This window comes from Hyperolius riggenbachi, chromosome 3 (assembly GCF_040937935.1).
Source record: "Hyperolius riggenbachi isolate aHypRig1 chromosome 3, aHypRig1.pri, whole genome shotgun sequence".
NCBI lineage: Eukaryota > Metazoa > Chordata > Amphibia > Anura > Hyperoliidae > Hyperolius > Hyperolius riggenbachi.
The window spans coordinates 509312983-509383992 of NC_090648.1; the positions used below are offsets into that span (position 1 = coordinate 509312983).

The window sequence follows — 71010 nt, forward strand, 5'->3', positions numbered from 1 at the left end:
CATTTCATTGATCATCCGTAGTATTCACAGATTTCCCAGACTGAAGTCACCATCTTCATGCTAAGCTAATACAGCTCTGTCCATAATAATGCTGGTCCAATCAGAGGTTGGCCCACCCCCCATCCAGGATATTACTTGTCCAATCATAGGTTGGCTCGCCATCTCTCCAGGATATTACTTGTCCAATCAGAGGTTGGCCCTCCCTCCAGGTTATTACTTGTCTAATCATAGGTTGGCCCGCCCTACCTCCAGGATATTACTTGTCCAATTAGAGGTTGACCCGTCCTCCCTCCAGGTTATTACTTGTCCAATCAGAGGTTGACCCGTCCTCCCTCCAGGATATATTACTTGTCCAATCAGAGGTTGGCCCACCCCTCCAGGATATTACTTGTCCAATCAGAGGTTGGCCCGCCTCACTCCAGGATATCACTTGTCCAATCAGAGGTTGGCCCGCCCTCCATCCAGGATATTACTTGTCCAATCAGAGGTTGGCATGCCCTCTCTCCAGGATATAAATTGCTGATCAGAGCACAGACAGGCATCAGCAGCTGCAGGAAACATGGGTAGTTGTAGAGCTGGGCTTGGCTTCCTGGTGGTGCTTTGGGGCTGCAGTTTGCAGTGGCTGCTCTGTGCAGGACAGGGACTTCTGGATGGCTCATCCCACCTCCACTGTGGCCTGGAGAGCATGGAGTTGTCTTTTTCTATGCCTGGTGATGCAGAGATGTCCTTGATGTTGCTGAGTGAGTGTGATCTGTGACTGCTTACTGACTTAAAGGACAACTGGAGTGATAGATATGGAGGCTGCCATATTTATTTTCTTTTAAAGGGAACCTAAACTGACTGAGAAGGATATGGATTTTTCCTTTGTAAATAATACCAGTTACCTGAATCGCCTGCTGATCCTGTGTCTCTAATACTTTTAGTCAAAGCTCCTCAACAAGCATGCAGATCAGGTGCTCTGACTGAAGCCAGACTGGATTAGCTGCATGCTTGTTTCAGGTGTGTGATTCAGACACTACTGCAACCAAAGAGATCAGCAGGACTGACAAGCAACTGCTATTGTTTAAAAGGAAACCTCCATATCCCTCTCAGTTACATAGTTACATAGTTACTTTGGTTGAAAAAAGACATACGTCCATCGAGTTCAACCAGTACAAAGTACAACTCCAGCCTGCTCCCTCACATATCCCTGTTGATCCAGAGGAAGGCGAAAAAACCCTTACAAGGTAAAAATTCCTTCCCGACTCCAGATGGCAATCAGATAAAATCCCTGGATCAACATCATTGGCATTACCTAGTAATTGTAGCCATGGATGTCATTCAACGCAAGGAAAGCATCTAAGCCCCCTTTAAATGCAGGTATAGAGTTTGCCATAACGACTTCCTGTGGCAATGCATTCCACATCTTAATCACTCTTACTGTAAAGAACCCTTTCCTAAATAAATGGCTAAAACGTTTTTCCTCCATGCGCAGATCATGTCCTCTAGTCCTTTGAGAAGGCCTAGGGACAAAAAGCTCATCCGCTAAGCTATTATATTGCCCTCTGATGTATTTATACATGTTAATTAGATCTCCTCTAAGGCGTCTTTTCTCTAGACTAAATAAACCCAGTTTATCTAACCTTTCTTGGTAAGTGAGACCTTCCATCCCACGTATCAATTTTGTTGCTCGTCTCTGCACCTGCTCTAAAACTGCAATATCTTTTTTGTAATGTGGTGCCCAGAACTGAATTCCATATTCCAGATGTGGCCTTACTAGAGAGTTAAACAGGGGCAATATTATGCTAGCATCTCGAGTTTTTATTTCCCTTTTAATGCATCCCAAAATTTTGTTAGCTTTAGCTGCAGCGGCTTGGCATTGAGTACGATTATTTAACTTGTTGTCGATGAGTACTCCTAAGTCCTTCTCCAAGTTTGATGTTCCCAACTGTATCCCATTTATTTTGTATGGTGTTAGACCATTGCTACGACCAAAATGCATGACTTTACATTTGTCAACATTGAATTTCATCTGCCATGTATGTGCCCATATAGCCATCCTATCCAGATCCTGTTGCAATATAACACTATCTTCCTTAGAGTTGATGATTCTGCACAATTTTGTATCATCTGCAAAAATAGCAACATTGCTCACTACTGTATCCACTAGGTCATTAATAAATAAATTGAAGAGCACTGGACCCAGTACAGACCCCTGTGGGACCCCACTGCTAACAGTCTCCCATTTTGAGTATGATCCATTGACCACAACTCTTTGTTTTCTGTCCATTAGCCAGTTCCCTATCCAAGCACACAGACTCTTCCCCAGTCCTTGCATCCTCATCTTTTGCACCAGACTTTTGTGGGGAACAGTGTCGAAGGCCTTAGCAAAGTCTAAGTATATCACATCTACAGCATTCCCAATATCCATATTAGCATTCACTACCTCATAAAAGCTGAGCATGTTAGTCAAACAGGACCTGTCTTTAGTAAACCCATGTTGATGCTGAGAAATAAGATTATTTTCTACTATGAAGTCATGTATAGTATCTCTTAGTAACCCCTCAAATAGTTTGCATACAACTGATGTTAAGCTTACAGGTCTATAATTTCCTGGATCTGATTTTTTGCCCTTCTTAAATAATGGGAAAACGTGGGCTGTACGCCAATCCACTGGGACTCTGCCAGTTGCAAGAGAGTCACAAAAGATAAGATAAAGGGGTTTATCTATAACTGAACTTAATTCCCTTAGGACCCGAGGATGCATGCCATCCGGGCCAGGTGCCTTGTCTATTTTTAATTTATTTAGTCTTGCCTTTACTTCTTCCTGCGTTAAGTATTTAATATTACAGTTAGAAGATTGAGACTCTTCCGCCTCAGTAATTTGCAACAGTGCTGTTTCCTTTGTAAAGACAGAAGCAGTTAAGGTTCCCTTTAAACAAGACCAGTTGCCTGGCAGCTCTGCTGGTCTATTTAGCTGCAGTAGTGTCTGATTCACATGCCTGAAGCAAGCATGTAGCTAATCTAGTCAGATCTGATAATGGGCTCTATACACAATGCCTTACCACATGTGGTAACATAGTATGTGCAAATTATCACCCAAAAGATCACTGTTGTATAATTCTCAAAGATTATCTCCTTAATTTTCGGCATGCGGTAATAAGTGACTAAATTTCCTCTACTTTGAAATTCTTAATTGAATAAATGTGACAAATAAGTAATTTTTTTTTTTTTTTTTTTTTTTTTATCACCTCTAGAGGGCAGGTGGTAGTTTTCACATATTTGCTGTTGCAGTTTAATGTGGAGCCTTTTGAGCTTTGTTTGCGTTCATGTCCATTGTATGTAGAAAGACAGAACGGGTGTGCCTAACGTCCAGGTGCGTGTTCTGACCTCGTACAGTCTTCTAGATGATTCTATAGCTGGCGAGGAGGAAATTCCCCTTTGCTCTAAAAGATAAGCAACAGCATAATCTTTAAAGGAAGTTATTTGTTACAGCTGATACAAATCCTGCAATAAATTTCCAGTGTGTAATTCCTGCTTTAATGGAAGCAGACATAGGATTAACATCCTGTTTACAAATTAGCTGCTCTGCTGAGGCAGCCAGCTGGCACAGCTGAGAGCTCAAGTTACAGTTGTGACTAGTCACAGATGAGGGGGAATTAGACAGGCTAAATTATATACATACAGGGTGCATTTCTATGTTTTCCTTCTGTCCTGTGCAAGAGTTGAAGTCCCACTGTAAATGTGACAGGCTTTCCTGGGTGGTCTCTGTGTAATGGGTGGCAAGCATATGGGCTGCCCTACAGGGGTCAAAAAAGGCTTTTTCCACACATTACTGACCACTTAACACACTTACCATAATAACATTACTGATTTTTACTGTACTTGTATCGAACACTTATCACACTCAGTACATTTTTAGTGAATACTCAGAAAAGTCGGTAATCACTGGAGGTAATTTTATGACCAAAAAGTGTTACTGCACATGTTGTTGTGAATAGAGCCCAAAGTCAGAAACTCCTGATCTGCTGCATGCTAAGAGTATTAGAGGCAGAGGATCAGCAGGACAGCCAGGCAACTGGCATTGCTTAACCCCCCTGGCGGTATGAAAAATTCCGCCAGGGGGCAGCGCTGCCTTTTTTTTTTTTTTTTTTTTTTAAATCATGTAGCGAGCCCAGGGCTCGCTACATGATAGCCGCTGCTCAGCGGCATCCCCCCGCCCGTTTCGATCGCCTTCGCGATCTCCGATCAGAAAATCCCGTTCAAAGAACGGGATTTCCTGGAGGGCTTCCCCCGTCGCCATGGCGACGGGGCGGGATGATGTCACCGACATCATTGGGAGTCCCGATCCACCCCTCGGTGCTGCTTGGCACTGATTGGCCAGGCAGCGCACGGGGTCGGGGGGGGCCACGTGCCACAACGGATAGCGGCGATCGGGCACGGGCCGGCGGCGATCAGTGTGCTGGCGCAGCTAGCAAAGTGCTAGCTGCGTCCAGCAAAAAAAAATTGTAAATCGGCCCAGCAGGGCCTGAGCGGCACCCTCCGGCGGCTTACCCCGTGTCACACACGGGGTTACCGCTAAGGAGGTTAACAGGAGGGAAATATGGCTGCCCCATATCCCTCTCACATCGTGTCAGTATGAAAAGTATCAGAAAATTAACATCTTACATTTACACAATGTAATGTCGTTACAGTGAATATGGAGGGTGCTATGGCTGAGCTTAATCCTGAAATTGTTTGTCATCCATGATGCTGAAACATGTCTGCTATATGTAGCTAGTCTAACGCGCTCCATGTGTACTTTATAACCTGTTCTCTTAGCTAATATATGGTCTGCTACACCCAATCCATGTTACTGTTACCATGTAGTATATTTTACCTACATAACCTGTGAATATTACTCTGGCGGTAATAACACTGAATGTGTGGGCCTTACTAATGACTTAGCAGTCTGACTTATGGCCGAGGAAACTCCTTACAGTAGGGATCAATGAGATGCAAATATCCCTGAGGTTATGCAGATTTATGTAAATGCAACAAAATGTGTAGAGCGCTGGCACTTGCTATGACCGTAATAACTCTTTATTAAAGAATCAGTTAAAATTGATTTTATACAGATCACATACAATTTTCCATCCACTCACACACCCATCCAGCCCAAGGGTATGCTGATGAGCCCAAAGGGACTTATTTTGTACAGGTGCACCTTAAAAATCAAAAATCAAAAAAGGGGGGTCAAGAATCCATAAAAACAGGATAAAAGGAAAAATGTCCAAACCTTTGTAAAAAAAATTAGGTAAAAACTTCCCAAGGTATATTATAGAGCAGCCAAGAATCTCAGCTTCTTACTATTACACAAGTCCAGCTCTAATTTCCAAGTTTGACAGATAAATAGTATGCACTTATCTCCTCGCTATAAATTCTGCTGAATAAAAAACATCTAACTTGCTTTATTAGATATCATGCAGCCTTTATGCTTACAGACAAGAAGATATTCTCCTCAGTCCACGTCTTTAGGTGTTGGCAAATAGTAGACTCCGTCCAAGATTCCCACGGCCGTTGTCCAGAGGGAGGAGGGGAACTGGGGCTGGTATCTCCGTTCACACCCACCCGCCGTAGAGTTAAAGCCAGGCGGGGATAGCGGGTCCCGTTCAAAATACCGCTCCTCACTCCTCGTAATCCCCGGCAGCCTCCCGCAGTACTTCCTGGATCAGAGTTCAGGACAGAGACGTCACTTCCTTGCGTCTCACTACTTCTTCCCTGCGTTCCAGCACGTACCAGACTCTCAGTGTTTGTACTGGTCCTGCTTCGGAAACCTCAGTTGAAAGGACAGTAGATTCCAATAGATCTCATGGGGCGCCCCAACTAGACCTCATTGACATGTTTCAACACAAAAACGTGTGTCTTCATCAGAATGATTGGAATAGGATTATGTAAAATTTGTATGCAGCTTGAATTTAGACCAGAGTATTTGCTTCTCATTGTATAACCCTTATCTTCAGCCAGGTGGTACAAGCTTGGAGGTTCCACTAGATCTGTCATGCTGGGTACACACACTGAGATTTACTGTCAGATCGCTTATTTCCAACATGTCTGATCTATTTCCATTTAGTTCAATAGGAAATTGGAAAGCAGATCGAATATGTTGTAAATCGCTCTGCCAGAAAATCTTGTGTACCCAGCATCTGTTTCTGTATCCCAAGGACTAAGGTCATGAGGCTCGAATGTTGGCTTAAAGGAAATCTAAAGTCAACCCAAAACCTTGCCTGGGGCTTCCTACAGCCCTGTGGAGTCATCATGTGCCAATGACAGACCGCTCAAAGTCCCTCCAGCCAGCAGCAGTGACCCCACCCCTGCTAAGCTGGCCAGCCACGTGCCTCCTTCATACACCTGCAGCCGGAGTGTTCTGCACATGCACAGTATGTAGAAATCCCTACTGTGCATACAGAGCACTCCTGACTGCGGGAGCGAGATTAGGGTGCTTATAGCTACCAGCAAATGTCCAGCTTTGTGAGGGTTACTGCTGCTGGCTGGAGGGAATTGGACTGGTGGTGTTGTGGGCACAGGGTGACCCCAGGGGGCTGCAAGAAGCCCCAGGTAAGTTTCTGGTGGGTCTAGCTTAAATTTCAAGATGTTCGCTTGTTTTCCACTTGTATGCAATCTGTAACCCTGGTCTCTTGCCCTGGATGCCTGATAGTATCCTGTTATCCACATGCAATCCTTTCCCTTCCTGACTAGCCTTGTAAGTTGCTGCTGCTTCTAGAGATGTAAAATGGCTGCCTAAATCTGAATTTTAGAACCAAATCTTTCATACTTTTCAGATCTTCAGGATGAATTTAGGAGTCTGCACAATGATTCTGCTTGTGGAATCTGGGTAGGAGAGAGACCAAATAACACAATGGTGGTTGGTGCTGCTTACACTGGATGCTACGTAAGGCAGAAGGTAAGGTGTTAGGAAGTGCCACTCCCTGAACACTAGCTGGCTTTATCACATTGACAGAACTTGCATTATGTATGGCCTTCTGGGCAAAAAACCAAAATGAGGGAAAATGCCTACATAAGGACACCTAAAGTGATAGATAGATAGAATACCAGTTGTCTGGCTGATCCTTATTCAAACTCTTAGCCATAGACATTGAACATGCAGATCAGATGCGCCCCCCCCCCCCCCCCCCCAATGACTGGCTGTCAATTGGTATTATTTAGAATTGTCAGCCCCATATCCCTCACTTCAGGTGTCTTTAAGCTTTGCTTATTGGATTGCCTAGTCTGCAACTCTGGACAAACTAAACTATTGCTGAAGTTGTGATCCCAAAAAAGTCTTGGACTTGAGTACTTCAGCTCTGCTATAATCCTTTTGCCGTTAAAACTGGGTGGTGCAGGCATGTATTAGCTGCTGTCCTTCAGGGCCGGTTCTAGCTAAAATGGGGCCCTGGGGCAAAAGTAATCCGGGGAGGGGGTCCTGGGGCAATTGCCCCCTTTGCCTCTATGGAAGCACAAACCCAGCTGTCCTTATGCCCACTGCTCCTCAGTCCTCTGTAGTCTAAATCCTCCCTGGCTCAGTCCTGGTTGTGCATGATATTGTCCAATGTCCCCATGCCATCAGGGCACTCCTGCACACTAGTCACACTCTAGTCTAAATCCTTACTTTGCTCAGCCCAGATTGCCAAAGAGGAGCAGTGGGCATGAGGGTGGCGGGTGCAGTGAAAAATGGCGTGGAGTAAATAAGGGCTATTTATCGTTTTAATCAAACTGCGCTGCAGCTTACCCCTCTATTGAAGCCCCGCCATATGACACCGGCAGACTTTGCAGGATGATCGGCTCAGCAAGTGCCTGCAGCCGCAATGATTGCAGAGGCAGGACTGTGGCTGATAGCCCCATACTTCCGGTGCTGCCTGTTACCGCTCCTCTGCCTGACCAAAAATCATGGAGCACAGTGCAAGCTGGTCAGGCAGAGGAGCGGTAACAGCACCAGAAGTATGGGGCTATCAGCCAGTCCTGCCTCTGCAATCATCGCGGCTGCAGGCACTTGCTGAGCCGATCATCCTGAAGTCTGCTGGTGTCCTATGATGGGGCTTCAATAGAAGCAGGAGGGGTAAGCTGCAGCACAATTTGATTAAAACGGAAAATAGCGCTCTAAAAAACCTGCACCAATTTTGAACAGTTAAAACGCTAAATAGCATTTTATACTGTAACTGAATGTGGCGCCATTATTGTACTGGCTGTGCGCCATAATTATCTACTCCGGAGGGTGGCCTATAATACATCTCCACTTGGTTTTGAGTACTTCAGCTCTGGTATACTCTAAACATGGTGTCTGTAGAGATCACCTCCTTAGTATCTTTATGTGAAACTGTCCTTATTCTCTTCAGGATGAAGAATATGTGATGACTCTGCTTTTGAAGGAAACAGTAGATGGTGCGCCTCAGCAATACAAGATGGAGAAAACCTGTCTAAGCCTGTCTGGTAATGATAGATTATGACCTACTCATTTCTACTATGGGAACCCTGAGATGAAAGTACCTCATGTTTGGTTTAAGGCTACCAAATTTTTTTTTTTTTTTAAATTGGGCTTCTGGGTTGGTCAGTGCTGGTTGTCTCTCAGAATTTTGAAAGGCAGGAAGTACATTAATGCTCTACTTGCAGGGGTGTCAAACTCAATATAAAGTGGGCCAAAACTGAATACTGGGACCAAGTTGCAGACCAACCTCAAAGTCTACTGTCCACCTTAGAAAGTTCCCTGATGTCTAGTGGCCTCCACCATCCCCTATACAATTTCCCTAGTGCTTAGTACTGCCCCTACCTCCCCATAGGGCTGCCACAGTTATAGGGATTCACCTCCAATACAGCTTCCCTGTTGGCCTAGAGTGGGCCAAACATAATGCAAAGTGGGGAAACCACTTGTGGGTTAAACTAAATGGCTCTGAGGGCTGGAGTTTAACATGTGGTCTAAGGGCTTGTGGGGATTGTAGCTGTGGGTGGGTGATGGTCACATAATGCTGTCTGGATGATTTAACCTCTTGTGCTTAACAAGGTCTTCTCCTCTCTTGCTCACACTATAGCCATGGATGCTCCAAGTCCTGATGTCTGTTCTGCTGTCAGCCAAGCTGATAAAGTGGCCTGTGCTGGGCCCTCTGTCCCTCAGGATGCCTGTGAAGGGATGGGATGCTGTTACTCTGCAAGAGATGCATCTATGCCCTGCTTCTTTGGAAACAAGTGTAAGTTATTATTGCTGAGCGGCTGCCATTCTTTTACATGGTGTCCAGGGGCGTAGCATAGGGGTTGCAGAGGTAGCGACCGCATCGGGGCTCTTGGGCCAGAGGGGCCTCGAAGGGCCCTCCCCAACTACAGTATTAGCTCTCTATTGGTCCTGTGCCCATAATGACTTCTATAGATACTTTGAATACTGGTAATCCTTAAACTGTTTCCCATCCCCTTCTTGCACCTCTGACACTGTAGTTGCCATTGGCAGGCTTTGGTGCGCCGTATCAATTGTTATGTATAGAGTGCTTGGGGGGGCCCCATTGTCAAACTTGCACCGGGGCCCTTAGCTACGCCACTGATGGTGTCTCATACTTACTGACTCACTAACACTGCATGGATGTCTCATGGCCACTGCCTGGAATCAACAGGACATAAATGTATGGGAACTTCACAAATAAACACCAGGAACAATCAAATTGATTTGAGTTATGGAAGTACCTTAAAGTGCAGGGGATATAGATCAGTGCTGATTAGTTGTCAGATACTCATAGATATTGCAGGCCTTAAAGGGAATCTGAAGTGAAAATAAACTTGAGATTGTGTAGTCCAGCTAAGAAATAAAACATTAGTAGCAGTGTCATATTTCCAGTACAGGAAGAGGAAAACTTATCTATGCAAAAGGGGCTCCTCTGACCCACCTTGGGTTGGCTACAGTACCGTTTTCTGAAGCGCTTGTACATTAAGTGACTGAACTTCCCTGCAGTACATCCTTATCTGAAGTAAAGGGTCATAAGCTCTACTCTGTTTCATACTTTGTATATTGCAAAGTTCACAAACTACACTATAGTTGACCATGTGTGCATTACTTCCTGAAATGGTGTACAGGGCTACTTGTGGTCCCTGGGGTACCACTCAAGTCATGTAGCTGGAAGCATAACTCATGGTACTAAATGTCCACTAACCAAGGGCTATACTTGATAGACAAGCTGTGGCCTCCACTAGCCCCATAGATATACCTCCCAGCTTCTCCTGACATTGAAGGATGGAAATGAACTTGCAACATTTTGTCTCCACAGTGACCACACAGTGCACAATTGAAAACAATATGGTGATCGCCGTGTCCAAAGACCTGACCAGGCCATCAACAAACCTTGATTCAGTCCATGTGATTGGCGTGGACTCCTCATCCTGTGCTGGATTTTCACTTTCTAAGAGTGACTCCTTTGCCGTGTTCAAATTCCCATTTTCCTGTGGTGGGCACTTCCAGGTATGTGGAGACTAGTCACAGAATGCTTGTGAACTTAAAGCCGATTGAGGCAAGAAAATTCGCTGTCCGATTGACCATACCCAAAACCAGTTCTCTCATGTCATTTAGGCATAACCCGATGAAGCTCTTGGCACACTACCTCAAAGATAATATTTTAATCTAAGGAAATTTCCCACTAGCTTGTAGCCAGTCCATATTACTGATCTATATTGTCACCAGCAGAGCTCTTGTTAGCCCTAGATGAAGTTCTTGGTCTAAAACATCAGTTAAAAATGATCTAAGCTCAGCCTATTGTGGAGGGGCTGTCACTAAATGTCTTGGTCTCTAGAAGATCTTGACAAGTACTGGTGCACATAACTCTTATGGTGGCCATACATGGTACAATAAACGTTTGCTTATCCCGTTTATTCAATCTAAATAATTGAATGGAAGTTGAAAATATATTTTTTTTTTTAAGAAATCAGATCGGACATGCTTGAAAAATCTTTATATTCGATCTAACGAAATAATCGAACTAAATTATCTAATTGAAGAAAAATAAAAAATTGTACCATGTATGGCCACCCTGGGATGCATAACCAGCTATAACCACGTGGTTTTAGTAGCAAACGTAATACTACATCCTGTCGTCAAAGTTGTTATAGCCCAGAAATTAGATTAAATGGGGCCCTAGGCAACAAGACAGCAGTTTTTTTTGGCGACAGCTGATCAATTTTTTTTTTGGGGGGGGGGGGGGGGGATGGGGAGGGAGATGCTGGCATCCTCTAAGCCCTAGGCAACTGCTTTTATAGCCATGAGGGTGATATAATATCCATTTTCTCCAGCATTCTGCATTGCAAGTCTATTAGAATCTAGCTTTTTAGTGTGCAACAAACTATGTCAAATTGAGTTTACAGCGCAAGTCATGATAAAAGCAATCACCCATATTTGGTTACTATCTTTGTAGATATAGGCTGGTCACTCTTTATCACTCGCCAGGAATGCAACATCTAAGTAATTTGATCAATGTGGTAAGGCACCATCACATGTTCTGGTTTGCAAGAAGGTGAAAGTGGATCCGAGGTGAACTTTTACTCATTGCATAATTGTGTTCCTTACCTATTGTTTATAGGGCATTCCTCAAGCCAAATACTTTGTTTTAATACTCTAATTCCCTATAAACAAGCCACGCCCTCAGGTTTTCAGAGAGCCTTGGCAGTAGCAAGGGCTCATGGGAGCTCAGTCTAGGCAGGAGGAGGGGGAGGTGTTACTAGCCACTGATTTCAGAGGCAGAGGGGATTAGGTTTTTTGCTCAAGATACAGATAAGCCTGCCTCTGTGTAATGTCTACAAACATGGCTGCTATCATTGTATCACAGGAAGACATAATCATATACTATTAAAGCTTTTTGCAGCTAGATTTGCTGTGTAAACCATCTAAACTTTAGATAAGCTATACAGACAAGTTACTTGTTATAGATATTCATCTCAGATCTGCTTTAAAGGTGGCTATACACTAGTCGATTTGCCATCTGATTCGATCAGAGGGATCTATCTGTTGATCAGAGAGGGATCGTATGGCCACCTTACTACAGATTGTGAATCGATTTCAGCCTGAAACCTATCACAATCTGTGGAGCTGCCCCCCCCCCCCCCCCATACATTACTTCGGCCGGCGCGAGTCCCCCTGATCCCAGCTGTCTTCTTCTCCGCTCTGGGCTCCAGACCGTTCCTGCAGCTACTGAACTTCCTGTCCAGGGGAAGTTTAAACAGTACAGGGCGCTCTACTGTTTAAACTTCCTGCCGGGACAGGAAGTTCTGTGCAGCAGCCGGTCCAGAACCCAGCGCGGAGAGAAAGAGGGGACTCACGCCGGCCTGGACAGGTAATGTATACCCGCTGTATTGCGTTGGGCATTCAACTGCCGCTATCGACGCACTCCAGACCTGGCAATCGAGAGAAATCTCCCGCACGGACAGATCGACGAACGATTTCGATTGATCTGTCAGCAGTGTGCGCGGCAATTTCACAGCCGATTCGATCACTGTTCGAATCGGCCATATATCGGCGGGAAAATCGTTGGTTTATGGGCCCCTTAACCTCCCTGCCGTTATAAAAAATTGCTGCGCACGGCAGGGAGGGTGTTTTTTGGCTTTTTTTTTTTTTTTGTAGCATGTAGCTAGCCTAGCGCTAGCTACATGCTTCCCCCCCCCTCCCTGCGGCGTCCCCCCGAATGCGCCGATCGCCGCCGGCGCATTAACCCATCCGGAAATCCCGTTCTGAACGGGATTTCCAGGAGGGCTTCCCCCGTCGCCATGGCGACGGGCGCGATGACGTCATCGACGTCGTGACGTCAGAGGGAGTCCCGAACCACCCCTCGACGCTGCCTGGCACTGATTGGCCAGGCAGCGCACGGGTCTCGGGGGGGGGGGGGGCACCCTCTGATGCGGCGGGTTGCGGCGAATCGGCGCGGAGCGGCGGCGATCGTAAGTTACACGCAGCTAGCAAAGTGCTAGCTGCGTGTAACAAAAAAAAAATTATGCAAATCGGCCCAGCAGGGCCTGAGGAATCCTCCGCAGCAGGTTACCCCGAGCTGAGCTCGGGATAACCGGCAGGGAGGTTAAGGAAGCTATTTGTGTCAAACTAGTTTATATCATATCAGATAAATGGCTTTAAAGGCTGTACACAAGTGCCAACTGTCTAGCCTGTTGGACTAGGTTTGCCTAAACCTCACATCTATAATGTTGCCCAGGAGTGACCTTCGACAAAATTAAACTTAAGCACTTTCAAATGTATGCAGGCTACAAACTTTCATAGGTTATGTTGACTACGCTATTTGTGGCTGCTTAGACTTCCATAGAAGCTTTGTGTGGCACACTGCTGGTGACCTCTTGTCAAGGAACTGCCTAACCCTATGCAGGCATCTGACCTTACCTCTTAAAAAGGCTAGATTTAGGACAAGGCCCCCTAGGCCATGGCCTAGGGCACCAAAGCAGCAGGCATAACTGGTGCATTTGTAAGCTTGCAAATGCTGCAATGCAGGGAGATCAGGCAAGCGCCTGACCGCGGTACTCTGCTGCTAGCCACCTGTGCAGCCACTTTGCTCTCTGTGCACATTTGCATAGTGGCCGGCGGCTATGGACTTGGGCAGCATTAGAGATGGAAAGGAAGAGGAAGCTTCTGCACTGGAGATGAGCTGATGGCTGCTGCAGTGTGAAGGCGAGCTGGCTACCTATACTGAAGGGGGTGGGAAAAAGGAGGGATTAAGGGAGTTGTCTCATTTGGCTACTTATATGGGGGAGGGGACATCCAGTTACCTATACAGGATGGGAGGGGTCATCTCGCTACCTATAACAAAGGAGGGCGCCAGTGGCGTAGCTAAGGAGCTGTGGGCCCCGATGCAAGTTTTACATGGGGCCCCCCAAGCACTCTATACATAACAATTGATATGGCGCACCAAAACCTGCCAATGGCAACTACAGTGTCAGAGGTGCAAGAAGGGGATGGGAAACAGTTTATTAATGATTACCACTATTCAAAGTATCTATAGAAGTGATTATGAGCACAGGACCAATAGAGAGCTAATACTGTAGTTGAGGAAGGGCCCTTTGGGGCCCCTCTGGCCCAAGGGCCCCGATGCGGTCGCTACCTCTGCACCCCCTATTACTACGCCCCTGGAGGGCGCCTTGTGACAGTGGCCTTGTGCAGTAGAGTACAAACCCCACCCTGCTCTTAAATGAACCTGTGTAGGTTTAATTAATCATAACTGCTTCCAGCTAAGACTTTGCACAAGTTTTCTCACATTCATCTCTTAACAGACGCACGGTGACCCAGTAACCTATGAGAATACTATAGAAGCTACCAGAAGAATAGAGACCTGGCAGGGGTCTTCCATCACACGGGACAGTACTCTGCAGTAAGTACAACATGTGACATTTTAGCAGCAGCTACACTGTCTGGGACACATAACCTTTACTCTCTTTACAGGGTAACAGTGCGCTGCAGGTACATCCAGACAGGCGTTGTCCCACTGCAGCTATCGGTGTCAACCTTGCCGCCACCACCACTTCCTGTCACCACAACAGGCCCTCTGCTGCTGGAAATGAGGATCTCACAAGGTGAGACTGAGATGTCCAGTGCTGTCTTCCTACAAATCCCCCCCCCCCCCCCTCCATAATGGGAAACTTGTAAATGTCGTCAAAATGGGAAAGTAGCGGCATCTCCAAGGACCATTGGGGGTGTCAGGCTTCTGTACACAATTGTCTTCAAAGAAGTTTCATCTAGTGTGCCTGAGGCTTTAAACCCAGATAACATGCAGGGAGCACCTCTTCTGGGGTACGAATAGGTGTATGAAATGGGCAGTCTTAAACAGTCATGAACTGTTTGCAATTCTTTGTTTAAGATGAGATGGTTAAGCTTGCCTTTAGATCAGGACAAGATGTACCAGTTGGCATGGGCCTGGGGCAGTGGCAAGAGGTTCCAGCCTCAGGGCACAGTGTAGGAGGGGGGGGGGGGGATGGGGCCTGGGGCAGAGGCAAGAGAGGCTCCAGCCTCAGGGCGCAGTGTAGGAGGGGGGCCTGGGGCAGAGGCAAGAGGCTCCAGCCTCAGGGCGCAGTGTAGGAGGGGGCACACAACTAGCTCAGCTATCATTCCCCTATTGTGATAAAAGCAGAAATAAATAAGAAAGGGGATACATGGCAGTGACTGCAAACCATATAACTGGAGATTAAGGTGTTGGGGGGCCCTGGAGTGCCTCTTACTCCAATAGCAATCAATGGGAGGGATGGAGGGTGCACTTTGGCATCTTAGCCTTGGGTGCTGGAGGACCTTGTCCCAGCTCTGCCTGGAACCCACTAGCAGCCTTTTCTAAGTGCAAAAATGGAGGATAATACTGCTACTCCACAAGAGTGCTGGATCAATGGCAGCCCTGTAATTTGAAGTCTCTTGTTAATGTGTGTTTTTTTTTTTTTTTTTTTTTTTTTTTTCTTCCCTTGACCATTCCTACCCTCCACCCCACCTTGCTGTGTGGATCTCTATACTTGCACAACAGTATTACATACAACAGGCACTCTATCTTTAACTGTAGCAGATTAGTGTGCTAGAAGCAAGCATGCACCTCTAGGTCACCAAAGTGTACTAAGAGGCTTGCACATTGGGAGGAGTTAATGCTGGGAAAGTTAGTACTGTAGGCAAGCTAAATATTAGCTTGTGGGGACCTCTAGCCCAAGAAATTGTCATAGTTTAGAGACTTGAACTCCTGCTTGACGTGACCTCATCCCACTCGATACAAAGTAACCTGTATTTGGGCATTTAGCAGTTGAAGCCTTGTCTGCTGGTGATTTTAGGTAACTATTGGAAACTACCTCAATTAACCATTTTCTTTTCCTCTTGTACAGATGCCGGCTATACATCCTACTACTCTACAGGGGATTATCCTGTGGTCAAAGTCCTCAGGGACCCCATCTACCTAGAGGTCCACATCCTGTACAGAACTGACCCCAACCTGGTTCTTGTGTTAAATGACTGTTGGGCTACCTCCTCTGTGGAACCAACACTAATGCCTCAATGGCCCATCTTGAAGGACAGGTCAGTAACTCACAACCTGTACTGTACTATGTGCTCCCAGAACATGAGGCTGACATGAGATCTTCTCTGACTCTAGGTGCCCTTTCAACATGGACAGCTACCTGAGCAGGCTGGTTTCTGTTGGAGCTCCTTCACAAGCAGTTCCCATCCCCAACCACTACAAACGCTTCCTCGTCAACACCTTCACATTTGTGGATGCAAACAGCCAGCTCAGCCTTGCCGACCTGGTAATTCAGACGCCTAAAAATCTTACTAGACTGAGTTTTTTTTTTTTTTTTTTTTTTTAATGCTTCATCGTGACTAAAAGACAAATTTTGTCTACAGGTTTACTTCCACTGCAGTGCATCAGTCTGTGTCCCCTCTAACCTGGATGACTGCAAAGCCTCTTGTGGCCAAAGGAAAAGTAAGTTGGTTTCTGAAAGTCATTGAGATGTAAAGATTTCTTCACACTAATCAGATAACCATGGGGGCTCTGTGTGGCTGATATTGTGGTGAAACCCTCCTACAGTGATGTTAGGACCATGGTTCTGACATCACTGTTGGGAGGCTTTTTTGCATTATGGGAAATTGGATGTTACCAACTAAAAATAAAAAGCAGCAGCTACTTCCACTGACATCACCTGTCAGTATTGGGGAGAGGAAAGATTTTACAATGGGCACACTGACTAAATCACTTTTAACCACTTCTGTTAATTACACTTATTTTCACTGGAGTTCATCTTAAAGTATACTTTAGGCTTCATAGCCAGGCTGGACAAATCACTATTTCAGAATCCAGGGCTCTCTAGAAATTGCAGCCATCACTGAATAGAGGCAGCTACTTGTTTCCTGTGGGTGGGACTTGCAGCACACATCCTGCAAAACTTTCTGCTCACACTTGAGCTACCGTAATCATAAAACTTCTCTTCAAAAGGCAAATCTTAAGCCACACTCATCTGTAGTGCAAGTGGCTCCAATACCCCTGCGAGTGGGACTTGGCAATCTCAACTCCACTTAGTTGTGCAGTTAGTAGGCCTTCTCTGATCTGCACTACAAGTGAAAGTAGCCTGTACTGTGCTCCACAGTCTATCAAAAGATGTGACTATTACTGGTGAAGGGACTGACAGATCTTGAAATGGGGCTTCCAAGAACGCTGCCTATTCGTCTTGCCTCAATTAACTGCACCTACTTTCCCTAGAGAGAATGGCTGAACCCCATGAAGTCCAAAGTTTGAGAAGGACAATAGTATCTTCAGAGGGGCCCGTTGCCTTGCTTGATGAGGATGAAGTTCTAAAGCTGGAAGGTAAGGACATAAGTGTGGCACCTGGTCTGTAAGTGGGTGACTTCTGTAATGGTCACTAACACTCCTCTGTTCTATCTTAGGTTCTCATCAGCCATGGGCCTCCTCCCTGGACCTGGCCAGAACCCTAGCTACTGCTGGAACAGTAGCATCTGTAGCAGTCACTATTGTAGGCATCTGGTTGCATCGCAAGAGACACTCCTGTAACATAAAAGCTGCAGCTGTTTGAATAAACTTTTTTTTTTACCAGTTAACTTCTGGTGTGGTGTCAGTTTTTGCTCAAGATATGTCAACTAAGGAAAGCGACTAAAGCAGAGGCGTAGCTAGGGTTTGCAGCGCCCGGGGACAAAGACTATTAATGCGCCCCCTAAGGTAAAGGGTGTGGCAAAATGTGGGCATGGTTATGGGTGGAGCCCAATGTACATGGAGGTTAGCAGGCTCACACTCACCAACCCTCCCTCAGTATGTACCTTCCAGCATGTTCCAAGACAAATTCAGCAATCATGAGCCTCCCCCCCCCCCCCCCCCCATCAAGACAAATTTAGCAATCATGAGCCCCCCCCCCCCATCAAGACAAATTTAGCAATCATGAGCCCCCCCCCCCCCCCCATCAAGACAAATTCTGAATCATGAGGCCCCCAACATGACCAATTCAGCAGTCATGAGGCACAAATGGACAGCATTTCACATAAATAGGCAGAATGCCCCCTTAATATGGTAGACACCTCTCACCTGGCAGCAGTTCCCCAAAATACACAATCTGACAGCAGTGGTTCCCCAAAAATAGGTAGACCCAGGTCTATAGGTGTCCCCAGAACAGGTAGCCAGGGGTAGAGATGTCCCCAGAACAGGTAGCCAGGGGTAGAGATGTCCCCAGAACAGGTAGCCAGGGGTAGAGATGTCCCCAGAACAGGTAGCCAGGGGTAGAGATGTCCCCAGAACAGGTAGCCAGGGGTAGAGATGTTCCCAGAACAGGTAGCCAGGGGTAGAGATGTTCCCAGAACAGGTAGCCAGGGGTAGAGATGTTCCCAGAACAGGTAGCCAGGGGTAGAGATGTTCCCAGAACAGGTAGCCAGGGGTAGAGATGTTCCCAGAACAGGTAGCCAGGGGTAGAGATGTTCCCAGAACAGGTAGCCAGGGGTAGAGATGTTCCCAGAACAGGTAGCCAGGGGTAGAGATGTTCCCAGAACAGGTAGCCAGGGGTAGAGATGTTCCCAGAACAGGTAGCCAGGGGTAGAGATGTTCCCAGAACAGGTAGCCAGGGGTAGAGATGTTCCCAGAACAGGTAGCCAGGGGTAGAGATGTTCCCAGAACAGGTAGCCAGGGGTAGAGATGTTCCCAGAACAGGTAGCCAGGGGTAGAGATGTTCCCAGAACAGGTAGCCAGGGGTAGAGATGTTCCCAGAACAGGTAGCCAGGGGTAGAGATGTTCCCAGAACAGGTAGCCAGGGGTAGAGATGTTCCCAGAACAGGTAGCCAGGGGTAGAGATGTCCCCAGAACAGGTAGCCAGGGGTAGAGATGTCCCCAGAACAGGTAGCCAGGGGTAGAGATGTCCCCAGAACAGGTAGCCAGGGGTAGAGATGTCCCCAGAACAGGTAGCCAGGGGTAGAGATGTCCCCAGAACAGGTAGCCAGGGGTAGAGATGTCCCCAGAACAGGTAGCCAGGGGTAGAGATGTCCCCAGAACAGGTAGCCAGGGGTAGAGATGTCCCCAGAACAGGTAGCCAGGGGTAGAGATGTCCCCAGAACAGGTAGCCAGGGGTAGAGATGTCCCCAGAACAGGTAGCCAGGGGTAGAGATGTCCCCAGAACAGGTAGCCAGGGGTAGAGATGTCCCCAGAACAGGTAGCCAGGGGTAGAGATGTCCCCAGAACAGGTAGCCAGGGGTAGAGATGTCCCCAGAACAGGTAGCCAGGGGTAGAGATGTCCCCAGAACAGGTAGCCAGGGGTAGAGATGTCCCCAGAACAGGTAGCCAGGGGTAGAGATGTCCCCAGAACAGGTAGCCAGGGGTAGAGATGTCCCCAGAACAGGTAGCCAGGGGTAGAGATGTCCCCAGAACAGGTAGCCAGGGGTAGAGATGTCCCCAGAACAGGTAGCCAGGGGTAGAGATGTCCCCAGAACAGGTAGCCAGGGGTAGAGATGTCCCCAGAACAGGTAGCCAGGGGTAGAGATGTCCCCAGAACAGGTAGCCAGGGGTAGAGATGTCCCCAGAACAGGTAGCCAGGGGTAGAGATGTCCCCAGAACAGGTAGCCAGGGGTAGAGATGTCCCCAGAACAGGTAGCCAGGGGTAGAGATGTCCCCAGAACAGGTAGCCAGGGGTAGAGATGTCCCCAGAACAGGTAGCCAGGGGTAGAGATGTCCCCAGAACAGGTAGCCAGGGGTAGAGATGTCCCCAGAACAGGTAGCCAGGGGTAGAGATGTCCCCAGAACAGGTAGCCAGGGGTAGAGATGTCCCCAGAACAGGTAGCCAGGGGTAGAGATGTCCCCAGAACAGGTAGCCAGGGGTAGAGATGTCCCCAGAACAGGTAGCCAGGGGTAGAGATGTCCCCAGAACAGGTAGCCAGGGGTAGAGATGTCCCCAGAACAGGTAGCCAGGGGTAGAGATGTCCCCAGAACAGGTAGCCAGGGGTAGAGATGTCCCCAGAACAGGTAGCCAGGGGTAGAGATGTCCCCAGAACAGGTAGCCAGGGGTAGAGATGTCCCCAGAACAGGTAGCCAGGGGTAGAGATCAGGGCCGGGCCGAGGCATAGGCTGGAGAGGCTCCAGCCTCAGGGCGCAGTGTAGGAGGGGGCGCACAATTCATTCAGCTGTCATTCCTAATTGTGTATGAAGCAGAAAGAAATAAGAAAAGGGGATACATAGCAGTGACTGCAAGCCAGATAACTAGATATTAAGGTGTTGGGGAGGTTGTGGGCCCTGTGGCCCTCTTAGTCTAATAGCAATCAGTGTGTGACGGGTGGGTGGGAGGGATGGAGGGGCGCACTTTGGTGTCTCAGCCTTGGGTGCTGGAGGACCTTGTCCCGGCTCTGGTAGAGATGTCCCCAGAACAGGTAGCCAGGGGTAGAGATGTCCCCAGAACAGGTAGCCAGGGGTAGAGATGTCCCCAGAACAGGTAGCCAGGGGTCCCCCTCCCCAGCAGGAGGGGAGCAGCGCAGAGGAAGAGCTGCTCTCCCTCCCTCGCTCTCCCCTCCAATGTCCGGTGGCTGGCAGCAGCGAGCGGAACTTATCTCCGTCTCTCGCAGCGCCGGCTGGATCTGCGGCTACTCTGGTCTGGTCTGGTCCAGAGCAGCGGCTGCGCACCCGAACTTCCGGCTGGAGCGAGACGGAGGTGAGTTCCGCCAGCCATCCGGACATTGGAGGGGAGAGGGAGGGAGAGCACCTAAGTTGAGGGGGGAGATGGCCCCCCTTCCCCACCATCCGCACAGCTCCCCGCTCCTGGACTAAAGCATCTGGTTCTATAGTGGCTTCAACTGGCAAACTTTCCCTTGGAAAAGTTGCATTTTTAACCACTTACTGCACCAGGCACAGTATAATTACATCCTGGGAAAACATCTGGGGCTTGAGGTTGAGCTTGAAGGCCACATGCACAGGCATTACTCTATATGGCTATAGACTAAAGCCTCCAGAAGTTGAGGCAAACAAGCTAGCTGGGTTCTCTATATAGCAAGTGAGGTGAAGGGGGAATGGGGCTCATCCTGTTACTGGAGGCTGGAACCCCAGTATCACCAGCTGCTACCTTGCTGGGAAGAGTGGACCTCATCTGTGAGACTTTCCCAAAGATGGGATCTTGGCTAGAGATTCCAATTCCTGGACCATGGTGTAGTGCCGGCTATCCTGCTGATATTCTGCTCTTACTATTTCCAGCCATAGACCCCGAGCAAGCATGCAGCTCAGATGTTACAATGACGAGATTAGTATTAGTAGGCTTGTTTCACACTACTGCAGCCAAACCTCAGCAGGATGCCTCACCTGGAATTTTTAAGACTCAATATGGCAGCCTCTATATACCTCTCCAGGTTCACTTTAATATATAACACTTGAAGTGAGAGGGATATGTAGGCTGCCATATCTTACACAAATTGCCTGGCTGTCCTGCTGCCCCTCTGCTTGTAATACATTTCAGCCTAGACCAGATTTCTGGCCAAGATTGCCCACCTGCTTGTTTCAGACTTTACTGCATCCGCAGGACAGCCAGGTAACTGGTATTTTAAAAGGCCAGAAAATGTGGCAGCCTCCATATACCTCCCTATCGGGTTACCACTTTTTTTTTTAAAGGGGTAAATCAGGAATACCTACTTCAGTATACTGGTTTTGGCATCACACTCCCCATTATGTAGTCTTTCCCTCCCAGGGACATTATAGCCTAATGACCGGCTGTATGCAGCATTTCTGCTCCCAGAGGAATGTCTTTCTACTGGCCTCAGAACAGAGGAAACATTCTGTAGAGATGCACCTGTCAGCAGTCAGATTCAGCACTGATGGAAAAAAACTCCTGTCAATAGCTGTACCAAGGCACTGCTATGGGTATTTCACATGCAACAAACTTTATATTTCAGTACAGTTGCACTTAAATTTCTCATAGAAAAGAGGATATATTTGATCACCACCTGTTTATAAGACAAGTGACAATAGCATGGGGTGGGCAAAGCTTCTGCTATGCATTCAACTAATACAGAACTCTTCCTATGGGCCAAGTGAGGGTGATAAAGGATACCCAAAGTGACATGAAACAGGTGTATGTACAGTGCCTAGCACACAAATAACTAGGCTGTGTCTTTCTTTCTCTGCCTGAGAGTTAAATATCAGGTATGTAAGTGGCTGACTCTGTCCTGACTCAGACAGGAAGTGACTACAGTGTAACCCTCACTGATAAGAAATTAAACTATACAACACTTTCCTAGCAGAAAATGGCTTCTGAGAGCAAGAAAGAGATAAAAAGGGAATTATCCGTGAGGGTCACTTCCTGTCTGAATCAGGACTGAGTCAGCCAATTCCATACCTGATACTTAATTCTCAGGCAGAGAACACAGCCTAGTTATTTGTGTGCTAGGCACTGCACATGTCTGTCTGAACATGTCACATGTCACTTCAGGTATCCTTTAAGTCCTCAACTGTTGGGTCTTTATATTCACAACACTTCCCTTACCTCCATGTGACACTTTAATATTAAAATGCATTACCATGTGACAGGCTGCATTTTTACAGATGACACCTCCTTGTTTGTGGCCTGTTTGCATCTGAAAATTCATTTTCAAGAATATAAAATCACAAGGAGTCGCAATGCCTGAGGGATAATGCATTGACAGGTGCGTGAGTCCTCAGGTCCACAAACAGCACTTCTATCTGCATTTTTGTATTTTCCTATACAGTCTATAAAAATGCACACTATAGATCACACAGCCGATATCCCTTAGGGGATCAGTGAATAATGGCGCACAGCACCTATGCATAAAAATGGCGCCGCATTAAAAAGATACGCTTATCGCTATTTATCGTTAGTACTGTATAATAATGGCACACACTAACGTTGTTTATCAATAGCACCCTACATAAGCCAAACTGCAGATGTTATTTAACTGCAAAATGGTGAATGGTTTTAATGTAACACTGTCAAGGTGAGGGTTAGGCACCTCCGGGGGGGCTGGTTAGGGTTAGGCACCTCCGGAGGGGGGGGGGGGGGTGGTGGTGGTTAGGGATAGGTACAGAGAGGGTCCTGTGTGTTAACGCTAAACGATAAGGCTTTAACGTTAAATAGCGATAAGCGGCAAACGGATTAGCGGCAACACTGTGCGCCATTATTCGCAGGCGCCATTTTCAGATGGATGCATCTTTTAGGCCTCTATTCCACAGACTGAGCTGTGTGCTCAGCAAGCAGTTACCAGGCAGTTGTGAGTTGGCGAGGCATTTCACTGTTGCCTCTCCCAGTCCTGACAATGTCTCTGACTTGACATTTCCCAAGACAATTACCGTACAAGTCGGTAATCTGCTTGTTTCAGGTGTGATTCTGATGCTACTACACTGCCAGGTAACAGGTATAGTTTAAAAGGAAGTACATTTGACAACCTCCACATCTTGCTACAGTTGTCCTTTAAGTGCCAATATCTACAGAGTACAGACAAGTGGAATCACATGTCCAAATCCTAGGAGGAGTTAGAGCTGGTGCACAGCAAGAGCAGTTCTGCGCAATTTTTTTTTTTTTTTTTTTTTTTTTTTTTTTTCAAAACACTTCGGGGGTAGAAAACCGCTTGGCTAATGTGTTGCAATGGGCTGGTGTTCACCAGCCAATTTGTATTTTTTCCACACATGCAAACTCAGGTCCTGCAGCATTTTTCCTATTTCTGAGGAGTTTCTGCCTCTTAAGTATAGGAAAGTGGAAAAACGCTAGATCACAGCGGTTTCCCAAGCGTTTGTATAGAAACTGTTCAGTTAGAGCTTGTAACAAAATATAAAGCTGCTACACAAAAAATGCTCCAAAAAAATTAGTCATGATTAGAAAAATCTCTCTAAACATGCCTAGAATTGCTCTGAAAAACCACTAGCCTTTGCGGATCCGCTAGCAGTGTTTGGTGGGCACTGGCCTTTACAAGTGTTTACATACCTCTGCCAAATCTGTTATACCAGCAAGCCTTCCCATCATAACTTGCAGGTCTGGTAAGTGCCTTCATGTGCTTTGCTTCATGGTAGGGCATCAGAATCCCTGGGGCCCCGTGCACTTCTCTCCTGTGATGCCCTATCGGTAACTCTGGGACTCATCGACCAATACATGCTTAAAATAAGAACTACTTCTAGCTTTCTTTGCATTACAATATGCCCCTCCAACTTTAAAGGATACCTTAGCCCAAGTCAAAATTTTAAAACCGGGGAGCAGGCATGTGTAAGAGGTTCTCCTTATGCCCACCACTCCCCTCGCTCTCAATTATGGTGTAATGTTCCCCAAAGCTACATCTGGGCCAGGTAAGCACTGCACATGTGCTGCCCGGCAATGCGCATCCATGACCACGCTGCTGGGAGCACTCTGCGCGTGTGCTCTACATAGTTGTTCCATGCTCCTGGCTGCGGAGATGAATTCACTTCCCAACTCAGAAGTACCTTTGGGGAGACATTACACCGATGGGCATGAGGAGAGCCTCTTACAGTTTCTACACCCCCCCCCCCTCCCCCCAGTTTCTAAATGTTCACATGGGCTTAGGTATCCTCTGATCAGGTAATCACATACAGGGAGGTTTATATGCAGGACAGCACTTGAGGGCAAATTAATGGAGACCAGTTTCATAGAAAATCTTTATAATATAAAAAGGATAGTTTTCGTATTCTATTACAGCAAAAAGTTACATCCATACATCTCGGTCTATTATGGTCACTGGTCCCTGATGCCAAGCTGTAGACAGTGACAAATGCCATTTCTATTCTTATTGGCCAAGCTGGACTTCAAAGAATTGTGCTTTGGCTCCCATCTCCTCGGAGCCGCTCTCCATACTCTGCAGGACAGTCCCTGGGGTGTTCAGCCTCTCCACACTGTGGTGGATCCCATAGCCAAAATCTATAACAAAACCTGCAAGCAACAGGGAATCAGTCTTGTGTTCACATTAATCCTCCTGTCCACTAAATTGTATCTAAAGTCAAATGTATTTTAGCCTGAAGCCAGGAGGCACCAGCCTATGGTACAGAGCCCTGAGGGGGCTACAGTACCCACCCCCTTGCCCAACTATTTGTAGAGCAGAGAGTGCTCCGTTCACCTGACGCTGCTGGGAATCCTCTTCAGATAAGGAAACAAGCACTATTTGATGACTTATCTGTTACAGGATTGAGGATAAAAATCACGTCACCCCAAAGAGAGTCAGGATCCCTCTCAACAATGCCTCTCAGAATGTCACAGGCGTGGACGTCCCAGATGGTGTAAGGGCGTGTCAGACGATGTATGGGCAGATCGACCAAGAGGCAGATCTCTCTCTGATTGAATCTAAATGGAGAGCGATCTATCGTCTGCCCATACACCACAGGCCGATACCCGATCAATTTCATGCTGAAACCGGAATTGGCCTTTTGACACTTCATCTGCCAACATTCCCCCCCTAATCATTACGGTGCCCCCCCTTTCAGTGCCCAGGACACTATACGTTACCTGTCTGCGTCCGACATAGCACCCTTGTGGTTGCCAGCTTACACGTGGGCACCTGTTGGAAAACATGTACCCATGTTAGGCCTCTTTTCCATGAGCAGTTGAACTGTGTGCTCAGCAAGCAGTTGCCAGGCAGCAGTGAGCAGTTGTGAGAGTTTGAGAGGCATTTCACTGCCTATCAACAGTTCGTGGAAAGGAGGCCTTATGTGCGTTTCTACATGCATTTCAAATAAGTGTGACCCTGACCTCGGGGAGAAAGCTGCTCAATCATGTAATTTATACAACATTTGAATGCTAGGAGAAAATATTAGCATCTCACTGATCATCTCTAGTCAATGAAAATGAGATGCAAATAGTTTTAAATTGATGCAATCTTATGCAAAGTTTGTTTGCAAATATATGCACTTTGAGGCCTCTTTTCCACGGACTGCTGACAGGCAGTGAAATGCCTCTCATACTCACAACTGCTCACTGCTGCCTGGTAGCTGCTTGTTGCTGCCTGTTAGCTGCTCACTGCTGCGGTAACTGCTTGCTGAGCACACAGCTCAACAGTCCATGGAAAAGAGGCCTGAACATGGACCAACCCAGTTGCACCTTGGAGGGATCCGATTTGGGACATTTTCAAGCTCAGTATGGTTGCATACAAAATTTACATAATCCTGCATTGACCTACCGTACACTTCTTTGCATTTCACTGACCATCCTAAGGCCTCCTTTCCACGAATTGTTGAGCTGTGTGCTCAGCAAGCAGTTACCAGGCAGAAGTAAGCAGTTATCATGCAGCAACAAGCAGTTACTAGGCAGCAGTGAGCAGTTGAGAGAGTTTGAGAGGCATTTCACTGCCTATCAGTGGAAAGGAGGCCTAAGGCCTCTTTTCTATGGACTGTTGAGCTGTGAGCTCAGCAAGCAGTTACCAGGCAGCAGCGAGCAGTTGTGACAGTTAGAGAGGCATTCCACTGCCTATCAACAGTCCATGGAAAAGAGGCCTAACCTAGAACAGGTCCACTTTTGCTCTGGCAGTCACTAGGGATGATTAATGAGATGCAAAGAACTCCACATTGATGCAGGATTATGTACATTTTGTATGCAAATGTAGGCAGCTTCAGGCTAGGCGCACACATAGCAGAAACGCTAGCGTTGCGTAAAACACGGCGTTTTATGCACCTATGTTACTCAATGGGTCGCATAAAAAAAATTGCATGGGTATGCATTTGTACTTTGGTGTTTTTAACAGCGCTAGTTGTGTTGCCTATTATGCATGAGAACGCATCAAAAATGCACATAATGAAATTCAATAAAAACGCAATGTGTTTTGATATGTTTTTTTTTTGTTATTTTTTTTTGTTTTGTTTTTTGTTATTTTTTTTAAATAAAAGATTTCTGATGTGTTAGATTAAATCTAAAAACGCATACAGAACACATATGCGTCTTATATATGTTGGCCACAAATGCATTAAAATGCACGAAAAACACATCTGTGTTAAAAAAAACGCAAACGTACCAGAAAACGGCACACAGTATTAACATAAACCATGACATAAACAGCAGCCTTTCACGTTATGCTATGTGTGCACCCAGCCTAAAAATGCATCAGTCACCTCCCACCAGGGTTTAAATAGACTGGTCCAGTCATATATTTGCATCCAGAATTTACATAATCTTGCATGCACTTGGAATTATTTGCATATCATTGATCATCCGTAGTATTCACAGATTTCCCAGACTGAAGTCACCATCTTCATGCTAAGCTAATACAGCTCTGTCCATAATAATGCTAGTCCAATCAGAGATTGGCCCACCCCCCTCCAGGATATTACTTGTCCAATCAGAGGTTGGCCCGCCATCTCTCCAGGATATTACTTGTCCAATCAGATGTTGGCCCGCCCTACCTTCATGATATTACTTGTCCAATCAGAGGTTGGCCCTCCCTCCAGGTTATTCCTTGTCCAATCAGAGGTTGACCCGTCCTCCCTCCAGGATATCACTTGTCCAATCAGAGGTTGGCCCCACCCCTCCAGGATATTACTTGTCCAATCAGAGGTTGGCCTGCCTCACTCCAGGATATCACTTGTCCAATCAGAGGTTGGCCCACCTCACTCCAGGATATCACTTGTCCAATCAGAGGTTGGCACACCCTCCTTCCAGGATATCACTTGTCCAATCAGAGGTTGGCCCGCCTCACTCCAGGATATTACTTGTCCAATCAGAGGTTGGCACGCCCTCCCTCCAGGATATAAATTGCTGATCTAAGCACAGACAGGCATCAGCAGCTGCAGGAAACATGGGTAGTTGTAGAGCAGGGCTTGGTTTGCTGGTGGTGCTTTGGGGCTGCAGTTTGCAGTGGCTGCTCTGTGCAGGACAGGGACTTCTGGATGGTTCCTCCCACCTCCACTGTGGCCTGGAGAGCATGGAGTTGTCTTTTTCTATGCCTGATGGTGCAGAGATGTCCTTGATGATGCTGGGTGAGTGTGATCTGTGACTACTTAGTCACTTAAAGGACAACTGGAGTGATAGATATGGAGGCTGCCATATTTATTTTCTTTTAAAGGGAACCTAAACTGAAAAGGATATGGATTTTTCCTTTGAAAATAATACCAGTTGCTTGACTCTCCTGCTGATCCTGTGTCTCTGATACATTTAGCCACAGCTCCTCAACAAGCATGCAGGTCAGGTGCTCTGACTGAAGCCAGACTGGATTAGCTGCATGCTTGTTTCAGGTGTGTGATTCAGACACTACTGCAACCAAAGATCAGCAGGACTGACAAGTAACTGCTATTGTTTAAAAGGAAACCTCCATATCCCTCTCAGTTAAGGTTCCCTGCGTACGTACAAAAAGGGTGCCCAGACAAAAAGGGCGCGGGGTGTAAACTCTAATTAATAATTAATCATTAATAGCGTTTATAAAAATAGTGTTTTATATTTCGTTTACAAATAATGTTTTACAAAATTATAAATCATTAAATAATGTTTATGAAATCGGCAATTGTGAAAACGTTAATCTTCCCTGTTTCAAAAGTTAAACTTATACTTATGTTTATTAAAAAAACAATATATGTTTAATTGTATATTATTGTGAATAACCTTCATTTATGGTTTGTTTTTATAATAAAATCTGAAAATATTCTTTATAACAATGATATAAATATAACTACGTTTGTAAAACATTAGTAAGTATTACTTAAACTATACCTAAGCCTAGTCTTACACAGAACCCTCCCTGTACCCATCCCTAACCCCTAGACCCCCCCCCCCTGGTGGTGCCTAACCCTAAGACCCCCCTTTAATATGTGGATAATAATGTTTTACTAATTGTGGCTGCAAAAAATATATTGCAATTTATGTGACGTACTGATCGCTTTATTTTGTGAATAATGTTTTACAAACAGTAAGGGATACAACTTTAAGTGTTTTAATTAGTTAAATAAGATAAATGTTTAGTATTTTTATAAACGTTATTCGGCACGGGTGCATTTTATAAACGTAAATCACCATAAGCACACTTATAAATCATTAAAAATCTCCGGGCACCGTTTGTAAACGTTTATGTCCGGCGCCCTTTTTTCCTGCTCAGCGCCCATTAAACGTTTTTATTATGAGTGAATGGCGGCGCCCCTTTTTTTTTTTTTTTTTTTTTTTTTTTTTTTTTTGTGCACTAGCTGCCTGCGCCCTTTTCTCCCGCTTCCAGGTTCCCTTACCAGTTGCCTGGCAGATCTGCTGCTCTATTTAGCTGCAGTAGTGTCTGAATCACATGCCTGAAGCAAGCATGTAGCTAATCTAGTCAGATCTAACAATGGGCTCTATACACAATGCCTGACCACGTGTGGTAACATAGTATGTGCAAATTATCACCCAAAAGATCACCATTGTGTAATTCTCAAAGATTTATCTCCTTAATTTTCTGCATGTGGTAATACATGACTAAATTTCCTCCACTTTGAAATTCTTAATTGAATAAATGTGACAAATAAGGATTTTTATCACCTATAGAGGGCAGGTGGTAATTTTCACATATCTACTGTTGCAGTTTAGAGTCTGAAGCGAGAATAAATCTCGCTTCAGACCTCATAGAAAGCAGGAGCAGGTGTGCCTCTGCTAAAATGCCACTATCCTGCGGCTTAACGGGGGTCCCTTCACCCCCAAATCCCCTCCATACAGTGGGGGAGCGCTTCCTGGTTGGGGCAGGGCTAACCGCTGCAGCCCTGCCCCATGTGTCTGTCAGCGCGTATCTCCGCCTCTCCCCGGCCCTCTCAGTCTTCCTTCACTGAGGGGCGGGGGAGAGGTGGTGATGCGTGTCTGATAGATGCGACTGGAGGCAGGGCTGCAGCCGTTAGCCCTGCCTCCAGGAAACGAAAATTTTGCGACCAAGGTTTGCGGGGGGATTTGGGGGTGAAGGGACCCCCGTTTAGCTGCGGGATAGCGGTGTTTTGCTAACTATGAGCTCTGAAGCGAGATTTATTCTCGCTTCAGAGTCTCTTTAACATGGAGCCTTTCATGCTGTTTGCGTTCATGTCAATTGTATGTAGAAAGACAGAACGGGTGTGCCTAACGTCCAGGTGCATGTTCCGACCTCGTACAGTCTTCTAGATGATTCTATAGTTGGCGAGGAGGAAATTCCCCTTTGCTCTAAAAGATAAGCAACAGCATAATCTTTAAAGGAAATTATTTGTTACAGCTGATACAAATACTGCAATAAATATTGTGTGTAATTCCTGCTTTAATGGAAGCAGACATAGGCTTAACATCCTGTGTTTACAAATTAGCTGCTCTACTGAGGCAGCCAGCTGGCACAGCTGAGTTAGAATTACAGTTGTGATTATTCACAGATGAGGGGGAATTAGACAGGCTAAATTATATACATACAGGGTGCATTTCTATGTTTTCCTTCTGTCCTGTGCAAGAGTTGAAGTCCCACTTCAAATGTGACAGGATTTCCTGGGTGGTCTGTGTGTGTAATGGGTGGCAAGCATATGGGCTGCCCTACAGGGGTCAAAAAGGCTTTTTCCACAAATTACTGTAAAGTTACCGACCACTTAACACTCTTACCACAACATTACCGACTGTTTTATCAAACATTTATCACACAGAAAATTTTTAGTGAATACTCAAAACAGCGGACTTTCCTGACCATTTAGCATAGTGGGCATTCATAAAAGCTGTTCCCACATGCCAATCTACAATCCCCCAGCAGAGCGAGAAATTTCCGCCTTCTGCAGGTTTTTTTTTTTTTTTTTTTTTTTGTTATGAATAGAGCCCAAAGTCGGTAATTACTGGATTGAATTTTCTGACCAAAAAGTGTTACTGCACATGTTGTTGTAAATAGAGCCCAAAGTCAGAAACGCCTGATCTGCTGCAAGCTTGTTCAGCTGCTGTGGCTAAGAGTATTAGGGGCAGAAGATCAGCAGGACAGCCAGGCAACTGGTATTGCTTAAAAAGAATAAATATGGCAAGCGCCACATCCCTCTCTCATCAGGTGTCAGTCTAAATGTAAGATGTTGTTTTTCTGATACTTTTCATACTATGAAATGTCTGTCCTTCTGTGTATCAGTGCTTGTAACTGTCCTAATGGCTGTATGCTCCTTTTGTCTTCCATGTTTTCAGCTCTTTGCTCCTTGGGGGTATTTTTAATGGTCTCTAGAGCAGAAGCCACAGTGACTATGGAAGGTGCTATGGCTGAGCTTAATGCTGAAATTATTTGTCATCCATGATGCTGAAACATGTCTGCTATATGGAGCTAGTCTAACAAGCTCCATGTGTGCTTTATAACCTGTTATCTTTAATACATGGTCTGCTACACCCAATCCATGTTACTGTTACCATGTAGTATATATTTTACCTACATAACCTGTGAATATTACTCTGTTGGCTGTAATAACACTGAATGTGTGGGCCTTACTAATGACTTAGCAGTCTGACTTATGGCTGAGGAAACTCCTTACAGTAGGGATCAATGAGATGCAAATATCCCTGAGGTTATGCAGATTTATGTAAATGTATGCAGTTATAAAAATGACTAATCAAGTCCTGCTAAGGGTTAAATTGATTGAGTTCATGTAGGATTATGTAAGATTTGTATGCAGCTTGAATTTAGACCAGAGTATTTGCTTCTCATTGTATAACCCTGATCTCCAGCCAGGTGGTACAAGCTTGAAGGTTCCACTAGATCTGTCATGCTGGGTACACACACTGAGATTTACTGTCAGATCGCTTATCTCCAACATGTCCGATTTATTTCCATTTACTTCAATAGGAAATTGGAAAGCAGATTGAATGTTGTAAATCGCTCTGCCAGAAAATCTTGTGTACCCAGCATCTGTTTCTGTATCCCAAGGACTAAGGTCATGAGGCTTGAATGTTGTCTTAAAGGAAATCTAAAGTCAACCCAAAAAAACTTGCCTGGGGCTTCCTACAGCCCTGTGGAGTCATCCTGTACCCATGACACTGCTCAAAGTCCCTCCAACCAGCAGCAGTGACCCCCTGCTAAGCTGGCCAGCCACGTGCCTCCTTCATACACCTGCAGCCGGAGTGTTCTGCACATGCGCAGTATATAGAAATCCCTACTGTGCATACAGAGCACTCCTGACTGCGGGAGCGAGATTAGGGTGCTTATAGCTACCAGCAAATGTCCAGCTTTGTGGGGGTTACTGCTGCTGGCTGGAGGGAATTGGTCTGGTGGTGTTGTGGGCACAGGGTGACTCCAGGGGGTGTAAGAAGCCCCAGGTAAGTTTCTGGTGGGTTTATCTTAAACTTCAAGATGTGTTATTAGCTTTTCCACTTGTATGTAATCTGTAATCGTGGTCTCTTGCCCTGGATGCCTGATAGTATCATGTTATCCACATGCAATCCTTTCCCTTCCTGACTAGCCTTGTAAGTTGCTGCTGCTTCTAGAGATGTGAAATGGCTGCCTAAATCTGAATTTTTTAGAACCAAATCTTTCATACTTTTCAGATCTTCTTGAGGATGAATTTAGGAGTCTGCACAATGATTCTGCTTGTGGAATCTGGGTAGGAGAGAGACCAAATAACACGATGGTGGTTGGTGCTGCTTACACTGGATGCTACGTAAGGCAGAAGGTAAGGTGTTAGGAACTGCCACGCCCTGAACACTAGCTGGCTTTATCACATTGACAGAACTTGCATTATGTATGGCCTTCTGGACAAAAGCTAAAATGAGGGAAAAGGCCTACATAAGGACACCTAAAGTGAGACCTATGTTCAATACCAGTTGTCTGGCTGATCCTCTTATTCAATTCTTAGCCATAGACACTGAACATGCAGATCAGATGCGCCCCCCCCCCCAATGACTGGCTGTCAATTGGTATTATTTAGAATTGTCAGCCCCATATCCCTCACTTCAGGTGTATTTAAGCTTTGCTTATTGGATTGCCTAGTCTGCAACTCTGGACACACTAAACTATTGCTGAAGTTGTGATCCCAAAAAAGTCTTGGACTTGAGTACTTCAGCTCTGCTATAATCCTTTAGCCTTTAAAACTGGGTGGTGCAGGCATGTATTAGCTGCTGTCCTTCAGGGCCGGTTCTAGCTAAAATGGGGCCCCGGGGCAAAAGTAATCCGGGGAGGGGGTCCTGGGGCAATTGCCCCCTTTGCCTCTATGGAAGCGCCAACCCTGCTGTCCTTATGCCCACTGCTCCTCAGTCCTCCCTTTGTAGTCTAAATCCTCCCTGGCTCAGTCCTGGTTGTGCATGATATTGTCCAATGTCCCCATGCCATCAGGGCACTCCTGCACACTACAGTCACACTCTAGTCTAAATCCTTACCTTGCTCAGCCCAGATTGCCAAAGAGGAGCAGTGGGCATGAGGGTGGCCTATAATACAGCTCCACTTGGTTTTAATGAGTACTTCAGCTCTGGTATACTCTAAACATGGTGTCTGTAGAGGTCACCCCCTTAGTATCTTTATGTGAAACTGTCCTTCTTCTCTTCAGGATGAAGAATATGTGATGACTCTGCTTTTGAAGGAAACAGTAGATGGTGCTCCTCAGCAATACAAGATGGAGAAAACCTGTCTAAGCCTGTCTGGTAATGATATTTTATGACCTATGGTACTAATTTCTACTATGGGAACCCTGAGATGAAAGTACCTCATGTTTGGTTTAAGGCTACTTTTTTTTTTTTTTTTTTTTACTTTTTGGTCAGTGCTGGTTCTCGGAATTTTGAAAGGCAGGAAGTACATTAATGCTCTACTTGCAGGGGTGTCAAACTCAATATAAAGGGGGCTAAAACTGAATACTGGGACCAAGTTGCAGGCCGACCTCAAAGTCTACTGGCCACCTTAGAAAGTTCCCTGCTGTCTAGTGGCCTCCACCCTTCCCTATACAATTTCCCTAGTGTTTAGTACTGCCCCCTACCTCCCCATAGGGCTTTCAGTGTTATATGGCTTTACCTCCAATACAGCTTCCCTGGTGGCCTAGAGTGGGCCAAACAATGCGAAGTGGGGAAACCACTTGTGGGTCAAATTTAATGGCTCTGAGGGCTGGAGTTTAACATGTATGGTCTAAGGGCTTGTGGGAATTGTAGCTGAGGGTGGTGGTCACATAATGCTGTCTGGATGATTTAACCTCTTGTGCTTAAGGTCTTCTCTCTTGTTCACACTATATAGCCATGGATGCCCCAAGTCCTGATGTGTGTTCTGCTGTCAGCCAAGCTGATAAAGTGGCCTGTGCTGGACCCTCTGTGCCTCAGGATGCATGTGAAGGGATGGGATGCTGTTACTCTGCAAGAGATGCATCTATGCCCTGCTTCTTTGGAAACAAGTGTAAGTTATTATTGCTGAGTGGCTGCCATTCTTTTACATGGTGTCTCATACTGACTGACTGACACTGCATGGATGTCTCATGGCCACTGCCTGGAATCAACAGGACATAAATGTATGGGACCTTCACAAATAAACACCAGGAACAATCTGATTTGAGTTATGGAAGTACCTTAAAGTGCAGGGGATATAGATGAGTGCTGATTAGTTGTCAGATACTCATAGATGCTGCAGGGCTTAAAGGGAATCTGAAGTGGAAATAAACTTGAGATGATGAATTGTCTAGTACAGCTAAAATATTAGTCTCATATTTCCAGTACAGGAAGAGTTAAAATTAGCTATGCAAAAGGGGCTTCTCTGACCCAACTTGGGTTGGCTACAGTGCTGTTTTCTGAAGCACACGTACATAATAAGTGACAACTTCCCTGCAGTATATCCTTATCTGAAGTGAAGGGTCAGATCTGTTTCATACTTTAAAATGGTGTAGTTTGTGAACTTTGCAATATACAGTTGACCATGTGTGCATTACTTCCTGAAAATGGTGTACAGGGCTACTTGTGGTCCCTGGGGTACCACTCAAGTCATGTAGCTGGAAGCATAACTCATGGGACTGAATGTCCACTAATCAAGGGCTATACTTGGTAGACAAGCTGTGGTTCCCACATTGCTCATATACCCCACCTCTACCTTCTACTGACCATTGAAGGATGGAAAAGAACTTGCAACATTTTGTCTCCACAGTGACCACACAGTGCACAATTGAAAACAATATGGTGATCGCCGTGTCCAAAGACCTGACCAGGCCATCAACAAACCTGGATTCAGTCCATGTGATTGGCGTGGACTCCTCATCCTGTGCTGGATTTTCACTTTCTAAGAGTGACTCCTTTGCAGTGTTCAAATTCCCATTTTCCTGTGGTGGGCACTTCCAGGTATGTGGAGAGTAGTCACAGAATGCTTGTGAACTCAAAGCTGATTGAGGCAAGAAAATTCACTGTCAGATATATCCAAACCCGAAACCAGTTCTCATGTCATTTAGGCATACCCTGATGAAGCTCTTGGCACACTACCTCAAAGATAATACTTTAAACTAAGGACATTTCACACTAGCTTGTAACCAGTCTTTATTAGTGATCTATATTGTCACCAGCTGAGCTCTTGTTGGCCCTAGATTAAGTTCTTGGTCTAAAATATCAGTTAACAAATGATCTAAGCTCAGTCTATCGTGGATGGGCTGTCACTAAATGTCTTGGTCTCTAGAAGATCTTGACAAGTACTGGTGCACATAACTCTTAGATGCATTACCAGCTATAACCACACGGTTTAGAAGTGGTTTTAGTAGAAAACGTATTACTACATCCTGTCGTCAAAGTTGTTTTTGTTATAGCCCAGAAATAAGATAAGATTAAATGGGGCCCTAGGCAACAAGACAGCAGGTTTTTTTTTTTTTTTCGGCCACAGCTGATGGTCACATTTTTATTTTTTTTGGGGGGGGGGATGCTGGCATCCTCTAGGCCCTAGGCAATTTATAGCCATGAAATATCCATTTCTCCAGCATTCTATATTGCTGCAGACTAAAGCTAGATTCTAATAGACTTGCAAACAATGTCCAATTGCTTTTATCATGACTTGAGCCATAAACTCATCAATCACCAATATTTGGTTACTATATCTTTGTAGATATAAGCTGGTCACTCTTTATCACTTGCCAGGAATGCAGTATCCAAGTAAGGCTAGCAAGATGTCATTTGATCAATGTGGTAAGGCACCATCGCATGTTCTGGTTTGCAAGAAGGTTTAAGGTGCATACAAACGCACTACAGAAGCCAATGACTAGTCTGTCAGACCCCCCCCCCCCCCCCCACTGGGCGGACTTTCAGCAGACTGTAGTGCGTGTATGCACTGTCGGCAGACTTATAAATTTCCACTTACCACTTAGCAGATCGTTCAGACAGCCTTATTTCTCCCCACCCTCTACTGGAGGCATATACCGATCTACCATATACTGGGGGCAACTATATGGGCTACCTACATGGGGTGGGACCTATAGCTGGCTACCTATACTGCAGGCACCTATACCTGTCTCCACACTGGGGGTGCATTTTTACACCCATGCCCCGGGTCCAATTTGGCCTAGAAACTGCTAGTATTTGGTCACACCCATTTTTCACCACTTGTTATGAGGTATGGCTATCCATTTTGTTTAGCAGCAGTACTTTTGTGGATGGGGGGCCTCAGGTTATGGACTGCTTGGGGGCCACCAAAACCTTAGCTGCACCCCTGGTGGCACTCTGCTGGTAAACTCTTGGACAAGAAACTGCCTAACACTATACAGGTGTTTGACCATGCCCCTTAATGAACCAGTGTAGGTCTAGTTGCAGTCCAGAACCACCTAAATAACATGGTGCCAAGTCTTAGTTGGAAGCAGTTTTTCTCATGTGGTTATCTCTTAACAGATGCTTGGTGACCCAGTAACCTATGAGAATACTATAGAAGCTAGCAGAGGAATAGAGACCTGGCAGGGGTCTTCCATCACAAGGGACAGTACTCTGCAGTAAGTACAACATGTGACATTCTAGCAGCAGCTACACTGTCTGGGACACAATAACCTTTACTCTCTCTACAGGGTAACAGTGCGCTGCAGGTACATCCAGACAGGCGTTGTCCCACTGCAGCTATCGGTGTCAACCTTGCCGCCACCCCTTCCTGTTACCACAACAGGCCCTCTACTGCTGGAAATGAGGATCGCACAAGGTGAGACCTGGTAGAGGGCAGCTGCCACTTTAGTAACCCTCTCACCTTAAACTGCCCAGCAGAGTGGGGCTCTATCCCTTGGGGTGGCATTGCAGGGCTGTGGCTGTACACACTTTGCTAGCCTACAGACAATTGACATGTTCAGTTACTATGCTTAACAGAGCAGCCTGGGGTGAGTAAAGGGAGCAATGCAATTGGCTGTGTGTGTGTGTGGGGGGGGGGGGGGGGGGGGGGGTCAGGTAAGGGCATCAGGCTTCTGTACACACTAGTCTTGAAAGGTCATGAGGCTTTAAACCCAGATAACCTGCAGTAAGTATGTTTTGTGGGATACAAAACTCTATACACAAAATGGGGCTAACATAAAAATACAGTATTCAGTCCCTGGAACCATTCCCATTTAAGATGAGACAGTTGAGCTTGCCTTCCAGATCAGGACAAGATGTACCAGTTGGCATGGGATGGACCTTCAGTGCCAAATCTCCATATGGGATGCAAATCTGCATTGTGTGCAGGGTTATGTTATCAGACCTTCCAAGCAGATTTCAATTGGGTTTGTTTTGTTGCTTTCCCATCATTCCTACTCTTCACCTTGCAGTATGGATTATAATACTGTATTAACAGATTCAGACTAGTGTGCCAGTACCAGAGGCGAGACTACACCTGTAAACCAAAATGTACTTGGACAAATCTGACAATCAGACATTGGAAAGGGGAGGTGTGCTGGGAAAGTTAGGCTAGCTAAAGATCAGCTTGTTGGCTTTCACCCCATATTTGTACCCCCAACTGAACATGACAAGCTGAGCCCCACTGTAGCATTTGCTAACCTTTGACAATTGGCTTGGAATTATCTTCTCACATTTAATGTTAATGAACCCATATTTGAGCCATTAGCTGCACAAGTTGAAGCATTGTCTGCAAGACATTTTGGTAATTATTGGCAACTGCTCTATTTGACTGACTTTTCTGTTCCTCTTGTACAGATGCTGGCTATACATCCTACTACTCTACAGGGGATTATCCTGTGGTCAAAGTCCTCAGGGACCCCATCTACTTAGAGGTCCACATCCAGCACAGAACTGACCCTAATTTAGTGCTTGTGTTAAATGACTGTTGGGCTACCTCCTCTGCAGAACCTACACTGATGCCTCAATGGCCCATCTTGATGGACAGGTCAGTAACTCACAACCTGTACTGTGTGCCCCCAGAACATGAGGCTGACCTGATCTTCTCTGCATCTAGGTGCCCTTTCAACATGGACAGCTACCTGAGCAGGCTGGTTTCTGTTGGAGCTCCTTCACAAGCAGTTCCCATCCCGAACCACTACAAACGCTTCCTCGTCAACACCTTCACATTTGTGGATGCAAACAGCCAGCTCAGCCTTGCCGACCTGGTAATTCAGACACCTACAAATCTTACTAGAATGACTTGTGCTTGATCGTGACTAAAATACAAATTTGTCTACAGGTTTACTTCCACTGCAGTGCATCAGTCTGTGTCCCCTCTAACCTGGATGACTGCAAAGCCTCTTGTGGCCAAAGGAAAAGTAAGTATCTCAGTTTGTAAAGAAATCTTTTACATCTTAGATTACTGGGGGAGGTCGGTGTGGAGTTTCACCACAATATTAGCCGGTGTCATGACCATGGTCCTGACAGTTCCTATGTACATTGTGGGAAGTTACATCCAACTCCCAAGCAATATCTCCCTCTGTACATAGAACTCTCAGTAATATTTAACACCTCACCTGGCAAAACTAAATAGGAGGTTGCCACCAGTGATACACTACAGAATTTAATCTAGGGAGAGGAAGTTTTTTTTTTTTTCCCTCAATCTCAATTAGTGTTGGGCGAACAGTGTTCGCCACTGTTCGGGTTCTGCAGAACATCACCCTGTTCGGGTGATGTTCGAGTTCGGCCGAACACCTGATGGTGGTCGGCCTTTTAAGTTCGGGTACTAATTGGCCGCTGAACAGGGCCCCTGTTCGGCCGAATACTCCCCCCTATGTGGTCGCAGGCATAAGGGGGGGAGCATGCCCCGATCGTGGGGGGGTCGGAAATTCCCCCACCCCCTCCGCTAGCGCTTCACAACCCCCCCCCTCTGCCCGCTTCCCCATACAAAAGTTTCAGGAAGTACCGGTCCGGTGGTAGTGGGTGGCTGGCAGTGGGCAGCACTGTGAAGTGAGTGACTGAGGAGGAGGAGTCCGAAGAGTGACGCGTTGAGGGAGGCCGGGCAGCAGGCAGTTCAGCAGTAGTACGGTACTACTGCTGAACTGCCTGCTGCCCGGCCTCCCTCAACGCGTCACTCTCCGGACTCCTCCTCCTCAGTCACTCACTTCACAGTGCTGCCCACTGCCAGCCACCCACTACCACCGGACCAGTACTTCCTGAAACTTTTGTATGGGGAGAGGGGGGAGCGCTAGCGGAGGGGGTGGGGGGAATTTCTGACACCCCCCGCGATCGGGGCATGCTGCCCCCCCTATGCCTGCGACCCCATAGGGCCCCCAAAAGCGGGATGTTCGGGGGTTCGGCCCGAACATGCCGACCATTGCGGCCATGTTTGGCGAACTTTCCCGAACCCGAACATCCAGGTGTTCGCCCAACACTAATCTCAATCACTTATGCCTTGACCGATTTGAATGAATTTTGGTATGGAGATCCGTTACTACCTGGGATGATATGTTCTGGGGTTCTCGCATTCTTCCCCCCCCCCCCCCCCACTTGCACACCTGGGCGGAGCTACAAACGGCAAATCAGATTCCACCCATTCAGGTCAATGGAAAAAAAATGTAAAAGGCTGCCATTCTCACAGTAATCAAGCCAGAGTCCCTACACTTGGCAGAGTTGGTCACTTGGTGTCCAAGGCTACAAGTCCAGGAAAAGTGGGTGGAGCATAAAACAGCCAGTCAAATGTCAGCCGGTTTTCAATGTGAAAATATAAACTGCAGCCATTCTTAGACTGTTAATCGCAGGGTTATCAAACTTGCCACTCTTGGTCACTGGGTAAATGAGATTCAGGAAAGTGGGTCGAGCCTACAACAGCCAATCAAAATTCACCTATTGATTTTTCAAGGGGAATATTTAACCTGCTGCCATTCTTACATTGTTAATGGCAGAGGCTTCAAACTTGCTACAGTCAGTCATTGGGTGACTGGGGTCCAAATTCACTAAAGGGGCAGGGCCACAAATGGCCAATCAGATTTCTTTGCTGGATAAACTGCTTCCATTCACACTTTTGATGCCAGGAACCTTGAAGCTCACAACTTGGTCATTGAGTGACTATCAAGGTTACAAAGTGGGCAGAGCCAAAATTAGGTTTCACTGGTCAAATATAAACCAGTCATTACAATATTAATGGCAGGGTTATCCAACTTTGCACAGTTCGTGACTAGGATTAATATTCAGGAAAAGGTGGGGCCTACAACAGCCACTCAAAATTCATCATATTTAAAGTGGATCCGAGATGAACTTTTACTCACTGCATAATTGTGTTCCTAACATATAGTTTATAGGGCATTCCTCAAGCCAAATACTTGTTTTGTTTTAATACCCTTATTTCCTAAAAACTAAACAAGCCACACCCACAGCTTCTCCAGAGTGCCTTGGCGCTTGCAAGGGATTGTGGGATTTCAGTCTGGGCAGGTGAAAAAGGTGTTACTAGCTATAGATTTCAGAGGCAGAGTTTTCACAATCTGAGAGCTGCAGTGCAGATACAGATCAGTTGCCTGTGTAATGGAGGAGATAAGAGTGGAGTTTTCACAGAATATGCAGATTAGCATGCCTAGATACAGATAAGCTTGCCTGTGTGTGTAATTGTGTAATAGTGACAAGCAGAAAACATGTCTGCTCCCATTGTATCACAGGAAAAAATATTAATATACTGTTGAAGCTGTTTGAAGATAGATTTGCTGTGTAAATTATCTAAACTTTAGATAAGATATATAGACAAGTCACTTGTTATATTTAGTTTTTCATCTCGGATCCGCTTTAAATTGCTGCTATTACACTTAATAGCAGATTCCTCAAGCCTGGTACAGTTGGTGACTGCAGGGCTGGTTCCTGACAATTGTCAAGAACCGGCCCCACGGCAAGCTTGCAGATACGGTTCCCGACTGTGGGTTTGACCAGATTGAGAGGGGGAGCGGCCTTATTTGAGCTACTACAAGGCTGTGACCCCCCCCCCCCTCAGAACACTTCTCACCAGAGCCGGGACAAGGTCCTCCAGCACCCAAGGCTGAGACACCAAAGTGCGCCCCTCCATCCCTGCCACCCAGCCTTCACACACTGATTGCTATTAGACTAAGAGGCGCCACAGGGCCCACAACCTCCCCAACACCTTAATATCTAGTTATCTGGCTTGCAGTCACTGCCATGTATCCCTTTTTCTTATTTCTTTCTGCTTCAAACACAATTAGGAATGACAGCTGAATGAATTCTGCGCCCCCTCCTACACTGCGCCCTGAGGCTGGAGCCTCTTCAGCCTATGCCTCGGCCCGGCCCTGCTTCTCACTGCCACCACTAGCTGCTGCTAGACACTTCCACAATTCCCACTCTGCTGTCGAGTGATCTGCATGCAGTCTGCGTTTTTGTATTTGGGTCAGCTTTGCGCTTAGGCCAAACACGGGAACACCATACAATCGTACAGTGGCAAGGCACAGTCAGGCACTGAACTTTGTAACGCAAGTTACACTGCAGACTCTCTCCAGGCTATGAGCATTGGCTTAGTACAACAGAAGTCAACTTATTAAATTTAATATTCCAGAAAAAAGTAGAACCGTGCAGACAATATATACAACAGGATTTACAAAAAGTAAAAATCACAACAAGGAGTTACAAAGATACACAAGACAGGTTGCAGAAATAAAATGGGTATAAACGTTACCAGCATATAGATCTGAGCATTGTTTGCAAGGGGAACGCAGTCAGGAACCAGGATAGTCCTAGCGTGTTGCTATCTCCAAAGAACTACAACTCTTAAGAGCTCGTTTCCACTATTGCGAATTCGCATGCGTCCAACGCATGCAGATTCGCACATGTAATGCAAGTGGATGGGCCTGTTTCCACTGTAGCGTTGAGGTGCGGTTTTTTTTAGTGGTGAAAAACACACGAGCCGCAGAATTCGCCTGCGAGTGGAATGCATGCGAATTGCATGCAATGTATTTAATAGGGAAATCGCATGCGGTTTCCCCATGCGTTTTTGCCGCAAAGTCACATAGGTACCAATGTAAATTCACACAGGCAGTGACATGGTTAAAATCGCATATACCCTCACCTATGCGAATTCACGGCAAAAACACATGGGGTATCGCATCCGCATGCGATTTCATCAGTGGTGGAATCCAGGTGATTCTGCACCGCAATAGTGGAAACGAGCCCTTAATCTTCCTAGCTGAGGTTTTATAGCCAGATTTGTGGCCCAGGGCCACCCAAATGTCCAGACCCAGGAATAATCCAATTTCCTCCGGTGTGACTGGCTTGCTAGCTATGCAACTTCAAAGCTTTCCTGTCCCACCTTGATCTTTTGCAGAGAGCTGTGGCTCATAGCTCTGCCTCCTAGAGCAGCAAAATCCACGACCAAAAAAGTCTTGGATTTTTGCAGGTGAGAGGGAGGGCGAGTTGAGGGGGATTTAGATTAGAGTGGTGGGAACGCAGCGGTTTAGTTAGGGCAAACATGTTACATTTGTTAAATTAAAGATACTCTGAAGTCTGACTTTTTTTTTTTTTTTTTTAACTTGTTGCCATTTTTACACTTAATAGCAGATGCCTAAACCCTGCTATAGTTGGTCATTGGGTGACTGGGGTCCAAACACTGGAGGGGCAGAGTCACAAACCGTTAATCTGGCATCAATTTGTATATTTTTAGAAATTAAATCAAAGGTTACAAACTTGGTCCTTGACTGTTTTAGGGTTAGAGTGGGCAGAGCCAACACCAGCCAAATACATACCTGGGCAATGCCAGGTCATCAGCTAGTACAGTACATAATCTTATTAAAGTAAACTCCAAGGGACCAGGAAAAGTGGCTTTACTATAACAGAAATTCTAGAAATGTCCCAGCATGCCCTGGTGCATTCTCTGCTGCACCGGAGCAGCTCTGCCCTCCCATTGGAGGTACAGTACAAGCACTTGTCCTAGAAATATCCCAGCATGCCCTGGTGCATTCTCTGCTGCACAGGAGCAGCTCTGCCTCCCATTGGAGGTACAGTACAAGCACTTGTCCTAGAAATATCCCAGCATGCCCTGGTGCATTCTCTGCTGCACAGGAGCAGCTCTGTCCTCCCATTGGAGGTACAGCACAAGAACTTGTCCTACAAATATCCCAGCATGCCCTGGTACATTCTCTGCTGCACAGGAGCAGCTCTGCCCTCCCATTGGAGGAACAATCAGGGCCGGATTTCTACTTTTCAACACCCTAGGCCAGCTATCACCAGGCACCCCCCCCCCCCCCTGCAGAAGAGACCAGTGCTATATAAAAACAATAATAATAATATGGTAGGGCATTAGACTATGGCTATGGTAGGATTAGAGTGTGAGCTCCTCTGAGGACAGTCAGTGACATGACTATGTACTCTGTAATGTGCTGCAGAAGATGTCAGTGCTACATACATACATAATAATAATAGGGTAGGACATTAGGCTATGACTATGGCAGGATTAGATTGTGAGCTCCTCTGAGGTCAGTGACATGACTATGTACTCTGTACAGTGCTGCAGAAGATGTCAGTGCTATATAAATACATAATAATATTATGGTAGGACATTAGACTATGACTATGGTAGGATTAGAGTGTGAGCTCCTCTGAGGACAGCCCGTGACATGACTATGTACTCTGTAATGTGCTGCAGAAGATGTCAGTGCTATATAAATACATAATAATATTATGGTAGGACATTAGACTATGACTATGGTAGGATTAGAGTGTGAGCTCCTCTGAGGACAGCCCGTGACATGACTACGTACTCTGTAAAGTGCTGCAGAAGATGTTAGAGTTATTAATTAAATACATTGGAAGACATTTACAGATAGTGCCAACAGAGCATGAAACGAAGAATGGGTAGAGAAAGCAACATAGCAAGGGTTGGTAGGCAGTATGAGACAGGACAAGTGGGCATAAAGATGAGAGGAATGGTGGGAAAGCTAGCCTAGAGGGAGAGGAGAGAGTGCAATGCAATAATACAACTATTATGTCAGCTGTTAGTACAAGTATATGCCAGCTGTAGATGATAGACCAAAACCATTCTGCCCCACAGTGTGTGTACGCGCACGCACACACGCACACGATCTGTAGAGCTGAGCAGCAGCCTGACATTCCTGACGCTGCCTGCAGAGTCTGTGCTGCACAACAGGAGGAGGAGAGGCTGCAGCATGATTCCACAGTGTAACAATGCTTGTGGTGATAAATGCAACCTTGCTCACTCTGGTCTCCATTTGCATCCCAGGCCAGCCTCTATTCTCCCTCACCCCTGTGCAGAGCTGGCTGTGCTGACTCTTTCATGTTTACCTCTCCGTGCAGGCAGGCACTATTTCATTCCTCCTCCAGCAGATCTGCTCGGCTCTATACAGCTCCACACTACCACAATGCCAAGGGGGAGAGGCGGAGAGACGAGCAGACCTGTTGGAGGAAGAGCGTGCATGGAGAGGTAAATATGAATGAAGATAGCCCCTGCAAACAATAGAGAAGCCTCTGCGGAAATGTGGGCTAGAAATAATTACCTCCCGGCTCGCACAGTTTGCTGGACTCCCACACCCTGTCCTGCAGAAATAGGCTGGAGCTGGGAAAGTGCAGAGGCTCCACCTGATCGCTCCCTACTCCCAGTGCCCCCCAGGGATCTTTCATCCCCTACCGCCAAACAAGTGAGTCATGTGCCTCCCGACTCAGCCTGCCTGCTGCTTATTTGCAAACAATGCAGTGCGCTGGAGGACAGATCTGGTGTGGCTGCAGGAGGAGGTGCAGTGGAGGCTTCAGCTGGCGGCTGGGCCCTTTGATGTTCTTTACTCCCGACTCTCCTGTCTGCATTGCACGCACGTTCCTGCCCCTTAGCCGCCCCAAACACTGCTGAAATTCTGGCGCCCTAGGCCAATGCCTAGGTTGGCTTGCCAGAAATCCGGCCCTGGGAACAATACAAGTACTGGCACACACTGTCCAGCATGGCTATGCAGCAGTAAGGTATACTTAACCAAATTGCTCTTATCCAGGGCTCCTTAAAAATTGCAGCAGTCACTGAAGAGGCAGCTACTTGTTTCCTATGAGTGACTTCGATACCTCTGTGGGTGGGACTTGCAGCACACTTAAAGGGATCCAAGCAGCTCTTGGCTTCAAATAGCTGCAAGGGCTGCCATTGTTCAGAAGCTCACTCCCCTGCTGTTTAAAACTGCAATTATCCAGGCTAGGTGTGACATTCTTCAACTGTAACTGATGTTTTCTGTTTGAAGTACAATGGGGGTTTGTTTGTGGTCAATTAAGTCTAAAGAGGTAATTTCTTATCTGTTTTCACCATCTCCTGCTCAGGGACCGCAGGTCCTTTGTGGTCGGACAAAGTGGCTAATTTAACTCTTAGATGTAAAAAAATGAGGTAAAATTAAAAATTTTTTTTTTTTTTTTTTTTAATAATCCACGTTTTTAGAATTCATTTTTTATTTGGTATAGAGCTGCCCTGGGTGTTAAAAGTGATGCTCTGTTCACTTTAAGCCAAACTTTCTGCTCACACTTGAGCCTATCATGAAGCCATTCACTTTAATTTTTAGGCAAATCCTAATCCATTCACATCTGTAATGCAAGTGGCTTCAATAACTCCACAGATGGGACTTGGGAATCTCCTCCACCCACCTTAGTTCTGCAGTGAGTAGGCCTGTACCGTGATCCACACAGTTGGTCAAAAGATGTGACCAAGATTATTATTTATTTATATAGCGCCAACATCTTCCGTAGCGCTGTACATAGTACAAACAAATAATGGGGAACAAATATACATAAGAAATACAAGACACTGTACAGTCATGACATTGAATAGAATAAATACAGATACATACATAGTTGATATGTAGTTGGTACATGTACACATGTTAAAATTACAGCAGTATGAGAAACACTAGGAGGAGGTCCCTGCCCTTGCGGGCTTACAATCTAGAGGGTAGTGGGGAGGAAACACTAGGAGGAGGTCCCTGCCCTTGCGGGCTTACAATCTAGAGGGTAGTGAGGAGGAAACACTAGGAGGAGGTCCCTGCCCTTGCGAGCTTACAATCTAGAGGGTAGTGGGGAGGAAACACTAGGAGGAGATCCCTGCCCTTGCGAGCTTACAATCTAGAGGGTAGTGGGGAGGAAACACTAGGAGGAGGTCCCTGCCCTTGGCGAGCTTACAATCTAGAGGGTAGTGGGGAGGAAACACTAGGAGGAGGTCCCTCCCTTGCGAGCTTACAATCTAGAGGGTAGTGAGGAGGAAACACTAGGAGGGGGTCCCTGCCCTTGCGAGCTTACAATCTAGAGGGTAGTGGGGAGGAAACACTAGGAGGAGGTCCCTGCCCTTGCGAGCTTACAATCTAGAGGGTAGTGGGGAGGAAACACTAGGAGGAGGTCCCTGCCCTTGCGAGCTTACAATCTAGAGGGTAGTGAGGAGGAAACACTAGGAGGGGGTCCCTGCCCTTGCGAGCTTACAATCTAGAGGGTAGTGAGGAGGAAACACTAGGAGGGGGTCCCTGCCCTTGCGAGCTTACAATCTAGAGGGTAGTGGGGAGGAAACACTAGGAGGAGGTCCCTGCCCTTGTGAGCTTACAATCTAGAGGGTAGTGGGGAGGAAACACTAGGAGGAGGTCCCTGCCCTTGCGAGCTTACAATCTAGAGGGTAGTGGGGAGGAAACACTAGGAGGAGGTCCCTGCCCTTGCGAGCTTACAATCTAGAGGGTAGTGGGGAGGAAACACTAGGAGGAGGTCCCTGCCCTTGCGAGCTTACAATCTAGAGGGTAGTGGGGAGGAAACACTAGGAGGGGGTCCCTGCCCTGCGAGCTTACAATCTAGAGGGTAGTGGGGAGGAAACACTAGGAGGGGGTCCCTGCCCTTGCGAGCTTACAATCTAGAGGGTAGTGGGGAGGAAACACTAGGAGGGGGTCCCTGCCCTTGCGAGCTTACAATCTAGAGGGTAGTGGGGAGGAAACACTAGGAGGGGGTCCCTGCCCTTGCGAGCTTACAATCTAGAGGGTAGTGGGGAGGAAACACTAGGAGGAGGTCCCTGCCCTTGCGAGCTTACAATCTAGAGGGTAGTGGGGAGGAAACAAAGGGGAAGGAAACACCAGGATTAGTGGGTGAGCCAGTGTGTCTTCAGTGCTGCCTATAGCAAATTATAGGCCTTTTTGAACAGGTGTGTTTTCAGAGTACGTTTGAAGGTTTCCAGACTCGTGGCATGACGAACCGGCTGAGGGAGAGAGTTCCAAAGGAGAGGGACCTCCTTTGGATCTGTCAGTCCCTTTACCAGTAGTTAAGTAGGGCACCTGAGAACTCTGCCTATGCTTCTTGATAATGTTAACTGCTCACTAAAATCTTTCCCTAGAGAGAATGGCTGAACCCCATGAAGTCCAGACTCTGAAAACGACTATAGTATCTTCAGTGGGGCCGGTTGCCTTGCTTTATGAGAATGAAGTTCTAAAGCTGGAAGGTAAGGACTTCACCATAAGTGTGATAAGTGATCGGTTAGTAGGTATCACTTCTGTATTGGTCATTAACTCTCCTCCTCTGTTCCACCTTAGGTTCTCATCAGCCATGGGCCTCCTCCCTGGACCTGGCCAGAGCCCTAGCTACTGCTGGAACAGTAGCATCTGTAGCAGTCACTATTGTAGGCATCTGGTTGCATCGCAAGAGACACTCCTGTAACATTAAAGCTGCAGTTGTTTGAATAAACTTTTACCAGTTAACTTCTGTTGTGGTGTCAGTTTCTGCTCAAGGCATATCAATTAAGTAAAACTAAAGCATTTTAAATCTGGTTCTAAAGTAGCTTCTACAGGTAACTCTCCTAGGAAAAGGAACTTGCCTGTTTAACCACATACTGCACATCCTAGGAAACTTCACTTGAAGTCCAGGGACATAAATATTCCTCCTCACTGCCCATTAGCAGGGAGATAAATGCATGCCCCACGTCAGTCACCAGCATCCGTGAGATACTGCAATCATTTGTAACTGGGAAGTAAACTCATCCATTTGTTACTTCCTGTTAGCATGCTTATCGTATGTTAATGAGAGTGCATGAAGTCATCTGGTGGCCAAATGGTAATATTACACCTACACTTTAATAAAGATCCACATTTAAAATCATCTCCTTCTCTCCCTAGATAGAGATTAGCACAACTCAATAAAATTCACCTATTTCCAAATATCGATGCTATACATTGTAGTGGGGAAATTTTAAACATTGCAATAACCAGGGCAAATGTGTGGGTTTTATTCACTGAAGCCCTTATTTTAAAACTAGAATGGCCAAAAACTATCTTTTTAATGGGAAGAAAAAAGCTGAATATACCACCCAAGGAAAGCCTAATTGGTGGAAAAGGATATAGATTATTATTCGTTATTTGCAAATAGGGAGGCGTGCTGAAATTGCTCTGGTCGGGGGGAGGGGAGAGAAACCTCAGTGGTTACAGGAAGCAAAGGTAAGGGCCCGTTTGCAGATTTGTCATGGGAAACAAACCAGTGGAGTTTCCTCACAGGAAAATCGTGTGGGGAAACCCTGCCATAGGGTATAATGGCGCTGCTGGCCAAATTGCTTGCAGTAGCAGCAATTCGGGCTGACATTTTCATCCAAAATGGTGCAGGAGGCTGCGAATCCCACAGCTGATGGGATTCGTCTGTGTACCTGCAGACCCAGAAGTGCTGCTGTGCATCTTGCAGATGCATGTGGCTTAAAGAGAACCCGAGGTGGGGATTACTTTTACTATTGGGGCACAGAGGCTGGTTGTGCGCACTAAGACCAGCCTCTGTTGCCCCATCGTGTGCCTCCATGTCCCCCCTGCTCGCCGCTATACCCCCCGCATTGCTGGCTGTGTCGCCAGCTCAATGTTTACCTTGCGCTGTCAGTCAGCGCCGCTCCCCCGCCTCCTCCGCATCGGCGCCACCCGCCGCGTCACTTCCCTCCTATCAGCGGAAGGGACACGGGCGGGTGCGCCGATGCGGAGGAGGCAGGGGAGCAGCGCTGACTGACAGCGCAAGGTAAACATTGAGCTGGCGACACGCTGCGTGTCGCCAGCAATGCGGGGGGTATAGCGGCGAGCAGGGGGGACATGGAGGCACACGATGGGGCAACAGAGGCTGGTCTTAGTGCGCACAACCAGCCTCTGTGCCCCAATAGTAAAAGTAATTCCCACCTCGGGTTCTCTTTAAGTAGAAACAAGCCCTCAGTCTGCCATATTTAAGGCTAATTTCCATATTGCACACTTATGGTAATGGTTGTGCATGATCAAGTTTTTTTTTTTTTTTTTTTTTTTTTTTTTTTTAACCTTTGGTCCTCAAGATATTAAAGAGAATCTGTGCTCTAAATTTTTTTTTTTTTTTACAATAAAAAGCATACCATTGTATTTAGTTCTCCTGGGCCCCTCTGTGCTGTTTCTGCCACTCCCTGCTGCAATCCTGGCTTGTAATTGCCAGTTTTAGGCAGTGTTTACAAACAAAAGACATGACTGCTAACCAGCTTGTGATAGGCTGTGGAGAGGGTGTGTATAGATTCTGCCAATAAAAGCAGACAGCACATTCCTGCCTGAGCCTGACACAGCCGACAGAAAATTAGATTATATAACAGAGAACACAGCCACTGCAACTAGGAAAGGCTACAGTAAGCCAGATCACATTAGAACAGGTATAAGATAGAATAAAAGGCTGAAAATTGTTAGTCTCTTTAAAGGGAACATTTAAGGCCATGCACAACTACTTTGGCGACCAACTAGACTCCAGAAGTCAAGGCAAACAAGCTAGCTGGATTTTTCTATAGCAAGTGTTGAGGTGAAGGGGGAATGGGGCTCATCCTGTTACTGGAGTCTGGAACACAGTATTACCAGCTGCTACCTTGCCAGGAAGAGTTGACCTCAAATCTGAGACTTTACAAAACATGGAGTCCAATGCTAGTTTTTTTTTTTCCCTGCCAGATTGTGTGGATTATTTCTTCCCCCCCCCCCCCCCCCCCCCCCCCCCCCCCTAGAAAATTGAACAAAGATCAGACAGGTTGTAGAACATTGATCTGGCAGGTAAATCTGCCAGAAAATTGTTTGGTGTACCTAGCATTAGCTAGTGATGCCCAATTCCTGGACCACTCTGTGGAATGCCTGGCTGTCCTGCAGTGCAACTGTACCTGGCTGTCCTGACGATACTCTGCTTTTCATACTTTTAACCATAGACCCTGAACCAGCATGGAGCTCAGATGTTAACAAAAATGACATTAGCTGTAGGCTTGTTTCACTGCTGCAGACAAACATTAGCAGGTTCCCTGGCAACTGGTATTGTTTAACCTCCCTGGCGGGATGCAGTTTCAGATGCTGTGTCTGCAGGAGCATTTTCTTTAAATAAAATTTGATCTAACTTCTTAAGCTAGCACTTTGCTAGCTAATTGTGGTCCCCCAGCACCGCTCTGATTGTTGCCGGCAATATTTACCTGTCCACGATCCCCACATCTTCACCCGTTTAGCTTCAGTTGTCGCTATGGCGACAATCGGACATGACAACCTTGGTCATGCGCAGTCCCAATCCTCCCCATAGTAAAGCCTGGAGCTGATTGGGAGGCTGCGCTATCGCGGGATCTCCTCCGGTGGCTAGCATAGGTTGGGCTTACCGCCAGGGAGATTAAAAGAACAAACATGGCAGCCTCCATATCCCTCCAATTGTTTAAAGGGGAACTGAAGAGAGAGGTATATGGAGGCTGCCATATTTATTTCATTTTAAGCAATACCAGTTGCCTGGCAGCTCTGCTGCTCCTCTGCCTCTAATACTATTAGCTACAGCCCCTGAACAAGCATGCAGCAGATCAGGTGTTTCAGACTTTAAAGTCAGATCTGACAAGACTAGCTGCATGCTTGTTTCTGGTGTTATTCAGATACTACTGCAGAGAAATGGACCAGCAGGGCTGCCAGGCAACTGGTATTGATTAAAAGGAAATGGCAGCCTCCATATACCTCTTACTTTAGTTCCCCTTTAATATATTAAAGTGAACTTGAAGTAAGAGGTATATGGAGGGTGCCATATCTTCCACCAGTTACCTGGCTGTCCTGCTGCTCATTTGCTTTTAATATATTAAGCCTACACCCTAAGTATGCAGACCAGATTTTCTGATAAGATTGGCCACCTGCTTGTTTCAGACTCTACTGCAGCCAGAATAAGCAGGACAGCCAGGCAACTGGTATTTTTAAAAAGGTGGGGAATGTGGCAGTCTCCATATACTTCAGGTTACCTTTAAAGATATGTAGTAAATCAGGAATACCTGCTTTATCCTGGTTTTAGCATCACACTACCTATTGGTATGTAGTCTTGCCCTGACATTCTAGCAAAATGACATGCTGTTTGCAGAATTTCAGCTCCCAATTTCCAAAGTAATTTATTTTTTCTCCTGGCTTTAGAGCAAAGTAAACATTCTGTAAAGATGCACCTGACAGCAGTCAGATTCAGCAATGATACAAATTCATGTCAATAGCTGTATCAATGCACTGCTATGGGGTTTCAGATGCAACAAACATATTTCTTTCAGTATATTTGCACTTAAAGTGTACCAGACACAAAGCAAGTTGCTTTAATACTATATACTAGTAGGGGCATGAGAAAAGACACTTACCCTTCTGCATGCTTCATTCTGATCTGCCCTGTGAGCTTGTAATTCCCGCTGTAAAACCACTGACTGAGCTCTTAATCAGGAAGCTTTATAGCAGTGAGAGCAGTCTGCTCAAACCCCACCCCCTCTGCCTGTGTTCTGCTCATCTGTGAAAGCAGTCTGGTCAAGCCCTGCCCCCTCTCTGCCTGGTCTCCCTTTGTGTGAGAGCAGTCTGCTCAAGCTCACCCCTCTCTCTGCCTGTGTTCTCCCTATCAGTGAGAGCAGTCTGCTCAAGCCCCGCCCTCCTCTCTGCCTGTGTTCTCTCTGTGACAGACGAGCCGTGAGAAACTAATGCTATTGCAATTGGTTTACTGCACCGATGGTCGTTGCATTGCCCGCCATAGATTGTTTGTCTGTGGCTATCTGCAGTCAAGCCTGGGGTCCCTGTTTGCTCTCAGCAGAGAAATGGCTCAGTAACCTAAAGTGCAGGATGTCTGACTTGTTAATTAGCATATGACTGGGATCTTGGCTTTAGCAGAGGTGTCAGTTTGTCTGAGCTGATCTCACGCAGATGTTAATTAAAACACTGTGGGCTCTATTCATAAAACCTTACCGCAAGTTTTCCGCTCAAAACAGCGGATTTTCCCGTCCATTTAGCAAAGTGGACATTCATAAAAGCTGTTCCCGCATGAAAATCTACAATCCCCCAGCAGAGCGAGAAATTTCCGCCTTCTCCAGTGTTTTTCTAGCTTTATCTAGAAAAAAGTAACAAAATGGCCATTCATAAAGATTAGAGGAAGCGGTATGTGGCCGGGAAATACCGCTTCCTCTGATTTTGCGGATTACATACAAGTGAATGGGACAGACCTCCCAGAGAGAGCAGTGCACGGAGGGACTCTGCCAGCTGAAGTGTTTCCGCATGCCTTCCGACAGCTTACCGCCAGCTTTCAGCGGCAGATCTCCGCTCTTGCATCGCAGCTGGCAAGATTTCTTTGAATGACCACCCAGAAGTGTAAAATACCGCTGCGGTATTTTCCCTCCAGGAGTTTTCTCGCAACAACTTTTTTATGAATAGAGCCCAAAGTCCTTTCCTTCAGATTAAGTTCCCCCAGCCAGGGCTCAGACTTGCCAGAGCCAGTTTTGAAGTACATTGAGTAAATGAATTTTAGCATGTTTAAGGAATACTGTTTATAGGAGAGATGTGAAAGTTATCTCATTCTGCTGGTCCGGATCTGGTAAATGTTTTGGTATTAAATTGAGGCCACTGACATACCCAGAACCTGAGGTATTCCGCTACTTTGGAACCGGCCATGCAAAAGCACCGAAGTTTGATGTCATATTCTGAGGAACATGAATCTGTGGCTGTTAAGTGTGTGTGGGTAGCGTAAGCCAAGATATGTAAAATGTCACATTTGGTGCTAACCAGGGAGTTAACTGCACCCTGTCCAGCCCCTGGGCTGGACCTGAGACTCCACCCAAAGATGGGGATCAGTCAAGTGTTTGCGAGGGACTCCTCCCTCATTCTTCCAAATTTGACCTTCATGGGAGCATGCTGCCACTTTAAGGAACAGTGGTGGCCATCTTGTCTGAACTTTGCTTCTGAACTGAAACCAAGGACTTTACATTTTCCCAGGATGACAGTTCCACAAACCTAAGTTTTTTTTTTTTCTCCCTTTCATTTTCATACTGGGTTTTAATGTTTCTATAATTGTTGATTTTAATGATCTTTTTGTATTTATATTGCATTCTTAATAAACCACACTACCATCATTTATTCATTCAGCTCCCTTATTATTCAGCCGCACAAACTGAACCCTGGTCTCTGAAGAGTCCCTACTATTGTTGCTAGCTAGACAGAATAGTGTTTAATTGTTTTATTTGCAGGTCTAGAATCAGCCAGTCAGTGGGCTCCTCTGTCCCATGGTAACAGAGGTGGTGGCAGTTGTACCCTGAAATAGTGTGTAAATTGTATTACCATATAACTCACAGGCTCCCTTCTAGTTGGTCTGCTGCCAAAATTCCAGTGGTTTCTGCGCACCGATTGTGACCACAGCTTGCATGGTCTGTGTGCTAAAACCGATTGGAAGGCATTTTGCGGTCCGGCCACTAGGGGCTATGTGACACAGCAGTCTGCTCCAGCCCCACCCTCTCTGCCTGTGCTCTCCCTACCTGTACACAGAGCAGTGCCTGTGAAAAAAAAAAAAAAAAGCAGCTCAGTAAACATCTACCCAGCTAATTAGTGGCTTGAGTTACACACTCATCTCTCCCCATCTGAGCCAGGAACCTACAGGGAAACTTCTCTACTGCTCTGATGACTGTACACAGATCACTAGCAGCTGTGCTTGTCTTTGGTTTTACAGGAATAAGTAAAAGTAGATGGTGGCCATCTTGGATTTTAAACAAGATAAAAATCAAATGAGCACAGGAGAGAAACATTTACAGGAATAGCCTGTATTTGGCACACACTTGAATGGCAGGTTTATTTAGAAAGAACCTGTTCATCTCTGGTTTCCTTTAACCACTTAATGACAACTGGACATGTGTAAACATCCAGTATATTTGTGGAGAGTGCCCCATCAGTTTGTTACTAAATGAGGCACATTATGGTAGTATTTTTAACCAAGAAGAGTTGTAGAATGTGTTGGTGTGTCTTAAAGCTTGGACACAGTAAAAAAAAAAAAAAAAAAAAAAATCCAACTAAAACATTTTCTAAATTATGATCAAAATTGTGAGTTTTAGCAAAACTACAAGAGACATGTAGTAACATTTTAACCATGATAAGTAGATTAGAGTTGAGAAAGTTTTAGGGTTAAGGCCCATGTCTTGTGTATTCTTTAGTCAAACTGATTCAAAGGCAAGTTTTTGCATACACTGTACCAGAAAAAAGACTTGTTTCTTTCATATTCTGTCACTTGGCTTTCATTTTACATCATTACTTCAGAAACTTAGCTGTTTAAATATGAATGCCATGAGGGTATATTACTATTTCTGCAAATCAGGTCTTTCAATAGTGTACAATGAGAAAAGAAATAAAACTGTCCAATACAAATATTGTCACTGTACATTGTGCTAGGAACATAATCTAAATGTTGTAACCAGGATGTATAAGCAAATTAGTGGGTTTAATTCATAGTTAGCACTAGAAATGGCCCAAACCTCTGATTTTAGGTTCACGAACATACCGCAAAAGTTCAGTTCACGTGAACTGCCATAGACTTGGGGAGGCAAATTTAAATTAGAAAAAGATTAGGCTGGCCAGAAAAGATGTTTCAAAGCATCAAACACCTGGAGGGAGACATGGTTGACTAGGACAGACGTCAAACGTCCCAGAAAGGGAAAAAAAAAAAAAAAAAAAATGTTCACACAAAGCATTGTTTTAAAGGCAGAAATCCCATCCAATGCCAAATTGCAGGCCTACACTACTATGTGTATACATCAGGAAGTGTAATCCTCCCCGGAGGATCTTGTCTTCCAGGGATTTGTAGGATATCAAAAGCACACTCACATACCTTGGCCAGGAATCAAACCCAGGTTGACCATCACCACTATACTACCCACACTAAAGGCTGAAGCCAGTCTGGGGATGAAAAGCTAGGTGACCATGCAACCATTCCTGTTAACCTAAAGCTTACTTGTGTCTAACACATTGTATTAAGATTTTACCAAATCCAATGCTCCAATATGGGGAAGCTTCTGTTTTCTTTTTTGTTGAGTGAACTGTGACACCACACATCTCTTCAAACTACAAGAAAGGCCCAGGAGTAGTCTTAGCTACCGTAATATCTGTTATGGCAGGGCCCTTATTACACTTTCTCTTACAGGGCTATGGAAACAGTTTTGCCCATGCGATAAAGCGAGGTGCAAAAATCATGCCTAGCAGGGGAGTTGAAGGGTACATTAGTTCCCTTCACAACACAAAAGGCAAGGCCATTCCTGGGTGGGCTTGAACCACCAACCTTTCAGTTAATAGCCAAATGCACTAACCAATGGCCGCCATAGCCCATTAGGGCCTTTCTGTAACATAGTGTAACTATTTCAACTAATGTACCCTTCTTAAACTTGAAGATTGTATACAAATGTAAGCAGACTGCAGAGTGGTGCAGCAGAAGCGTGCTGAGCCTATAACCCAGAGGTTGGTGGATCAAAACCAACCTGTTAGGCATGATTTCATTTTTGCACCTCGCTTTATCACATGGGCAAAACTGTTTCCATAGCCCTGTAAAAGTGTAATAAGGGCCCTGCCGTAACATAGATATTACGTTAGCCAAGACTACTCCTGGGCATTTCTTGTAGTTGGAGATGAGTGAACTGTGACTCCACACTTAAAAAAAAAAAAAAGCAAACAGAGAAGCTTCCCCATATTGGAGCATTGGATTTGGTAAAGTCTTAAGCCAATGTGTTGTAAGACACAAGTAAGCTTTAGGTTAGCAGGAATGGTTGCATGGCCACCTAGCTTTTCATCCTTCCCAGGCCAGCTAGGCTGGCTTCAGCCTGTAGTGTTGGTGGTATAGCGGTGAGCATAGCTGCCCTCCATGCAGATGACCCGGGTTTGATTCCTGGCCAAGGTATGCGAGTGTGCCTTTGACATCCTACAAATCCCTGGAAGACAAGATCCTCCTCCGGAGAAGGGAGAGATGGAGGAGCTGTTGTGGGGTGCTATATAAGGAGCAAGCTAACAAGCCTACAAGAGCCTAACTAAGCTTTCCCTAGCAGAGTCTGTCAGCAGCTGTCCCATCACTAATTACTGTAGGCAGTGTGAGTAAAACCAGAAAACCTTGCTTTTTATAAAGGGGGGGCTCCAGGAGTGAGTGTAGTCTGAATGGTGACAATGTGCCTGCTGACTGATTTAGAGGGTCAAAGTTGACCCTAATGGAGCATTATGGGGCGAACGAAACTTTCGCAAAAGTTCACCTTCGCTGGCGACCGTGAACCACCCAAAGCTCACCTGGAACTGTTTGGACCATCTCTAGTTAGCACTATTTATTGTAAAGCTATAATGGATGTAAATAGAGAAAGTGTTCTTACTCTACTTGTCCCTTTAAAATGTATTGGAAATAAGGTGATTACTAAACAAAATCACTCTAAACACCTAATTTTGTTTTTTTTTTTTTTTTTTTTAATCAAAAGATCATTTAGGTGTGATTAGTACTAGTAAAATTGACAAATGAAATGGGAGCAGTGCTGATATGTGAAAATTTGGTCCTGAAGTGGTTAAATTTTACTACTTTAGTTTAATCACCACCTGTTTTTAGAAGACAAATGGCAACACTGATTGGCAAAGCTACTATGCATACAACTAATACAGAACTTCTTAGATGTGGCCCCTTTTCACAACACTTTCCTAGCCTCCATGTGAAATGTTTATATTAACATGCATTTCTATCCTCTGCCTTACCACATGCCAGGTTGCATTTTTACAGACGACAATACTAATCTCTTAATTTCTGGCCTGTTTGCATCTTAAATTTGCAAGAGTACAAAGGTGCCGGGAGAGTCAAAAAAATGTTTGAGGGACAATGCATTGTGTGTTTATAGCCATACAAAGTAATGGCTGTGCATGGCCTACAAGTTCAACCTCAAGCCCCAGATGTTTTCCCAGGATGTAATTATACTGTGCCTGGTGCAGTAAGTGGTTAAACAGGGAAGTTACTTTTCCTAGGGAAAGTTTGCCAGTTGAAGCCACTATAGGACCAGATGCTTTAGTTGCTTTCCTTAGTTGACACATCTTGAGCAAAAACCTGACACCACACCAGAAGTTAACTGGTAAAAGTTTATTCAAACAACTGCAGATTTAATGTTACAGGAGTGTCTCTTGCGATGCAACCAGATGCCTACAATCATGACTGCTACAGATGCTACTGTTCCAGCAGTAGCTAGGGCTCTGGCCAGGTCCAGGGAGGACGACCATGGCTGATGAGAACCTGAGGTCGAACAGAGGGGGAGAGAGTTAGTGACCAGTACAGAAGTCATACCTACTAACCAATCAGTTGCCACACTTCTGGTGAAGTCCTTACCTTCCAGCTTTAGAACTTCATCCTCATAAAGCAAGGCGACGGGCCCCTCTGAAGATACTATTGTCCTTCTCAAACTTTGGACTTCATGGGATTCAGCCATTCTCTCTAGGGAAAGATTTTAGGAGCAGTTAACAATTGAGGCAAGACTAATAGGCAGAGTTCTCGGGAATCCCATTTCAAGATCTGTCAGTCCCTTTACCAGTAAAAGTCACATCTCAACTGCATGGAGTGCAGTACAGACTACTTTCACTTGTAGGGCAGAGCAGTCCTATTCACTGCAAAAACTAAGGAGAGTGGAGAGGAGATTGCCAAGTCCCACCCACAGGAAACAAGTAGCTGCCTCTAGTCAATAATGGCTGCAATTTCTAAAGAACCCTGGATTGTGTAGTAGTGATTTGTCCTGCCTGGCGAAGTAGCCTAAGCTATAGAGGAACTCAGGTGAAAACGTAACAGAAGTGCTTAATTTTTTACAATAATTCTGTACAAGTTATTTAGCCATTGTTTGCCCGTTGTAAAAGCTTTCCTCTTCCAGCCTTACATCCTGACATCACATGGGAGACAGGTTTACTGCTGGCAGGTGATGTCAGTGGAAGTAGCTGCCGCCTGCTTTTTGACTCATCTCCTAAATTCTGAAGTGTATTACTGGTGGCAACCTTTAGTTCTGCCAGGTGATCTGTGTTAAAATGTTAATTACTGAGAGTTCTATGCACAGAGGGAGATATTGCTTGGCAGTTGGATGTCACTTCCTGCAATGCACAGATAGGAACCATCAGGGCCATGACACTCTGGGGGGGGGGGGGTTAACCACACAAATATCCCCCCCCCCCTTTTCATAATACCAGAGATTTATAAAAATAGACACTTTCATACTAAGACAAGAGACAGACTTACTTTTCCTTTGGCCACAAGAGGCTTTGCAGTCATCCAGGTTAGAGGGGACACAGACTGATGCACTGCAGTGGAAGTAAACCTGTAGACAAATTTGTATTTTAGTCAAGATCAAGCATAAAAGTCAGTCTAGTAAGATTTGTAGGTGTCTGAATTACCAGGTCGGCAAGGCTGAGCTGGCTGTTTGCATCCACAAATGTGAAGGTGTTGACGAGGAAGCGTTTGTAGTGGTTCGGGATGGGAACTGCTTGTGAAGGAGCTCCTACAGAAACCAGCCTGCTCAGGTAGCTGTCCATGTAGAAAGGGCACCTAGAGTCAGAGAAGATCTCAAGTCAGCCTCATGTTCTGGGAGCACATGAAGTACAGGTTGTGAGTTACTGACCTGTCCTTCAAGATGGGCCATTGAGGCATCAGTGTAGGTTCTGCAGAGGAGGTAGCCCAACAGTCATTTAACACAAGCACCAGATTGGGGTCAGTTCTGTACAGGATGTGGACCTCTAAGTAGATGGGGTCCCTGAGGACTTTGACCACAGGATAATCCCCTGTAGAGTAGTAGGATGTATAGCCGGCATCTGTACAAGAGGAATAGAAAAGTTACATTGTCAAATAGGGCAGTTGCCAATAATTACCAAAATGTCTTGCAGACAATGCTTCAACTTGTGCAGCTAATGGCTCAAATATGGGTTCATTAACATTAAATGTGAGAAGATCATGCCAAGCCAATTGTCTTAGGTTAGCAATGCTACAGTGAGGCTCAGCTTGTCATGTTCAGTTTGGGCTACAAATATGGGGTGAGAGCCAACAAGCTGATCTTTAGCTAGCCTAACTTTCCCAGCACACCTCCCCTTTCCAATGTGAGATCCTCAGATTCTTCCAAGTACATTTTGGTTGTTTAGAGGTGTAGACTCGCCTCTGGTACTGGCACACTAGTCTGGATCTGTTAGTCCAGGCGTAGCTAAGGAGCTGTGGGCCCCGATGCAAGTTTTACATGGGGCCCCCCAAGCACTCTATACATAACAATTGATACGGCGCACCAAATCCTGCCAATGGCAACTACAGTGTCAGAGGTACAAGAAGAGGCTGGGAAACAGTTTGTTAGTGATTACTACTATTCACAGCATCTATAGAAATGATTATTATGAGCACAGGACCAATAGAGAGGTAAAATTTGTAGATGAGGGAGAGCCCTTTAGGGCCCCTCTGGCCCAAGGGCCCCGATGCGGTCGCTACCTCTGCACCCCCTATTGCTACGCCCCTGATTGTAATCCATACTGCAAGGTGAAGAGTAGGGATGATGTTTTTTTTTTTCTCCAATTGAACTCTGCTTGGAAGGTCCAATTACAACATAATCCTCCATATGGGATGCAAATCTGCATTTTGTGCTGATTTGGCACTGAAGGTCCATACCAACTTGTCCTGATCTGGAAGGCAAGCTCACATTTTGTGTATAGAGTTTTGTATCCCACAAAACATACTTACTGCAGGTTATCTGGGTTTAAAGCCTCATGACCTTTCAAGACTAGTGTACAGAAGCCTGATGCCCTTACCTGACCCCCAGGCTGCTATATAAAGTCACCCCCATGCTGCTCTGTTAAGCATAGCAACTGAACATGTCAATTGTCTGTAGGCTAGCAGTGTGTGTACAGCCACAGCCCTGCAATGCCACCCCAAGGGATAGGGTCCCAATCTCTGCTGGGCAATGAGGGGGTTACTAAAGTGGCAGCTGCCCTCTACCATGTCTCACCTTGTGCGATCCTCATTTCCAGCAGCAGAGGGCCTGTTGTGGTAACAGGAAGTGGTGGTGGCAAGGTTGACACCGATAGCTGCAGTGGGACAACGCCTGTCTGGATGTACCTGCAGCGCACTGTTACCCTGTAAAGAGAGTAAAGGTTATGGTGTTCTAGACAGTGTAGCTGCTGCTAGAATGTCACATGTTGTACTTACTGCAGAGTACTGTCCCTTGTGATGGAAGACCCCTGCCAGGTCTCTATGCCTCTGGTAGCTTCTATAGTATTCTCATAGGTTACTGGGTCACCAAGCATCTGTTAAGAGATAACCACATGAGAAAAACTGCTTCCAACTAAGACTTGGCACCATGTTATTTAGGTGGTTCTGGACTGCAACTAAACCTACACTGGTTCATTAAGGGGCATGGTCAAACACCTGTATAGTGTTAGGCAGTTTGTCCAAGAATTTACCAGCAGAGTGCCACCAGGGGTGCAGCTAAGGTTTTGGTGGCCCCCAAGCAGTCCATAACCTGAGGCCCCCCATCCACAAAAGTACTGCTGCTAAACAAAATGGATAGCCATACCTCATAACAAGTGGTGAAAAATGGGTGTGGCCAAATACTAGCAGTTTAGGCCAAATTGGACCCGGGGCATGGGTGTAAAATGCACCCCCAGTGTGGAGACAGGTATAGGTGCCTGCAGTATAGGTAGCCAGCTATAGGTTCCACCCCATGTAGGTAGCCCATATAGCTGCCCCCAGTATATGGTAGCTAGGTATATGCCTCCAGTAGAGGGTGGGAAGAAATAAGGCTGTCTGAACGATCTGCTAAGCGGTAAGTGGAAATTTATAAGTCTGCCGACAGTGCATACACGCACTACAGTCTGCTGAAAGTCCGCCCAGTGGGGGGGGGGGGGGGGGGGGTCTGACAGACCAGTCATTGGCTTCTGTAGTGCGTGTGTATGCACCTTAAACCTTCTTGCAAACCAGAACATGCGATGGTGCCTTACCACATTGATCAAATGACAGCTTGCTAGCCTTACTTGGATACTGCATTCCTGGCAAGTGATAAAGAGTGACCAGCTTATATCTACAAAGATATAGTAACCAAATATGCATGATTGATGAGTTTATGGCTCAAGTCATGATAAAAGCAATTTGACTTTGTAAGTCTATTAGAAGCTAGCTTTAGTCTGCAGCAATGTAGAATGCTGGAGAAATGGATATTTCATGGCTATAAAAGCAGTTGCCTAGGGCCTGGAGGATGCCAGCATCCCCCCCCCAAAAAAAATAAAAAAAATAAAATAAAAAAAAACTGCTGTCTTGCTGCCTAGGGCCCCATTTAATCTTATTTCTGGGCTAACACCAAAAACAACTTTAACAGGATGTAGTAATACGTTTTCTACTAAAACCACTTCTAAACCGTGTGGTTATAGCTGGTAATGCATCTAAGAGTTATGTGCACCAGTACTTGTCAAGATCTTCTAGAGACCAAGACATTTAGTGACAGCCCATCCACAGTAGGCTGAGCTTAGATCGTTTACTGATTTTTAGGCCAAGAACTTCATCTAGGGCTAACAAAAGCTCAGCTGGTGATAATATAGATCACTAATAAAGACTGGCTACAAGCTAGTGTGAAATGTCCTTAGTTTAAAGTATTATCTTTGAGGTAGTGTGCCAAGAGCTTCATCAGGGTATACCTAAATGACATGAGAACCGGTTTCGGGTTTGGATATATCTGACAGTGAATTTTCTTGCCTCAATTGGCTTTGAGTTCACAAGCATTCTGTGATGACTCCACATACCTGGAAGTGCCCACCACAGGAAAATGGGAATTTGAACACTGCAAAGGAGTCACTCTTAGAAAGTGAAAATCCAGCACAGGATGAGGAGTCCACGCCAATCACATGGACTGAATCAAGGTTTGTTGATGGCCTGGTCAGGTCTTTGGACACGGCGATCACCATATTGTTTTCAATTGTGCACTGTGTGGTCACTGTGGAGACAAAATGTTGCAAGTTCATTTCCATCCTTCAATGGTCAGTAGAAGGTAGAAGGTAGAAGTGGGGTATATGAGCAATGTGGGAACCACAGCTTGTCTATCAAGTATAGCCCTTGGTTAGAGGACATTCAGTCCCATGAGTTATGCTTCCAGCTACATGACTTAAGTGGTACCCCAAGTAGCCCTGTACACTATTTTCAGGAAGTAATGCAAACATGGTCAACTGTATATTGCAAAGTTCACAAACTACACCATTTTAAAGTATGAAAGATCGTATGACCCTTCACTTCAGATAAGGATATACTGCAGGGAAGTTGTCACTTTATGTACGTGTGCTTCAGAAAACAGCACTGTAGCCAACCCAAGTTCGGTCAGAGAAGCCCCTTTTGCATAGCTAATTTTAACTCTTCCTGTACTGGAAATATGAGACTTACTAATATTTTAGCTGTACTAGACAATTCATCATCTCAAGTTTATTTCCACTTCAGATTCCCTTTAAGCCGTGCAGCATCTATGAGTATCTGACAACTAATCAGCACTGATCAATATCCCCTGCACTTTAAGATACTTCCATAACTCAAATCAATTTGATTGTTCCTGGTGTTTGTGAAGGTCCCATACATTTATGTCCTGTTGATTCCAGGCAGTGGCCATGAGACATCCATGCAGTGTTAGTCAGTAAGTATGAGACACCATGTAAAAGAAGAATGGCAGCCACTCAGCAAAGAAGAACTTACACTTGTTTCCAAAGAAGCAGGGCATAGACGCATCTCTTGCAGAGTAACAGCACCCCATCCCTTCACAGGCATCCTGAGGGACAGAGGGTCTAGCACAGGCCACTTTATCAGCTTGACTGACAGCAGAACAGACATCAGGACTTGGGGCATCCATGGCTATAGTGTGAACAAGAGAGAAGACCTTGTTAAGCACAAGAGGTTAAATCATCCAGACAGCATTATGTGACCACCCACCCTCAGCTACAATTCCCACAAGCCCTTAGACCACACATGTTAAACTCCAGCCCTCAGAGCCATTAAATTTAACCCACAAGTGGTTTCCCCAGTTTGCATTATGTTTGGCCCGCTCTAGGCCACCAGGGAAGCTGTATTGGAGGTAAAGCCCTATAACACTGAAAGCCCTATGGGGAGGTAGGGGGCAGTACTCAACACTAGGGGAATTGTATAGGGGAGGGTGGAGGCCACTAGACAGGGAACTTTCTAAGGTGGCCAGTAGACTTTGAGGTTGGTCTGCAACTTGGTCCCAGTATTCAGTTTTGGCCCCCTTTATATTGAGTTTGACACCCCTGCAAGTACAGCATTAATGTACTTCCTGCCTTTTAAAATTCTGAGAGACAACCAGCACTGACCAACCCAGAAGCCCCATTTAAAAAAAAAAAAAAAAAAAATATTGGTAGCCTTAAACCAAACATGAGGTACTTTCATCGCAGGGTTCCCATAGTAGAAATGAGTAGGTCATAATCTATCATTACCAGACAGGCTTAGACAGGTTTTCTCCATCTTGTATTGCTGAGGCGCACCATCTACTGTTTCCTTCAAAAGCAGAGTCATCACATATTCGTCATCCTGAAGAGAATAAGGACAGTTTCACATAAAGATACTAAGGAGGTGACCTCTACAGACACCATGTTTAGTGAATACCAGAGCTGAAGTACTCATTAAAACCAAGTGGAGATGTATTATAGGCCACCCTCCGGAGCAGATAATTATGGTGCACAGCACAGCCAGTACAATAATGGCGCCACATTCAGTTACAGTATAAAACGCTATTTAGCGTTTTAACTGTTCAAAATTGGCGCAGGTTTTTTAGAGCGCTATTTTCCGTTTTAACCTCCCCGGCGTTCTATTGAGATCACCAGGGCGGCTGCGGGAGGGTTTTTTTTTTTTATAAAAAAAAAAAAACCTATTTCATGCAGCCAACTGAAAGTTGGCTGCATGAAAGCCTACTAGAGGGCGCTCCGGAGGCGTTCTGATCGCCTCCGGCAAGCATAAGTAACAAGGAAGGCTGCAATGAGCAGCCTTCCTTGTTTGGCTTTCCTCGTCGCCATGGCGACGAGCGGAGTGACGTCATGGACGTCAGCCGCCTCCGATCCAGCCCTTAGCGCTGGCCGGAACTGATTGGTCCGGCTGCGCAGGGCTCGGGCGGCTGGGGGGGGGGGCCCTCTTTCGCCGCTGCTCGCCGCAGAGCGGCGGCGATCAGGCAGCACACGCGGCTGGCAAAGTGCCGGCTGCGTGTGCTGCTTTTTATTTGAGGAAAATCGGCCCAGCAGGGCCTGAGCGGCAGCCTCCGGCGGTGATGGACGAGCTGAGCTCGTCCATACCGCTCAGGAGGTTAATCAAACTGCGCTGCAGCTTACCCCTCCTGCTTCTATTGAAGCCCCGCCATAGGACACCGGCAGACTTTTCAGGATGATCGGCTCAGCAAGTGCCTGCAGCCGCGATGATTGCAGAGGCAGGACTGTGGCTGATAGCCCCATACTTCCGGTGCTGTTACCGCTCCTCTGCCTGACCAGCTTGCACTGTGCGCCATGATTTTTGGTCAGGCAGAGGAGCGGTAACAGCTGCTAAAGTATGGGGCTATTAGCCACAGTCCTGCCTCTGCAATCATCGCGGCTGCAGGCACTTGCTGAGCCGATCATCCTGCAAAGTGCTGGTGTCATATGGCGGGGCTTCAATAGAGGGGTAAGCTGCAGCGCAGTTTGATTAAAACGATAAATAGCCCTTATTTACTCCACGCCATTTTTCACTGCACCCGCCACCCTCATGCCCACTGCTCCTCTTTGGCAATCTGGGCTGAGCAAAGTAAGGATTTAGACTAGAGTGACTGTAGCGTGCAGGAGTGCTCTGATGGCATGGGGACATTGGACAATATCATGCACAACCAGGACTGAGCCAGGGAGGATTTAGACTACAAAGGGAGGACTGAGGAGCAGTGGGCATAAGGACAGCAGGGTTGGCGCTTCCATAGAGGCAAAGGGGGCAATTGCCCCAGGACCCCCTCCCCGGATTACTTTTGCCCCAGGGCCCCATTTTAGCTAGGACCGGCCCTGAAGGACATCAGCTAATACATGCCTGCACCACCCAGTTTTAAAGGCTAAAGGATTATAGCAGAGCTGAAGTCCAAGACTTTTTTGGGATCACAACTTCAGCAATAGTTTAGTTTGGCCAGTGTTGCAGACTAGGCAATCCAATAAGCAAAGCTTAAAGACACCTGAAGTGAGGGATATGGGGCTGACAATTCTAAATACCAATTGACAGCCAGTCATTATTGGGGGGGGGGGGGGGGCAGGGCCGGGCCGAGGCATAGGCTGGAGAGGCTCCAGCCTCAGGGCGTGGTGTAGGAGGGGGCGCAGAATTCATTCAGCTGTCATTCCTAATTGTGTTTGAAGCAGAAAGAAATAAGAAAAGGGGATAAATGGCAGTGACTGTAAGCCAGATAACTACATATTAAGGTGTTGGGGAGGTTGGGGGCCCTGTGGCGCCTCTTAGTCTAATAGCAATCAGTGTGTGACAGCTGGGGTGGCAGGGATGGAGGGGCGCACTTTGGTGTCTCAGCCTTGGGTGCTGGAGGACCTTGTCCCGGCTCTGGGGGGGGGGGGGGGGGCACGCATCTGATCTGCATGTTCAGTGTCTATGGCTAAGAGTTTGAATAAGGATCAGCCAGACTACTGGTATTGAATATATGTCTCACTTTAGGTGTCCTTATGTAGGCATTTCCCCTCATTTTGGTTTTTGTCCAGAAGGCCATACATAATGCAAGTTCTGTCAATGTGATAAAGCCACCTAGTGTTCAGGGAGTGGCAGTTCCTAACACCTTACCTTCTCCCTTACGTAGCATCCAGTGTAAGCAGCACCAACCACCATCGTGTTATTTGGTCTCTCTCCTACCCAGATTCCACAAGCAGAATCATTGTGCAGACTCCTAAATTCATCCTCAAGAAGATCTGAAAAGTATGAAAGATTTGGTTCTAAAAAAAAATTCAGATTCAGGCAGCCATTTCACATCTCTAGAAGCAGCAGCAACTTACAAGGCTAGTCAGGAAGAGAAAGGATTGCATGTGGATAACATGATACTATCAGGCATGCAGGGCAAGAGACCAGGATTACAGATTGCATACAAGTGGAAAACAAGCTAACACCACATCTTGAAGTTTAAGATAGACCCACCAGAAACTTACCTGGGGCTTCTTGCAGCCCCTGGAGTCACCCTGTGCCCACAACAACACCAGTCCAATTCCCTCCAGCCAGCAGCGGTAACCCCCACAAAGCTGGACATTTGCTGGTAGCTATGAGCACCCTAATCTGCATACAGAGCACTCCTGACTGTGGGAGCCACAGTAGGGATTTCTATATACTGTGCATGCGCAGAACACTCCCGGCCGCAGGTGTAAGGAGGCACGTGGCTGGCCAGCTTAGCCGGGGTGGGGGGGGTCACTGCTGCTGGATGGAGGGACTTTGAGCCGTCTGTCATTGGCACACGATGACTCCACAGGGCTGTAGGAAGCCCCAGGCAAGGTTTTGGGTTGACTTTAGATTTCCTTTAAGCCAACATTCAAGCCTCATGACCTTAGTCCTTGGGATACAGAAACAGATGCTGGGTACAGAAGATTTTCTGGCAGAGCGATTTACAACATAATCGATCTGCTTTCCAATTTCCTATTGAAGTAAATGGAAATAGATCGGACATGTTGGAAATAAGCGATCTGACAGTAAATCTCAGCGTGTGTACCCAGCATGACAGATCTAGTGGAACCTTCAAGCTTGTACCACCTGGCTGAAGATAAGGGTTATACAATGAGAAGCAAATACTCGTCTAAATTCAAGCTGCATACAAATTTTACATAATCCTACATGAACTCAATCAATTTAACCCTTAGCAGGACTTGATTAGTCATTTTTATAACTGCATACATTTACATAAATCTGCATAACCTCAGGGATATTTGCATCTCATTGATCCCTACTGTAAGGAGTTTCCTCGGCCATAAGTCAGACTGCTAAGTCATTAGTAAGGCCCACACATTCAGTGTTATTACCGCCAACAGAGGAATATTCACAGGTTATGTAGGTAAAATATACTACATGGTAACAGTAACATTGATTGGGTGTAGCAGACCATATATTAGTTAAGGTAACAGGTTATAAAGTACACATGGAGCTTGTTAGACTAGCTCCATATAGCAGACATGTTTCAGCATCATGGATGACAAACAATTTCAGCATTAAGCTCAGCCATAGCACCTTCCATAGTCACTGTAGCTTCTGTTTTATTTAAAGACCATTTAAAATACCCCCAAGAAGCTTAACATGGAAGACAAAGCAAATAGCCATTAGGACAGTTACAAGTACTGATACACAAAAAACAAACAAAAACAAACGACATTACATAGTCTAAATGTAAGATGTTAATTTTCCGATACGTTTCATACTGACACGATGTGAGAGGGATATGGGGCAGCCATATTTCCCTCCTTTTAAGCAATACCAGTTGCCTGGCTGTCCTGCTGATCCTCTGCCTCTAATACTCTTAGGCCACATACAGACATCAGACCATAGTCTTTGGAAAATGAAAGATCACAGACCAATCTTACCACCCTTCCTGTAGTATAAGAGCCATACTCTACACAGTCTTTTCTATGGAGCTGAACTCCACATCAGAAAAAAATCTTTGCAAGATGCTGCACACAGATGCTGTACAGACACAAAAGATCAGTATCTGCAAAAGATCTGTTCCTGCCAAAAATCCATTCCTGCAAATAGCAATGATAGTCTATGAGATCTGCAGATCATCATACACACATGATTTAACTGACATTCATCTGCAGATCAGATCCACCAGGATGGACTTTCAGATCTGCAGATGAATGTCAGTTAAATCATGTGTGTATGATGATCTGCAGATCTCATAGACTATCATTGCAATTTGCAGGAATGGATTTTTGGCAGGAACAGATCTTTTGCAGATACTGATCTTTTGTGTCTGTACAGCATCTGTGTGTGCAGCATCTTGCCATGATTTTTTTCTGATGTGGAGTTCAGCTCCATAGAAAAGACTGTGTAGAGTATGGCTCTTATACTACAGGAAGGGTGGTAAGATTGGTCTGTGATCTTTCATTTTCCAAAGACTATGGTCTGATGTCTGTATGTGGCCTTAGCCACAGCAGCTGACAAGCATGCAGCAGATCAGGCGTTTCTGACTTTGGGCTCTATTCACAACAACATGTGCAGTAACACTTTTTGGTCAGAAAATTCAATCCAGTGATTACCGACTTTTCTGAGTATTCACTAAAAATGTACTGAGTGTGATAAGTGTTCGATAAAAGTACAGTAAAAAGTCAATAATGTTATTATGGTAAGTGTGTTAAGTGGTCAGTAATGTGTGGAAAAAGCCTTTTTTGACCCCTGTAGGGCAGCCCATATGCTTGCCACCCATTACACAGAGACCACCCAGGAAAGCCTATCACATTTACAGTGGGACCTCAACTCTTGCACAGGACAGAAGGAAAACACATACAAATGCACCCTGTATGTATACAATTTAGCCTGTCTAATGCCCCCTCATCTGTGAATAATCACAACTGTAATTTTAACTCTCAGCTGTGCCAGCTGGCTGCCTCAGCAGAGCAGCTAATTTGTAAACACAGGATGTTAATCCTATGTCTGCTTCCATTAAAGCAGGAATTACACACAAGATTTATTGCAGTATTTGTATCAGCTGTAACAAATAATTTCCTTTAAAGATTATGCTGTTGCTTATCTTTTAGAGCAAAGGGGGAATTTCCTCCCTTCGCCAGCTATAGAATCATCTAGAAAACTGTACGGGGTCAGAACACGCACCTGGACGTTAGGCACACCCGTTCTGTCTTTCTACATACAATTGACATGAACGCAAACAAACAGCATGAAAGGCTCCATGTTAAAGAGACTCTGAAGCGAGAATAAATCTCGCTTCAGAGCTCATAGTTAGCAGGGGCATGTGTGCCCCTGCTAAGCCGCCGCTATCCCGCTAAACTGGGTCCCTTCACCCCCGAACCAACAAACCTTGGTCGTGAAATTTTTGTTTCCTGGAGGCAGGGCTAACAGCTGCAGCCCTGCCTCTAGTCACGTCTATCAGCCGCGCATCACCGCCCCTCCCCTCAGTGAAGGAAGACTGAGAGGGGCGGGGGAGAGGCGGAGATACGCATCTGACAGACACACATGGGGCAGGGCTGCGGCGGTTAACCCTGCCCCAATGCAGAAGCGCTCCCCCACTGTATGGAGGGGATTTGGGGGTGAAGGGACCCCCGTTAAGCCACAGGATAGCGGCGTTTTAGCAGAGGCACACGTGCCCCAGCTATCTATGAGGTCTGAAGCGAGATTTATTCTCACTTCAGACTCTTTAAACTGCAACAGTAGATATGTGAAAATTACCACCTGCCCTCTATAGGTGATAAATATCCTTATTTGTCACATTTATTCAATTAAGAATTTCAAAGTGGAGGAAATTTAGTCACTTATTACCGCATGCAGAAAAGGAGATAAATCTTTGAGAATTACACAATGGTGATCTTTTGGGTGATAATTTGCACATACTATGTTACCACATGTGGTAAGGCATTGTGTATAGAGCCCATTGTCAGATCTGACTAGATTAGCTACATGCTTGCTTCAGGCATGTGATTCAGACACTACTGCAGCTAAATAGACCAGCAGATCTGCCAGGCAACTGGTATTGTTTAAAGGGAACCTTAACTGAGAGGGATATGGAGGTTCCTTTTTAAACAATAGCAGTTGCTTGTCAGTCCTGCTGATCTCTTTGGTTGTAGTAGTGTCTGAATCACACACCTGAAACATGCATGCAGCTAATCCAGTCTGGCTTCAGTCAGAGCACCTGATCTGCATGCTTGTTGAGGAGCTTTGACTAAAAGTATTAGAGACACAGGATCAGCAGGAGAGTCAGGCAACTGGTATTTTCAAAGGAAAAAAAAAAAATACATATCCTTCTCAGTTTAGGTTCCCTTTAAAAGAAATTAAATATGGCAGCCTCCATATTTATCACTCCAGTTGACCTTTAAGTCAGTAAGCAGTCACAGATCACACTCACCCAGCATCATCAAGGACATCTCTGCACCACCAGGCATAGAAAAAGACAACTCCATGCTCTCCAGGCCACAGTGGAGGTGGGAGGAGCCATCCAGAAGTCCCTGTCCTGCACAGAGCAGCCACTGCAAACTGCAGCCCCAAAGCACCACCAGGAGTCCAAGCCCAGCTCTACAACTACCCATGTTTCCTGCAGCTGCTGATGCCTGTCTGTGCTCTGATCAGCAATTTATATCCTGGAAGGAGGGCGTGCCAACCTCTGATTGGACAAGTAATATCCTGCAGTGAGGCGGGCCAACCTCTGATTGGACAAGTGATATCCTGGAAGGAGGGTGTGCCAACCTCTGATTGGACAAGTGATATCCTGGAGTGAGGTGGGCAAACCTCTGATTGGACAAGTGATATCCTGGAGTGAGGCGGGCCAACCTCTGATTGGACAAGTAATATCCTGGAGAGGTGGGCCAACCTCTGATTGGACAAGTAATATCCTGGAGGGAGGACGGGTCAACCTCTGATTGGACAAGGAATAACCTGGAGGGAGGGCCAACCTCTGATTGGACAAGTAATATCCTGGTGTGAGGCGGGCCAACATCT

General features: G+C 45.9%; 3 protein-coding genes and 1 long non-coding RNA gene across 4 annotated transcripts; 2 read left to right on the plus strand and 2 right to left on the minus strand.

The window, feature by feature from the left end:
• Positions 1–6846: 6846 nt before the first annotated feature.
• Positions 6847–17520, plus strand: LOC137562433 (zona pellucida sperm-binding protein 4-like). Its single transcript, XM_068273779.1, has 11 exons — positions 6847–6922; positions 8352–8445; positions 9042–9197; positions 10260–10450; positions 14245–14342; positions 14414–14544; positions 15823–16012; positions 16089–16239; positions 16337–16415; positions 17190–17294; positions 17375–17520. Exons 1-11 carry the CDS (start codon positions 6878–6880, stop codon positions 17518–17520), a joined length of 1386 nt encoding a protein of 461 aa, XP_068129880.1. The 5' UTR covers positions 6847–6877.
• A 7038-nt stretch (positions 17521–24558) lies between these two features.
• On the minus strand, positions 24559–25515 carry LOC137561779 (uncharacterized). The gene is made up of 2 exons (XR_011030107.1): positions 25414–25515; positions 24559–24843 (listed from the first exon to the last, which is right to left on the minus strand). It is a non-coding gene; the product is annotated as an uncharacterized lncRNA (long non-coding RNA).
• A 2339-nt stretch (positions 25516–27854) lies between these two features.
• Positions 27855–47806, plus strand: LOC137562434 (zona pellucida sperm-binding protein 4-like). The gene is made up of 12 exons (XM_068273780.1): positions 27855–27872; positions 32356–32480; positions 33351–33444; positions 34025–34180; positions 34919–35109; positions 36634–36731; positions 36804–36931; positions 37912–38101; positions 38171–38321; positions 38396–38474; positions 47465–47569; positions 47661–47806. Exons 1-12 carry the CDS (start codon positions 27863–27865, stop codon positions 47804–47806), a joined length of 1473 nt encoding a protein of 490 aa, XP_068129881.1. The 5' UTR covers positions 27855–27862.
• Positions 47807–57466: 9660 nt separating this feature from the next.
• On the minus strand, positions 57467–70467 carry LOC137562435 (zona pellucida sperm-binding protein 4-like). Its single transcript, XM_068273781.1, has 12 exons — positions 70421–70467; positions 66157–66281; positions 63810–63903; positions 63058–63213; positions 62124–62314; positions 60538–60635; positions 60338–60465; positions 58976–59165; positions 58752–58902; positions 58597–58675; positions 57706–57810; positions 57467–57612 (listed from the first exon to the last, which is right to left on the minus strand). The coding sequence occupies exons 1-12, from the start codon at positions 70455–70457 to the stop codon at positions 57467–57469; spliced, it is 1500 nt and encodes a 499-aa protein (XP_068129882.1). The 5' UTR covers positions 70458–70467.
• Positions 70468–71010: the final 543 nt, after the last annotated feature.

What these genes read in the sequence shown, in the direction of transcription:
- LOC137562433 (XM_068273779.1), top strand. Translation starts at nt 6,878, where the DNA reads ATGGTGGTTGGTGCTGCTTACACTGGATGCTACGTAAGGCAGAAG. An exon ending in GATGCTACGTAAGGCAGAAG is followed by an intron (nt 6,923 to 8,351) that starts GTAAGGTGTTAG and finishes TATTCTCTTCAG; the next exon opens with GATGAAGAATATGTGATGAC. An exon ending in TGGCCCATCTTGAAGGACAG is followed by an intron (nt 16,013 to 16,088) that starts GTCAGTAACTCA and finishes CTCTGACTCTAG; the next exon opens with GTGCCCTTTCAACATGGACA.
- LOC137562434 (XM_068273780.1), top strand. An exon ending in GATGCTACGTAAGGCAGAAG is followed by an intron (nt 32,481 to 33,350) that starts GTAAGGTGTTAG and finishes TCTTCTCTTCAG; the next exon opens with GATGAAGAATATGTGATGAC. An exon ending in CCTGTGGTGGGCACTTCCAG is followed by an intron (nt 35,110 to 36,633) that starts GTATGTGGAGAG and finishes ATCTCTTAACAG; the next exon opens with ATGCTTGGTGACCCAGTAAC.
- LOC137562435 (XM_068273781.1), bottom strand. Translation starts at nt 70,457, where the DNA reads ATGCCTGGTGGTGCAGAGATGTCCTTGATGATGCTGG. An exon ending in CTGCTTCTTTGGAAACAAGT is followed by an intron (nt 62,315 to 63,057) that starts GTAAGTTCTTCT and finishes TTGTCTCCACAG; the next exon opens with TGACCACACAGTGCACAATT. An exon ending in TGGCCCATCTTGAAGGACAG is followed by an intron (nt 58,903 to 58,975) that starts GTCAGTAACTCA and finishes CTCTGACTCTAG; the next exon opens with GTGCCCTTTCTACATGGACA.